The sequence below is a fragment of the Alosa pseudoharengus genome, unplaced genomic scaffold, assembly GCF_046254945.1.
Source record: "Alosa pseudoharengus isolate Yale_2024_CS ecotype anadromous, Long Island Sound unplaced genomic scaffold, YU_APseudo_1.1 YU_APseudo_1.1_scf_29, whole genome shotgun sequence".
Classification (NCBI taxonomy): Eukaryota; Metazoa; Chordata; class Actinopteri; order Clupeiformes; family Clupeidae; genus Alosa; species Alosa pseudoharengus.
The window spans coordinates 368,084-440,172 of NW_027468715.1; the positions used below are offsets into that span (position 1 = coordinate 368,084).

General features: G+C 46.1%; 4 long non-coding RNA genes across 8 annotated transcripts; 2 read left to right on the top strand and 2 right to left on the bottom strand.

Moving 5' to 3' along the window:
* Window positions 1-20,824: 20,824 nt before the first annotated feature.
* LOC143099468 (uncharacterized) lies at window positions 20,825-21,683 on the bottom strand. The gene is made up of 2 exons (XR_012981608.1): window positions 20,995-21,683; window positions 20,825-20,907 (listed from the first exon to the last, which is right to left on the bottom strand). It is a non-coding gene; the product is annotated as an uncharacterized LOC143099468 (long non-coding RNA).
* LOC143099467 (uncharacterized) lies at window positions 20,849-23,531 on the top strand. Its single transcript, XR_012981607.1, has 2 exons — window positions 20,849-20,940; window positions 22,602-23,531. It is a non-coding gene; the product is annotated as an uncharacterized LOC143099467 (long non-coding RNA).
* Window positions 23,532-27,075: 3,544 nt separating this feature from the next.
* Window positions 27,076-31,466, top strand: LOC143099457 (uncharacterized). Of its 2 annotated transcripts, none has more exons than XR_012981591.1 (6): window positions 27,076-27,597; window positions 29,403-29,559; window positions 29,747-29,885; window positions 30,006-30,100; window positions 30,657-30,700; window positions 31,285-31,466. It is a non-coding gene; the product is annotated as an uncharacterized LOC143099457 (long non-coding RNA). The 2 variants fall into 2 exon arrangements; XR_012981592.1 differs by having other exon boundaries at window positions 29,747-29,848.
* A 3,318-nt stretch (window positions 31,467-34,784) lies between these two features.
* Window positions 34,785-39,760, bottom strand: LOC143099469 (uncharacterized). Of its 4 annotated transcripts, XR_012981612.1 has the most exons (9): window positions 39,544-39,760; window positions 38,686-38,790; window positions 38,514-38,580; window positions 36,210-36,303; window positions 35,931-36,014; window positions 35,727-35,816; window positions 35,537-35,629; window positions 35,329-35,405; window positions 34,785-35,202 (listed from the first exon to the last, which is right to left on the bottom strand). It is a non-coding gene; the product is annotated as an uncharacterized LOC143099469 (long non-coding RNA). The 4 variants fall into 4 exon arrangements; XR_012981610.1 differs by having other exon boundaries at window positions 38,514-38,790; window positions 39,549-39,760; XR_012981609.1 differs by having other exon boundaries at window positions 38,514-38,790.
* Window positions 39,761-72,089: the final 32,329 nt, after the last annotated feature.

Consider the following 72,089-nt stretch of genomic DNA (forward strand, 5'->3'; position numbering starts at 1 on the left):
AACCTGAGTGTTTGTAACTGATTGCATTCCTGTTTCTTGTGTTTTTTTACTGAGGGCAATCATATGAATCATTGATATCCATTGCAACACCCAGGAGAGTAAAAAATAATTTTACAAAATAGGGGAATGCTGTGATCGGCGGACTTTGACCTACGCACGCACGCACGCAGTAGCCGGCAGTCACGAGACTCTAATCATGTATAATGAGCACTGCATTAATCGGTGTCTCCGTAGCACACATGGGAAAGCAGCGCTGTGCTACATAGCACTTTAAGAATGTCATCGCAGGTTCGAATACGGCCTGAAGCACCGTCCGGCAGTTTCCGCGGACTCACGTTGTTTTACGCGACGGTGCCCTCTGCTCAGCGTCTTCCCAATCGCCCGCGACATCTTATGAAGTAGAGAACCTGAGTGTTTGTAACTGTTTGCGTCCTGTTTCTTGTGTTTTTTTACTGAGGGCAATCATATGAATCATTGATATCCATTGCAACACCCAGGAGAGTAAAAAATAATTTTACAAAATAGGGGAATGCTGTGATCGGCGGACTTTGACCTACACACGCACGCACGCAAGCAGTAGCCGGCAGTCACGAGACTCTAATCATGTATAATGAGCACTGCATTAATCGGTGTCTCCGTAGCACACATGGGAAAGGCAGCGCTGTGCTACATAGCACTTTAAGAATGTCATCGCAGGTTCGAATCCGGCCTGAAGCACCGTCCGGCAGTTTCCGCGGACTCACGTTGTTTTACGCGACGGTGCCCTCTGCTCAGCGTCTTCCCGATCGCCCGCGACATCTTATGAAGTAGAGAACCTGAGTGTTTGTAACTGTTTGCGTCCTGTTTCTTGTGTTTTTTTACTGAGGGCAATCATATGAATCATTGATATCCATTGCAACACCCAGAGGAGTAAAAAATAATTTTACAAAATAGGGGAATGCCGCGATCAGCGGACTTTGACCTACGCACGCACGCACGCAGTAGCCGGCAGTCACGAGACTCTAATCATGTATAATGAGCACTGCATTAATCGGTGTCTCCGTAGCACACATGGGAAAGCAGCGCTGTGCTACATAGCACTTTAAGAATGTCATCGCAGGTTCGAATACGGCCTGAAGCACCGTCCGGCAGTTTCCGCGGACTCACGTTGTTTTACGCGACGGTGCCCTCTGCTCAGCGTCTTCCCAATCGCCCGCGACATCTTATGAAGTAGAGAACCTGAGTGTTTGTAACTGTTTGCGTCCTGTTTCTTGTGTTTTTTTACTGAGGGCAATCATATGAATCATTGATATCCATTGCAACACCCAGAGGAGTAAAAAATAATTTTACAAAATAGGGGAATGCCGCGATCAGCGGACTTTGACCTACGCACGCACGCACGCAGTAGCCGGCAGTCACGAGACTCTAATCATGTATAATGAGCACTGCATTAATCGGTGTCTCCGTAGCACACATGGGAAAGGCAGCGCTGTGCTACATAGCACTTTAAGAATGTCATCGCAGGTTCGAATCCGGCCTGAAGCACCGTCCGGCAGTTTCTGCGGACTCACGTTGTTTTACGCGACGGTGCCCTCTGCTCAGCGTCTTCCCGATCGCCCGCGACATCTTATGAAGTAGAGAACCTGAGTGTTTGTAACTGTTTGCGTCCTGTTTCTTGTGTTTTTTTACTGAGGGCAATCATATGAATCATTGATATCCATTGCAACACCCAGAGGAGTAAAAAATAATTTTACAAAATAGGGGAATGCCGCGATCAGCGGACTTTGACCTACGCACGCACGCACGCAGTAGCCGGCAGTCACGAGACTCTAATCATGTATAATGAGCACTGCATTAATCGGTGTCTCCGTAGCACACATGGGAAAGCAGCGCTGTGCTACATAGCACTTTAAGAATGTCATCGCAGGTTCGAATCCGGCCTGAAGCACCGTCCGGCAGTTTCCGCGGACTCACGTTGTTTTACGCGACGGTGCCCTCTGCTCAGCGTCTTCCCGATCGCCCGCGACATCTTATGAAGTAGAGAACCTGAGTGTTTGTAACTGTTTGCGTCCTGTTTCTTGTGTTTTTTTACTGAGGGCAATCATATGAATCATTGATATCCATTGCAACACCCAGAGGAGTAAAAAATAATTTTACAAAATAGGGGAATGCCGCGATCAGCGGACTTTGACCTACGCACGCACGCACGCAGTAGCCGGCAGTCACGAGACTCTAATCATGTATAATGAGCACTGCATTAATCAGCGTCTCCGTAGCACACATGGGAAAGGCAGCGCTGTGCTACATAGCACTTTAAGAATGGCATCGCCGGTTCGAATCCGGCCTGAAGCACCGTCCGGCAGTTTCCGCGGACTCACGTTGTTTTACGCGACGGTGCCCTCTGCTCAGCGTCTTCCCGATCGCCCGCGACATCTTATGAAGTAGAGAACCTGAGTGTTTGTAACTGTTTGCGTCCTGTTTCTTGTGTTTTTTTACTGAGGGCAATCATATGAATCATTGATATCCATTGCAACACCCAGAGGAGTAAAAAATAATTTTACAAAATAGGGGAATGCCGCGATCAGCGGACTTTGACCTACGCACGCACGCACGCAGTAGCCGGCAGTCACGAGACTCTAATCATGTATAATGAGCACTGCATTAATCAGCGTCTCCGTAGCACACATGGGAAAGGCAGCGCTGTGCTACATAGCACTTTAAGAATGGCATCGCCGGTTCGAATCCGGCCTGAAGCACCGTCCGGCAGTTTCCGCGGACTCACGTTGTTTTACGCGACGGTGCCCTCTGCTCAGCGTCTTCCCGATCGCCGGCGACATCTTATGAAGCAGAGAACCTGAGTGTTTGTAACTGATTGCATTCCTGTTTCTTGTGTTTTTTTACTGAGGGCAATCATATGAATCATTGATATCCATTGCAACACCCGGGAGAGTAAAAAATAATTTGACAAAATAGGGGAATGCTGCGATCGGCGGACTTTGACCTACACACGCACGCACGCACGCAGTAGCCGGCAGTCACGAGACTCTAATCATGTATAATGAGCACTGCATTAAAGGTGTCTCCGTAGCACACATGGGAAAGGCAGCGCTGTGCTACATAGCACTTTAAGAATGTCATCGCAGGTTCGAATCCGGCCTGAAGCACAGTCCGGCTGTTTCCGCGGTCTCACGATGTTTTACGCGACGGTGCCCTCTGCTCAGCGTCTTCCCGATCGCCGGCGACATCTTATGAAGCAGAGAACCTGAGTGTTTGTAACTGATTGCATTCCTGTTTCTTGTGTTTTTTTACTGAGGGCAATCATATGAATCATTGATATCCATTGCAACACCCAGAGGAGTAAAACATAATTTTACAAAATAGGGGAATGCTGCGATTGGCGGACTTTGACCTACACACGCACGCACGCACGCAGTAGCCGGCAGTCACGAGACTCTAATCATGTATAATGAGCACTGCATTAATGGCGTCTCCGTAGCACACATGGGAAAGGCAGCGCTGTGCTACATAGCACTTTAAGAATGTCATGGCAGGTTCGAATCCGGCCTGAAGCACCGTCCGGCAGTTTCCGCGGACTCACGTTGTTTTACGCCACGGTGCCCTCTGCTCAGCGTCTTCCCGATCGCCGGCGACATCTTATGAAGCAGAGTTTGTAACTGTTTGCGTACTGTTTCTTGTGCTTTTTTACTGAGGGCAATCATATGAATCATTGATATCCATTGCAACACCCAGAGGAGTAAAAAATTATTTTACAAAATAGGGGAATGCTGCGATCGGCGGACTTTGACCTACGCACGCACCCACGCAGTAGCCGGCAGTCACGAGACTCTAATCATGTATAATGAGCACTGCACTAATCAGCATCTCCGTAGCACATATGGGAAAGGCAGCGCTGTGCTACATAGCACTTTAAGAATGGCATTGCAGGTTCGAATAAGGCCTGAAGCACCGTCCGGCCATTTCAGCGGTCTCGCGTTGTTTTACGCGACGTGCCCTCTGCTCAGCGTCTTCCCGATCTCCGGCGACATCTTATGAAGCAGAGAACCTGAGTGTTTGTAACTGATTGCATTCCTGTTTCTTGTGTTTTTTACTGAGGGCAATCATATGAATCATTGATATCCATTGCAACACCCAGGAGAGTAAAAAATAATTTTACAAAATAGGGGAATGCTGCGATAGGCGGACTTTGACCTACACACGCACGCACGCAAGCAGTAGCCGGCAGTCACGAGACTCTAATCATGTATAATGAGCACTGCATTAATCGGTGTCTCCGTAGCACACATGGGAAAGGCAGCGCTGTGCTACATAGCACTTTTAGAATGTCATCGCAGGTTCGAATCCGGCCTGAAGCACCGTCCGGCAGTTTCCGCGGACTCACGTTGTTTTACGCGACGGTGCCCTCTGCTCAGCGTCTTCCCGATCGCCCGCGACATCTTATGAAGTAGAGAACCTGAGTGTTTGTAACTGTTTGCGTCCTGTTTCTTGTGTTTTTTTACTGAGGGCAATCATATGAATCATTGATATCCATTGCAACACCCAGAGGAGTAAAAAATAATTTTACAAAATAGGGGAATGCCGCGATCAGCGGACTTTGACCTACGCACGCACGCAGTAGCCGGCAGTCACGAGACTCTAATCATGTATAATGAGCACTGCACTAATCAGCATCTCCGTAGCACATATGGGAAAGGCAGCGCTGTGCTACATAGCACTTTAAAAATGGCATTGCAGGTTCGAATAAGGCCTGAAGCACCGTCCGGCCATTTCCGCGGTCTCGCGTTGTTTTACGCGACGTGCCCTCTGCTCAGCGTCTTCCCGATCTCCGGCGACATCTTATGAAGCAGAGAACCTGAGTGTTTGTAACTGATTGCATTCCTGTTTCTTGTGTTTTTTTACTGAGGGCAATCATATGAATCATTGATATCCATTGCAACACCCAGGAGAGTAAAAAATAATTTTACAAAATAGGGGAATGCCGCGATCAGCGGACTTTGACCTACGCACGCACGCACGCAGTAGCCGGCAGTCACGAGACTCTAATCATGTATAATTCGCACTGCATTAATCAGCGTCTCCGTAGCACACATGGGAAAGGCAGCGCTGTGCTACATAGCACTTTAAGAATGGCATCGCCGGTTCGAATCCGGCCTGAAGCACCGTCCGGCAGTTTCCGCGGACTCACGTTGTTTTACGCGACGGTGCCCTCTGCTCAGCGTCTTCCCGATCGCCGGCGACATCTTATGAAGCAGAGAACCTGAGTGTTTGTAACTGATTGCATTCCTGTTTCTTGTGTTTTTTTACTGAGGGCAATCATATGAATCATTGATATCCATTGCAACACCCAGGAGAGTAAAAAATAATTTTACAAAATAGGGGAATGCTGCGATCGGCGGACTTTGACCTACACACGCACGCACGCAAGCAGTAGCCGGCAGTCACGAGACTCTAATCATGTATAATGAGCACTGCATTAATGGCGTCTCCGTAGCACACATGGGAAAGGCAGCGCTGTGCTACATAGCACTTTAAGAATGTCATGGCAGGTTCGAATCCGGCCTGAAGCACCGTCCGGCAGTTTCCGCGGACTCACGTTGTTTTACGCCACGGTGCCCTCTGCTCAGCGTCTTCCCGATCGCCGGCGACATCTTATGAAGCAGAGTTTGTAACTGTTTGCGTACTGTTTCTTGTGCTTTTTTACTGAGGGCAATCATATGAATCATTGATATCCATTGCAACACCCAGAGGAGTAAAAAATTATTTTACAAAATAGGGGAATGCTGCGATCGGCGGACTTTGACCTACGCACGCACCCACGCAGTAGCCGGCAGTCACGAGACTCTAATCATGTATAATGAGCACTGCACTAATCAGCATCTCCGTAGCACATATGGGAAAGGCAGCGCTGTGCTACATAGCACTTTAAGAATGGCATTGCAGGTTCGAATAAGGCCTGAAGCACCGTCCGGCCATTTCAGCGGTCTCGCGTTGTTTTACGCGACGTGCCCTCTGCTCAGCGTCTTCCCGATCTCCGGCGACATCTTATGAAGCAGAGAACCTGAGTGTTTGTAACTGATTGCATTCCTGTTTCTTGTGTTTTTTACTGAGGGCAATCATATGAATCATTGATATCCATTGCAACACCCAGGAGAGTAAAAAATAATTTTACAAAATAGGGGAATGCTGCGATCGGCGGACTTTGACCTACACACGCACGCACGCAAGCAGTAGCCGGCAGTCACGAGACTCTAATCATGTATAATGAGCACTGCATTAATCGGTGTCTCCGTAGCACACATGGGAAAGGCAGCGCTGTGCTACATAGCACTTTTAGAATGTCATCGCAGGTTCGAATCCGGCCTGAAGCACCGTCCGGCAGTTTCCGCGGACTCACGTTGTTTTACGCGACGGTGCCCTCTGCTCAGCGTCTTCCCGATCGCCCGCGACATCTTATGAAGTAGAGAACCTGAGTGTTTGTAACTGTTTGCGTCCTGTTTCTTGTGTTTTTTTACTGAGGGCAATCATATGAATCATTGATATCCATTGCAACACCCAGAGGAGTAAAAAATAATTTTACAAAATAGGGGAATGCCGCGATCAGCGGACTTTGACCTACGCACGCACGCACGCAGTAGCCGGCAGTCACGAGACTCTAATCATGTATAATGAGCACTGCATTAATCAGCGTCTCCGTAGCACACATGGGAAAGGCAGCGCTGTGCTACATAGCACTTTAAGAATGGCATCGCCGGTTCGAATCCGGCCTGAAGCACCGTCCGGCAGTTTCCGCGGACTCACGTTGTTTTACGCGACGGTGCCCTCTGCTCAGCGTCTTCCCGATCGCCGGCGACATCTTATGAAGCAGAGAACCTGAGTGTTTGTAACTGATTGCATTCCTGTTTCTTGTGTTTTTTTACTGAGGGCAATCATATGAATCATTGATATCCATTGCAACACCCAGGAGAGTAAAAAATAATTTTACAAAATAGGGGAATGCTGCGATCGGCGGACTTTGACCTACACACACGCACGCACGCAGTAGCCGGCAGTCACGAGACTCTAATCATGTATAATGAGCAGTGCATTAATCGGTGTCTCCGTAGCACACATAGGAAAGGCAGCGCTGTGCTACATAGCACTTTAAGAATGTCATCGCAGGTTCGAATCCAGCCTGAAGCACAGTTCGGCTGTTTCCGCGGTCTCACGATGTTTTACGCGACGGTGCCCTCTGCTCAGCGTCTTCCCGATCGCCCGCGACATCTTATGAAGCAGAGTTTGTAACTGTTTGCGTCCTGTTTCTTGTGCTTTTTTACTGAGGGCAATCATATGAATCATTGATATCCATTGCAACACCCAGAGGAGTAAAAAATAATTTTAAAAAATAGGGGAATGCTGCGATCGGCGGACTTTGACTTACACACGCACGCACGCACGCAGTAGCCGGCAGTCACGAGACTCTAATCATGTATAATGAGCACTGCATTAATCAGCGTCTCCGTAGCACACATGGGAAAGGCAGCGCTGTGCTACATAGCACTTTAAGAATGGCATCGCCGGTTCGAATCCGGCCTGAAGCACCTTCCGGCAGTTTCCGCGGACTCACGTTGTTTTACGCGACGGTGCCCTCTGCTCAGCGTCTTCCCGATCGCTGGCGACATCTTATGAAGCAGAGAACCTGAGTGTTTGTAACTGATTGCATTCCTGTTTCTTGTGTTTTTTTACTGAGGGCAATCATATGAATCATTGATATCCATTGCAACACCCAGGAGAGTAAAAAATAATTTTACAAAATAGGGGAATGCTGTGATCGGCGGACTTTGACCTACGCACGCACGCACGCAGTAGCCGGCAGTCACGAGACTCTAATCATGTATAATGAGCACTGCATTAATCGGTGTCTCCGTAGCACACATGGGAAAGCAGCGCTGTGCTACATAGCACTTTAAGAATGTCATCGCAGGTTCGAATACGGCCTGAAGCACCGTCCGGCAGTTTCCGCGGACTCACGTTGTTTTACGCGACGGTGCCCTCTGCTCAGCGTCTTCCCAATCGCCCGCGACATCTTATGAAGTAGAGAACCTGAGTGTTTGTAACTGTTTGCGTCCTGTTTCTTGTGTTTTTTTACTGAGGGCAATCATATGAATCATTGATATCCATTGCAACACCCAGGAGAGTAAAAAATAATTTTACAAAATAGGGGAATGCTGTGATCGGCGGACTTTGACCTACACACGCACGCACGCAAGCAGTAGCCGGCAGTCACGAGACTCTAATCATGTATAATGAGCACTGCATTAATCGGTGTCTCCGTAGCACACATGGGAAAGGCAGCGCTGTGCTACATAGCACTTTAAGAATGTCATCGCAGGTTCGAATCCGGCCTGAAGCACCGTCCGGCAGTTTCCGCGGACTCACGTTGTTTTACGCGACGGTGCCCTCTGCTCAGCGTCTTCCCGATCGCCCGCGACATCTTATGAAGTAGAGAACCTGAGTGTTTGTAACTGTTTGCGTCCTGTTTCTTGTGTTTTTTTACTGAGGGCAATCATATGAATCATTGATATCCATTGCAACACCCAGAGGAGTAAAAAATAATTTTACAAAATAGGGGAATGCCGCGATCAGCGGACTTTGACCTACGCACGCACGCACGCAGTAGCCGGCAGTCACGAGACTCTAATCATGTATAATGAGCACTGCATTAATCGGTGTCTCCGTAGCACACATGGGAAAGCAGCGCTGTGCTACATAGCACTTTAAGAATGTCATCGCAGGTTCGAATACGGCCTGAAGCACCGTCCGGCAGTTTCCGCGGACTCACGTTGTTTTACGCGACGGTGCCCTCTGCTCAGCGTCTTCCCAATCGCCCGCGACATCTTATGAAGTAGAGAACCTGAGTGTTTGTAACTGTTTGCGTCCTGTTTCTTGTGTTTTTTTACTGAGGGCAATCATATGAATCATTGATATCCATTGCAACACCCAGAGGAGTAAAAAATAATTTTACAAAATAGGGGAATGCCGCGATCAGCGGACTTTGACCTACGCACGCACGCACGCAGTAGCCGGCAGTCACGAGACTCTAATCATGTATAATGAGCACTGCATTAATCGGTGTCTCCGTAGCACACATGGGAAAGGCAGCGCTGTGCTACATAGCACTTTAAGAATGTCATCGCAGGTTCGAATCCGGCCTGAAGCACCGTCCGGCAGTTTCTGCGGACTCACGTTGTTTTACGCGACGGTGCCCTCTGCTCAGCGTCTTCCCGATCGCCCGCGACATCTTATGAAGTAGAGAACCTGAGTGTTTGTAACTGTTTGCGTCCTGTTTCTTGTGTTTTTTTACTGAGGGCAATCATATGAATCATTGATATCCATTGCAACACCCAGAGGAGTAAAAAATAATTTTACAAAATAGGGGAATGCCGCGATCAGCGGACTTTGACCTACGCACGCACGCACGCAGTAGCCGGCAGTCACGAGACTCTAATCATGTATAATGAGCACTGCATTAATCGGTGTCTCCGTAGCACACATGGGAAAGCAGCGCTGTGCTACATAGCACTTTAAGAATGTCATCGCAGGTTCGAATCCGGCCTGAAGCACCGTCCGGCAGTTTCCGCGGACTCACGTTGTTTTACGCGACGGTGCCCTCTGCTCAGCGTCTTCCCGATCGCCCGCGACATCTTATGAAGTAGAGAACCTGAGTGTTTGTAACTGTTTGCGTCCTGTTTCTTGTGTTTTTTTACTGAGGGCAATCATATGAATCATTGATATCCATTGCAACACCCAGAGGAGTAAAAAATAATTTTACAAAATAGGGGAATGCCGCGATCAGCGGACTTTGACCTACGCACGCACGCACGCAGTAGCCGGCAGTCACGAGACTCTAATCATGTATAATGAGCACTGCATTAATCAGCGTCTCCGTAGCACACATGGGAAAGGCAGCGCTGTGCTACATAGCACTTTAAGAATGGCATCGCCGGTTCGAATCCGGCCTGAAGCACCGTCCGGCAGTTTCCGCGGACTCACGTTGTTTTACGCGACGGTGCCCTCTGCTCAGCGTCTTCCCGATCGCCGGCGACATCTTATGAAGCAGAGAACCTGAGTGTTTGTAACTGATTGCATTCCTGTTTCTTGTGTTTTTTTACTGAGGGCAATCATATGAATCATTGATATCCATTGCAACACCCAGGAGAGTAAAAAATAATTTTACAAAATAGGGGAATGCTGCGATCGGCGGACTTTGACCTACACACACGCACGCACGCAGTAGCCGGCAGTCACGAGACTCTAATCATGTATAATGAGCAGTGCATTAATCGGTGTCTCCGTAGCACACATAGGAAAGGCAGCGCTGTGCTACATAGCACTTTAAGAATGTCATCGCAGGTTCGAATCCAGCCTGAAGCACAGTTCGGCTGTTTCCGCGGTCTCACGATGTTTTACGCGACGGTGCCCTCTGCTCAGCGTCTTCCCGATCGCCCGCGACATCTTATGAAGCAGAGTTTGTAACTGTTTGCGTCCTGTTTCTTGTGCTTTTTTACTGAGGGCAATCATATGAATCATTGATATCCATTGCAACACCCAGAGGAGTAAAAAATAATTTTAAAAAATAGGGGAATGCTGCGATCGGCGGACTTTGACTTACACACGCACGCACGCACGCAGTAGCCGGCAGTCACGAGACTCTAATCATGTATAATGAGCACTGCATTAATCAGCGTCTCCGTAGCACACATGGGAAAGGCAGCGCTGTGCTACATAGCACTTTAAGAATGGCATCGCCGGTTCGAATCCGGCCTGAAGCACCTTCCGGCAGTTTCCGCGGACTCACGTTGTTTTACGCGACGGTGCCCTCTGCTCAGCGTCTTCCCGATCGCTGGCGACATCTTATGAAGCAGAGAACCTGAGTGTTTGTAACTGATTGCATTCCTGTTTCTTGTGTTTTTTTACTGAGGGCAATCATATGAATCATTGATATCCATTGCAACACCCAGGAGAGTAAAAAATAATTTTACAAAATAGGGGAATGCTGTGATCGGCGGACTTTGACCTACGCACGCACGCACGCAGTAGCCGGCAGTCACGAGACTCTAATCATGTATAATGAGCACTGCATTAATCGGTGTCTCCGTAGCACACATGGGAAAGCAGCGCTGTGCTACATAGCACTTTAAGAATGTCATCGCAGGTTCGAATACGGCCTGAAGCACCGTCCGGCAGTTTCCGCGGACTCACGTTGTTTTACGCGACGGTGCCCTCTGCTCAGCGTCTTCCCAATCGCCCGCGACATCTTATGAAGTAGAGAACCTGAGTGTTTGTAACTGTTTGCGTCCTGTTTCTTGTGTTTTTTTACTGAGGGCAATCATATGAATCATTGATATCCATTGCAACACCCAGGAGAGTAAAAAATAATTTTACAAAATAGGGGAATGCTGTGATCGGCGGACTTTGACCTACACACGCACGCACGCAAGCAGTAGCCGGCAGTCACGAGACTCTAATCATGTATAATGAGCACTGCATTAATCGGTGTCTCCGTAGCACACATGGGAAAGGCAGCGCTGTGCTACATAGCACTTTAAGAATGTCATCGCAGGTTCGAATCCGGCCTGAAGCACCGTCCGGCAGTTTCCGCGGACTCACGTTGTTTTACGCGACGGTGCCCTCTGCTCAGCGTCTTCCCGATCGCCCGCGACATCTTATGAAGTAGAGAACCTGAGTGTTTGTAACTGTTTGCGTCCTGTTTCTTGTGTTTTTTTACTGAGGGCAATCATATGAATCATTGATATCCATTGCAACACCCAGAGGAGTAAAAAATAATTTTACAAAATAGGGGAATGCCGCGATCAGCGGACTTTGACCTACGCACGCACGCACGCAGTAGCCGGCAGTCACGAGACTCTAATCATGTATAATGAGCACTGCATTAATCGGTGTCTCCGTAGCACACATGGGAAAGCAGCGCTGTGCTACATAGCACTTTAAGAATGTCATCGCAGGTTCGAATACGGCCTGAAGCACCGTCCGGCAGTTTCCGCGGACTCACGTTGTTTTACGCGACGGTGCCCTCTGCTCAGCGTCTTCCCAATCGCCCGCGACATCTTATGAAGTAGAGAACCTGAGTGTTTGTAACTGTTTGCGTCCTGTTTCTTGTGTTTTTTTACTGAGGGCAATCATATGAATCATTGATATCCATTGCAACACCCAGAGGAGTAAAAAATAATTTTACAAAATAGGGGAATGCCGCGATCAGCGGACTTTGACCTACGCACGCACGCACGCAGTAGCCGGCAGTCACGAGACTCTAATCATGTATAATGAGCACTGCATTAATCGGTGTCTCCGTAGCACACATGGGAAAGGCAGCGCTGTGCTACATAGCACTTTAAGAATGTCATCGCAGGTTCGAATCCGGCCTGAAGCACCGTCCGGCAGTTTCTGCGGACTCACGTTGTTTTACGCGACGGTGCCCTCTGCTCAGCGTCTTCCCGATCGCCCGCGACATCTTATGAAGTAGAGAACCTGAGTGTTTGTAACTGTTTGCGTCCTGTTTCTTGTGTTTTTTTACTGAGGGCAATCATATGAATCATTGATATCCATTGCAACACCCAGAGGAGTAAAAAATAATTTTACAAAATAGGGGAATGCCGCGATCAGCGGACTTTGACCTACGCACGCACGCACGCAGTAGCCGGCAGTCACGAGACTCTAATCATGTATAATGAGCACTGCATTAATCAGCGTCTCCGTAGCACACATGGGAAAGGCAGCGCTGTGCTACATAGCACTTTAAGAATGGCATCGCCGGTTCGAATCCGGCCTGAAGCACCGTCCGGCAGTTTCCGCGGACTCACGTTGTTTTACGCGACGGTGCCCTCTGCTCAGCGTCTTCCCGATCGCCGGCGACATCTTATGAAGCAGAGAACCTGAGTGTTTGTAACTGATTGCATTCCTGTTTCTTGTGTTTTTTTACTGAGGGCAATCATATGAATCATTGATATCCATTGCAACACCCGGGAGAGTAAAAAATAATTTTACAAAATAGGGGAATGCTGCGATCGGCGGACTTTGACCTACACACGCACGCACGCACGCAGTAGCCGGCAGTCACGAGACTCTAATCATGTATAATGAGCACTGCATTAAAGGTGTCTCCGTAGCACACATGGGAAAGGCAGCGCTGTGCTACATAGCACTTTAAGAATGTCATCGCAGGTTCGAATCCAGCCTGAAGCACAGTCCGGCTGTTTCCGCGGTCTCACGATGTTTTACGCGACGGTGCCCTCTGCTCAGCGTCTTCCCGATCGCCGGCGACATCTTATGAAGCAGAGAACCTGAGTGTTTGTAACTGATTGCATTCCTGTTTCTTGTGTTTTTTTACTGAGGGCAATCATATGAATCATTGATATCCATTGCAACACCCAGAGGAGTAAAACATAATTTTACAAAATAGGGGAATGCTGCGATTGGCGGACTTTGACCTACACACGCACGCACGCACGCAGTAGCCGGCAGTCACGAGACTCTAATCATGTATAATGAGCACTGCATTAATGGTGTCTCCGTAGCACACATGGGAAAGGCAGCGCTGTGCTACATAGCACTTTAAGAATGTCATCGCAGGTTCGAATCCAGCCTGAAGCACAGTTCGGCTGTTTCCGCGGTCTCACGATGTTTTACGCGACGGTGCCCTCTGCTCAGCGTCTTCCCGATCGCCCGCGACATCTTATGAAGCAGAGTTTGTAACTGTTTGCGTCCTGTTTCTTGTGCTTTTTTACTGAGGGCAATCATATGAATCATTGATATCCATTGCAACACCCAGAGGAGTAAAAAATAATTTTAAAAAATAGGGGAATGCTGCGATCGGCGGACTTTGACTTACACACGCACGCACGCACGCAGTAGCCGGCAGTCACGAGACTCTAATCATGTATAATGAGCACTGCATTAATCAGCGTCTCCGTAGCACACATGGGAAAGGCAGCGCTGTGCTACATAGCACTTTAAGAATGGCATCGCCGGTTCGAATCCGGCCTGAAGCACCTTCCGGCAGTTTCCGCGGACTCACGTTGTTTTACGCGACGGTGCCCTCTGCTCAGCGTCTTCCCGATCGCTGGCGACATCTTATGAAGCAGAGAACCTGAGTGTTTGTAACTGATTGCATTCCTGTTTCTTGTGTTTTTTTACTGAGGGCAATCATATGAATCATTGATATCCATTGCAACACCCAGGAGAGTAAAAAATAATTTTACAAAATAGGGGAATGCTGTGATCGGCGGACTTTGACCTACGCACGCACGCACGCAGTAGCCGGCAGTCACGAGACTCTAATCATGTATAATGAGCACTGCATTAATCGGTGTCTCCGTAGCACACATGGGAAAGCAGCGCTGTGCTACATAGCACTTTAAGAATGTCATCGCAGGTTCGAATACGGCCTGAAGCACCGTCCGGCAGTTTCCGCGGACTCACGTTGTTTTACGCGACGGTGCCCTCTGCTCAGCGTCTTCCCAATCGCCCGCGACATCTTATGAAGTAGAGAACCTGAGTGTTTGTAACTGTTTGCGTCCTGTTTCTTGTGTTTTTTTACTGAGGGCAATCATATGAATCATTGATATCCATTGCAACACCCAGGAGAGTAAAAAATAATTTTACAAAATAGGGGAATGCTGTGATCGGCGGACTTTGACCTACACACGCACGCACGCAAGCAGTAGCCGGCAGTCACGAGACTCTAATCATGTATAATGAGCACTGCATTAATCGGTGTCTCCGTAGCACACATGGGAAAGGCAGCGCTGTGCTACATAGCACTTTAAGAATGTCATCGCAGGTTCGAATCCGGCCTGAAGCACCGTCCGGCAGTTTCCGCGGACTCACGTTGTTTTACGCGACGGTGCCCTCTGCTCAGCGTCTTCCCGATCGCCCGCGACATCTTATGAAGTAGAGAACCTGAGTGTTTGTAACTGTTTGCGTCCTGTTTCTTGTGTTTTTTTACTGAGGGCAATCATATGAATCATTGATATCCATTGCAACACCCAGAGGAGTAAAAAATAATTTTACAAAATAGGGGAATGCCGCGATCAGCGGACTTTGACCTACGCACGCACGCACGCAGTAGCCGGCAGTCACGAGACTCTAATCATGTATAATGAGCACTGCATTAATCGGTGTCTCCGTAGCACACATGGGAAAGCAGCGCTGTGCTACATAGCACTTTAAGAATGTCATCGCAGGTTCGAATACGGCCTGAAGCACCGTCCGGCAGTTTCCGCGGACTCACGTTGTTTTACGCGACGGTGCCCTCTGCTCAGCGTCTTCCCAATCGCCCGCGACATCTTATGAAGTAGAGAACCTGAGTGTTTGTAACTGTTTGCGTCCTGTTTCTTGTGTTTTTTTACTGAGGGCAATCATATGAATCATTGATATCCATTGCAACACCCAGAGGAGTAAAAAATAATTTTACAAAATAGGGGAATGCCGCGATCAGCGGACTTTGACCTACGCACGCACGCACGCAGTAGCCGGCAGTCACGAGACTCTAATCATGTATAATGAGCACTGCATTAATCGGTGTCTCCGTAGCACACATGGGAAAGGCAGCGCTGTGCTACATAGCACTTTAAGAATGTCATCGCAGGTTCGAATCCGGCCTGAAGCACCGTCCGGCAGTTTCTGCGGACTCACGTTGTTTTACGCGACGGTGCCCTCTGCTCAGCGTCTTCCCGATCGCCCGCGACATCTTATGAAGTAGAGAACCTGAGTGTTTGTAACTGTTTGCGTCCTGTTTCTTGTGTTTTTTTACTGAGGGCAATCATATGAATCATTGATATCCATTGCAACACCCAGAGGAGTAAAAAATAATTTTACAAAATAGGGGAATGCCGCGATCAGCGGACTTTGACCTACGCACGCACGCACGCAGTAGCCGGCAGTCACGAGACTCTAATCATGTATAATGAGCACTGCATTAATCGGTGTCTCCGTAGCACACATGGGAAAGCAGCGCTGTGCTACATAGCACTTTAAGAATGTCATCGCAGGTTCGAATCCGGCCTGAAGCACCGTCCGGCAGTTTCCGCGGACTCACGTTGTTTTACGCGACGGTGCCCTCTGCTCAGCGTCTTCCCGATCGCCCGCGACATCTTATGAAGTAGAGAACCTGAGTGTTTGTAACTGTTTGCGTCCTGTTTCTTGTGTTTTTTTACTGAGGGCAATCATATGAATCATTGATATCCATTGCAACACCCAGAGGAGTAAAAAATAATTTTACAAAATAGGGGAATGCCGCGATCAGCGGACTTTGACCTACGCACGCACGCACGCAGTAGCCGGCAGTCACGAGACTCTAATCATGTATAATGAGCACTGCATTAATCAGCGTCTCCGTAGCACACATGGGAAAGGCAGCGCTGTGCTACATAGCACTTTAAGAATGGCATCGCCGGTTCGAATCCGGCCTGAAGCACCGTCCGGCAGTTTCCGCGGACTCACGTTGTTTTACGCGACGGTGCCCTCTGCTCAGCGTCTTCCCGATCGCCCGCGACATCTTATGAAGTAGAGAACCTGAGTGTTTGTAACTGTTTGCGTCCTGTTTCTTGTGTTTTTTTACTGAGGGCAATCATATGAATCATTGATATCCATTGCAACACCCAGAGGAGTAAAAAATAATTTTACAAAATAGGGGAATGCCGCGATCAGCGGACTTTGACCTACGCACGCACGCACGCAGTAGCCGGCAGTCACGAGACTCTAATCATGTATAATGAGCACTGCATTAATCAGCGTCTCCGTAGCACACATGGGAAAGGCAGCGCTGTGCTACATAGCACTTTAAGAATGGCATCGCCGGTTCGAATCCGGCCTGAAGCACCGTCCGGCAGTTTCCGCGGACTCACGTTGTTTTACGCGACGGTGCCCTCTGCTCAGCGTCTTCCCGATCGCCGGCGACATCTTATGAAGCAGAGAACCTGAGTGTTTGTAACTGATTGCATTCCTGTTTCTTGTGTTTTTTTACTGAGGGCAATCATATGAATCATTGATATCCATTGCAACACCCAGGAGAGTAAAAAATAATTTTACAAAATAGGGGAATGCTGCGATCGGCGGACTTTGACCTACACACGCACGCACGCACGCAGTAGCCGGCAGTCACGAGACTCTAATCATGTATAATGAGCACTGCATTAAAGGTGTCTCCGTAGCACACATGGGAAAGGCAGCGCTGTGCTACATAGCACTTTAAGAATGTCATCGCAGGTTCGAATCCAGCCTGAAGCACAGTCCGGCTGTTTCCGCGGTCTCACGATGTTTTACGCGACGGTGCCCTCTGCTCAGCGTCTTCCCGATCGATCGCCGGCGACATCTTATGAAGCAGAGAACCTGAGTGTTTGTAACTGATTGCATTCCTGTTTCTTGTGTTTTTTTACTGAGGGCAATCATATGAATCATTGATATCCATTGCAACACCCAGAGGAGTAAAACATAATTTTACAAAATAGGGGAATGCTGCGATTGGCGGACTTTGACCTACACACGCACGCACGCACGCAGTAGCCGGCAGTCACGAGACTCTAATCATGTATAATGAGCACTGCATTAATGGTGTCTCCGTAGCACACATGGGAAAGGCAGCGCTGTGCTACATAGCACTTTAAGAATGTCATCGCAGGTTCGAATCCAGCCTGAAGCACAGTCCGGCTGTTTCCGCGGTCTCACGATGTTTTACGCGACGGTGCCCTCTGCTCAGCGTCTTCCCGATCGCCCGCGACATCTTATGAAGCAGAGTTTGTAACTGTTTGCGTCCTGTTTCTTGTGCTTTTTTACTGAGGGCAATCATATGAATCATTGATATCCATTGCAACACCCAGAGGAGTAAAAAATAATTTTACAAACGAGGGGAATGCTGCGATCGGCGGACTTTGACCTACGCACGCACCCACGCAGTAGCCGGCAGTCACGAGACTCTAATCATGTATAATGAGCACTGCACTAATCAGCATCTCCGTAGCACATATGGGAAAGGCAGCGCTGTGCTACATAGCACTTTAAGAATGGCATTGCAGGTTCGAATAAGGCCTGAAGCACCGTCCGGCCATTTCCGCGGTCTCGCGTTGTTTTACGCGACGTGCCCTCTGCTCAGCGTCTTCCCGATCGCCGGCGACATCTTATGAAGCAGAGAACCTGAGTGTTTGTAACTGTTTGCGTCCTGTTTCTTGTGTTTTTTTACTGAGGGCAATCATATGAATCATTGATATCCATTGCAACACCCAGAGGAGTAAAAAATAATTTTACAAAATAGGGGAATGCCGCGATCAGCGGACTTTGACCTACGCACGCACGCACGCAGTAGCCGGCAGTCACGAGACTCTAATCATGTATAATGAGCACTGCACTAATCAGCATCTCCGTAGCACATATGGGAAAGGCAGCGCTGTGCTACATAGCACTTTAACAATGTCAACGCAGGTTCGAATCCGGCCTGAAGCACCTTCTGGCCCTTTCCGCGGTCTCACGTTGTTTTACGCGACGGTGCCCTCTGCTCAGCGTCTTCCCGATCGCCCGCGACATCTTATGAAGCAGAGAACCTGGGTGTTTGTAACTGTTTGCGTCCTGTTTCTTGTGTTTTTTTACTGAGGGCAATCATATGAATCATTGATATCCATTGCAACACCCAGAGGAGTAAAACATAATTTTACAAAATAGGGGAATGCCGCGATCAGCGGACTTTGACCTACGCACGCACGCACGCAGTAGCCGGCAGTCACGAGACTCTAATCACGTATAATGAGCACTGCATTAATCAGCGTCTCCGTAGCACACATGGGAAAGGCAGCGCTGTGCTACATAGCACTTTAAGAATGGCATCGCCGGTTCGAATCCGGCCTGAAGCACCGTCCGGCAGTTTCTGCGGACTCACGTTGTTTTACGCGACGGTGCCCTCTGCTCAGCGTCTTCCCGATCGCCCGCGACATGTTATGAAGCAGAGAACCTGAGTGTTTGTAACTGTTTGCTCCTGTTTCTTGTGTTTTTTTACTGAGGGCAATCATATGAATCATTGATATCCATTGCAACACCCAGAGGAGTAAAAAATAATTTTACAAAATAGGGGAATGCCGTGATCAGCGGACTTTGACCTACGCACGCACGCACGCAGTAGCCGGCAGTCACGAGACTCTAATCATGTATAATGAGCACTGCATTAATGGTGTCTCAGTAGCACACATGGGAAAGGCAGCGCTGTGCTACATAGCACTTTAAGAATGTCATCGCAGGTTCGAATCCAGCCTGAAGCACCGTCCGGCCGTTTCCGCGGTCTCACGATGTTTTACGCGACGGTGCCCTCTGCTCAGCGTCTTCCCGATCGCCCGCGACATCTTATGAAGCAGAGTTTGTAACTGTTTGCGTCCTGTTTCTTGTGCTTTTTTACTGAGGGCAATTATATGAATCATTGATATCCATTGCAACACCCAGAGGAGTAAAAAATAATTTTACAAAATAGGGGAATGCTGCGATCGGCGGACTTTGACCTACGCACGCACGCACACAGTAGCCGGCAGTCACGAGACTCTAATGAGCTCTGCATTAATCAGCGTCTCCATAGCACACATGGGAAAGGCAGCGCTGTGCTACATAGCACTTTAACCATGTCATCGCAGGTTCGAATCCGGCCCTTAAGCACCGTCCGGCAGTTTCCGCGGACTCACGTTGTTTTACGCGACGGTGCCCTCTGCTCAGCGTCTTCCCGATCGCCCGCGACATCTTATGAAGCAGAGAACCTGAGTGTTTGTAACTGTTTGCGTCCTGTTTCTTGTGTTTTTTTACTGAGGGCAATCATATGAATCATTGATATCCATTGCAACACCCAGAGGAGTAAAAAAATTATTTTACAAAATAGGGGAATGCCGCGATCAGCGGACTTTGACTTACGCACGCACGCACGCAGTAGCCGGCAGTCACGAGACTCTAATCATGTATAATGAGCACTACATTAATCAGCGTCTCCGTAGCACACATGGGAAAGGCAGCGCTGTGCTACATAGCACTTTAAGAATGGCATCGCCGGTTCGAATCCGGCCTGAAGCACCTTCTGGCCCTTTCCGCGGTCTCACGTTGTTTTACGCGACGGTGCCCTCTGCTCAGCGTCTTCCCGATCGCCGGCGACATCTTATGAAGCAGAGAACCTGAGTGTTTGTAACTGATTGCATTCCTGTTTCTTGTGTTTTTTTACTGAGGGCAATCATATGAATCATTGATATCCATTGCAACACCCAGAGGAGTAAAAAATAATTTTACAAAATAGGGGAATGCTGCGATCGGCGGACTTTGACCTACGCACGCACCCACGCAGTAGCCGGCAGTCACGAGACTCTAATCATGTATAATGAGCACTGCACTAATCAGCATCTCCGTAGCACATATGGGAAAGGCAGCGCTGTGCTACATCCCAGCAAACACACTAACGTGGCCATCACGTGGCCGCAACGTGATTTTCCAACCAATGTTTACGTTGCCGCCACGTTCATTTCCAACGTGGCGGCAACCGGAAAAGTGAAAGACGCCTTGATGTTGCCGCCACGTTATTTGACAACATTACCGCGACATATAGGCGACATGCAGGCAACCTTCCTGCAACTTAATGGCCACGTAACCGCAACTTTATAGCAACATTGAAACCCATGTTGGAGGTCGCCAGAATGTTGTCAGGATGTTAAAAAAACAGCTCTGGGCGGATCTGCAGATGCAGTCCTCATTTGCCCACTCACTTGGTTTAGGAAGAACAGAGCGACATTTCACATTTGATTACACCATTTATTTAAATTCATTTAATTTGGGAGTTCCTGCCGATGACTTGATGTGCTGCTGCTGCTGCTGCTCCTCCTCCTCCTCCTACTGCTGCTGCCGGGCCTGCAAGCAAAGAAGAAAACCTTTAGCTTTCAGGTAAGAGCTGCACTTTTTTTGAATTTGTGCAGACTGTCCCGAAGTTTTACTTACGTTTTATTGTGCTGCATACTCCGGGTTCCGAGTAGTGGCAGCTTCTCCTTCCCCTTCAGGTTGCTGCCTCCAAATTTAGTAGTGTGGTCTACAGAAAACAACATTTCAATTAAGAGAGGCACAACATAGCCAACGTTTTCGGTCACCAACCATGAGAGAAAGGGTTCCACTTTCATCTCACACACACAGGCTACTAGCTCGTGTCTTAAAACATGCCAAACTAACGTCTTCTCTGGGGAGTCCGTTACTGCATATATTTCATATAAAATCATAGCACACCATCTACTAATTACACTTGTCATATTCAATAACATTCACATATCATATTAATATTAAAACACTAACATTACAGTACAGTAAAGTACAGTAACAAAGCAGTACAGTAAACGTAAATCTCCGATTGGTTTTTTATATCATTCAATTAGCTCAAAGTTATCCTAGCATGCTACATGCTAGCCCCATTCTAATGCAATTGCTGCTACGCGATGCTAATCACTCGCTAGCCTTAACAATCTTTGCTAGCAGATAAATTACTCACCGGCGTTCAAAAGAAGTGGATAAAGACGTGAAAACAATGAGGGAAGATTAAGGACAAAGTAGAAATAGTAAAACGACTTAAGAGGTATTAAAAATGATTCACGATAGAAAGGTGTCAAGGAGTAAAAGGTTTTGATTCAAAGTCTATTCAAGTGTAAAATAAACGAATTCTGGTATCCAAGCAACACGCTTGTCAAAATAAAAGCATTTCCCGTTGACTAGAAAATCGTATGTCCTTCTGGATTGTTAATTATTTTGTTATTTATTCAATTTATGTACCTATTTATTTAACATTGGCAACTAATTTTGGGTTTAGTAACCAATGCTTAGGTGGGTTACACCTTCACCCCTTCTCCATCGACTTTGTTTGTGCATGCACATAAAAATGTCAAAGCAAAATAAGATTTAGGTAAGCATAGACAATTGACTCAACCTAATGTTACATCTAAAAGGCAAGCTTGTATTAACAATGTTTGGTCTCCTCATTGCCAATGCACAGGCTGCAGAGGGCAGCATGGTGGTACTCCTCACATCTGGTGTAGAGTAGAGTTACAGGCATAAAAACAAGATCAGTCAGAGACTTTCAAATGAGGAGACAGCACTCAAAAAATCCTCCATAGAAATGCATGGGGTTAGTTTGTAACGCCAATGGCGTTGTCTACACATATCCCACCCCTTCTTCGCCAAAATGTCGACATGTGTATACATTGAGCCAATCATGTGGTGTGATGTGACTACATTGAGCCAATTATGTGCTGTGTTGTGCAGACATCATGCCAATCATGTGTTGTGAACTCGCCACTGGAGCACACTGGTGTCGTGAAGCCTTGTGCATGCGTATTTCTGCCGAATAGGATGCCCGATGAGTACCCAAAAAGCGTTGCAATATGACTGCCGAGTGGAGGGACTTGCCTAAAAGGACTTTGGAGCAGTCAAACTCAGCTAGCTAGACACAATTGTTCTTGTATAGCTGTCTATGCACACTTTTTCATTTCTCTTGATATTTTATTAAACTGTGAGTGTGTGAACAGAAAGTATTAAGACATTCTTACCTTTTTTTTCTTTTCCAGGGACCGAACTGAAGAGGGATCGATCCACCATTTTGGAGACAACCGGAGGCAACATTGATAACCCTGACTCAGTTGCGACAGCAGAACCAGCATCTCTACGGCTTAAGGACAACTTCAGCTTGATAGAAAACTTGCAACACTTAATTGACATATGAACTGATGTTGGATTGGCACCACTTAGCCTACTTGCTGATCAAATAATTTGGTGAATACAATAATAATTGAATTATAATTAAGCTGGTGTTGTAATGTAGAATTATTTTCTCATGCTATGATTTCATACAACATTTGGGTTCTATGGAATTATTTGTTTTCTTATTGGACAGGAGACAGCTATTCCCAAAAGTGGGAATATCCCAGGTCAATAGAATAATCTGGTGTTTTAAGGTTAATTAGTCGGCGGCAGAATTAATGTATTGAATCAACACAGCATTTGTGATCGCAGGGTTGTTACCTTCGCCACTCGGCCTCAGAACCTCGAGGTTACAGCCAAACAAAACACCTGTGATTATATCATTACCCAACACTCCTACTCACACAATTTCAAATTGCTTAACCTTTTTTCAGCCTTGGTAACTGAATACTAAAATTAAACTTAGGTTGATTGTCAGTTATCAGTCTTATCCTGTGGGTCATGTGCACTGCTGGTATTTTCTTATAACTTAATATAAAGCATAGTTTGGATTGGATTCTGATTAGCAGTCAGTGGTTTAGCTACTCTCCACCTCAGCCTCTCCAAGGTCTTTATGCTCTCTCCTGGTTGACCAATGCCTACCCTGCAACGTGGTTTGTTTGTACACATCACTTGAATTCATGAAACACATGAATTTTACTTCAAATGTTAATAGAAAGAATTGTCAGTGTGATTTATTAATGTGTTCCCTACATGCATTTAAAATAAACGATTCATCAATTCAGTATCTGAATATATTTGATTGCTATTTTTCAGTTTGTGGAAATTAGAAAATTGTAGTTCTGGATGGTAAACATTAATCTCAGTTTAGCATTATTTTTGTGGGGATGAGTCATCAGGTAGTAAATAAACAGTACAAACCAGTGGTCAATTTTTCTGGCTTTAAGATAGTTTGACTTAAAAAATAAATAAATAAATAATATCTCTGATTATTATTGCATTTGATATAACCTCAGCTAACAATTGGTGTTGGGAAACGGCAACATTGCTAAATGACCATAGGGCCACGTTATGGCCACGTTGCTCAAGTCACCAAATGGCAACGTTACCAAATGACCATAGCGCCACGTTGCGGCCACGTTATTTAGACCACTAAATGGCAACGTTGCCAAATGACCATAGGGCCACGTTATGGCCACGTTGCTCAAGTCACCAAATGGCAACGTTACCAAATGACCATAGCGCCACGTTGCGGCCACGTTATTTACACCACCAAATGGCAATGTTACCAAATGACCGTAGGGCCACGTTATGGCCACGTTGCTCAAGTCACCAAATGGAAACGTTACCAAATGACCAAAGCGCCACGTTGCGGCCACGTTATTTACACCACCAAATGGCAACGTTACCAAATTACCATAGGGCCACGTTATGGCCACGTTGCTCAAGTCACCAAATGGCAACGTTACCAAATGACCATAGGGCCACGTTATGGCCACGTTATTTACACCACCAAACGGCAACATTACCAAATGACCTTAGCGCCACGTTGTGGCAACGTTGCTCAAGTCACCAAATGGCCACTTCATAGTGGCAACGTTGTGGCCACGTTGCAGGAAGGTTGCCAGAATGTTAGTTGGCCGTGACCAATTGGCAACTTATAGGCAACGTGGCTGTTTAGTTGTGTGTTAGCTGGGATAGCACTTTAAGAATGGCATTGCAGGTTCGAATAAGGCCTGAAGCACCGTCCGGCCATTTCCGCGGTCTCGCGTTGTTTTACGCGACGTGCCCTCTGCTCAGCGTCTTCCCGATCGCCGGCGACATCTTATGAAGCAGAGAACCTGAGTGTTTGTAACTGATTGCATTCCTGTTTCTTGTGTTTTTTTACTGAGGGCAATCATATGAATCATTGATATCCATTGCAACACCCAGGAGAGTAAAAAATAATTTTACAAAATAGGGGAATGCTGCGATCGGCGGACTTTGACCTACACACGCACGCACGCACGCAGTAGCCGGCAGTCACGAGACTCTAATCGTTGCAACCTGGTCTCACGGGAATCCGTGAAATATCCACGGACGCTTAACTCAAAATCCGTGGTGGGCCCACGGAATCACTGAAATTTCCGTGAAACTCACACGGATTTCGATTCAATGCAAGTTAATGACACTCGTATCCCGTGGCTATTTCACGGATCCCCGTTTAAACAACTGAGTGCAGATTTCGTTCAACGGACGTTGTTATCTTATTGGGAAACACACTTTTGATACTTTCAGTTCGATTTTTATTGCCTTTTTTAGTGTCTGTGTAATGTTAGCCTGTCAGGCGTTGCATTCCATCCCTGTTTCAACAACTGAGTGCAGATTTCGCTCAACGGAAGTTACATTTCCGTGAAACACACACGGATTTCGTTCCAATGCAAGTTAATGACAATATATTCCGTGGCTATTTCACGGATCCCCGTTTAACAACTGAGTGCAGATTTCGCTCAACGGATGTTGTTATCTTATTGGGAAACACACTTTTGATACATTCAGTTCGATTTTTATGTAATGTTAGCCTGTCAGGCGTTGCATTCCATCCCTGTTTCAACAACTGAGTGCAGATTTCGCTCAACGGAAGTTGACATTTCCGTGAAACACACACGGATTTCGTTCCAATGCAAGTTAATGACAATATATTCCGTGGCCCACACACGGATCCCCCGTTTCAACAACTGAGTACAGATTTCGGTCAACTGACTTTTATAACTTTGGGATACATGGATATTGAATAATTACAGTCGTTTCAGGACTGCATATTTGCCGTTGGCTTAAATTATGCCCTCATTTAAGTGGGATATTTAATAAAAACGTTCTCACTTCTCATTTCAGCGAGGCATAGTAACCGTTGCTAGGTAAACAAAGCCCATGTCAGAAGCGTATCCCCAGAGAATGTCAACTTAAAAAGAATAGCTTACTGATAGCACTAGTTCTTTCGTCTCAATACTGATTATGAAGTTGTTATAAATGTAATACACTACTGCAGAAATGTTTATATTGCTTAAGGTGGAAATAAAGTTCTTTGGCAAAGAGATGCATTCTGGGAAGTGATGTGTTTAAATGTAATGGCTACATATACCCAAGTTTCTTTCATTCGGAGATTTATGCTCATTATTTTACAAATTTGAGCAAGGATATAAAATATTAAGACTGTACTTTTTCATTGCTATTGATATTTTGGCGCAATTTTGTGCATCGCGTCACTGTGTGCGACGATCCCAGAAACCATTGCCTGGGCGAGATTCCGAGCGGTAAGTACAAGGGTCTAATAAGCAAGAGAAATGCATAGGCATTTAACATGTCTAAAATTGAGTTTTGGCCAAAACAATTATGTCCTCCTATTTGTTTATTTCGAACTCCACTGTAAGAGCTGTATTTGAAAGAGACTGACATAATACAATTCTTTGTTGCATCAAAATAAAATGCAACGTACTTAGCCAGAGCCTCTGCTAGCTAGATAGATTAGCTAATTCGGAACTCTGCTGTTGGTTTATTTACATTGATTTGGACGTGTACTTTTGGCATCGCCAGCTATGTGGCACAATTTGCATATATGTGTAACACGCTTCCACCTAATTTCTGCGCCAGCAAAATTTTGTGTTCAGGGCTCAACATTAACTTTCTGAAGTAGCAGCTACTTGCCAACTGGGCAACCAGACATGGGCTTTTGGATGCCACATTAGCAGCTAGCTAAGCCAAATGGTTTCATCCTGTATAGTTCATGCTACTACTTGAAGTTAAAGCGTTTATAAGTCTGGCAAGGCTAAGTTTATACAAGTACCCAGCGAGCCACAGACACACAGACGATTGTTGCTTTATATATTATGATAGATAGATGGTGCAGATCAGCAGGGGTTGTTTTTTTTTTTTGGGGGGGGGGGGGGGTATGCAAAAGTAGTAGTAGTAGGCGCCAAGTGGATATGATATCTTATGTGTGTGCAATGTACGCATGTGCTTCAATCATTCTTGTGTAGAATATAACATGAATGGTTACTGAGCAATTTGATGGTCAGGCGATTAGAGTCAAGGAGATTCTATTCTTGTAGAACATGTAACTAGTAATCATATCATATCTATCATTTTTGCTAATAATGTAGAGATAAAATATCATTCTAACAATGTTTTTTGTCTTTGTTACAGATAATTTACGAGATACATGCTTGTCTCTCTCTCTCTCTCTCTCTCTCACACACACACACACAGACACACACACTCACCCTTTCATTCTCATATAGTAAGTATTCCAAGATTTTTATTTTCACAAATTTGAAAGACACTAAATTGTTACTTCATTATTGTTAACCTGAAGAGCATCGGATTCTGTTAAATATCCAATTGGCATTGGGGGAACACCGAATCATCAATCCACGTTTAATGTAGGAACAGCAAATCGCATAGTGTTATACTAGATACCCTGAGTTGGTCCCAAATATCAGTCTTGAAATAGATGAAATCTTGTTTATTACAGGATTGCCTTTATTACAACTGAGTTGAAAGACTGAACATGTTGTTTAATGGTTCAATCTCTCTAAACAACTGAGGAATTTGTATTTTTAAACAATAGCAATTCTAATTACCGGTATGCTTTTCTTGTTGATTTTTTGCAGCCTGTCATGGGAGGGTTAAAAAAAAAAAAGCCCTGCATGTCTTGCATCCATTTTTAATGGGTGCAAAATATGCCCAGTATGCACGGCACCACAGCCACAGAAGCTGAGGCAAAAAAAACAACTAGAAAGCTTCAATGAAAAAAAGGAAACCTGGGAGGCCAATACCAAAAAGAATCAACTGACCTCCCATCTGATGGATGATGCTATTATTCTGGTAAGTCATTTGTGCTACATTCAGTGTCGGTGCTCCGCACAAGCAGAACATGCACTGCGCGTGGGGCACCAAGTGCCTGGGGGGCACCAAAAAAATATAGCTCGTAGAAAATCATCATGACGCAAATCCTCAAATTGTGGCGGGTCTTTTATTTAGGCTACTTAGGTTGTGCAAACCACAGGCCTTTATTCGAGGCAGGCATTTATTTCTTATAAGGCTTCTGTTGAATAATTTTATGTAAAGCCTGTGCTAACAGTTCTCCTGCCCGCTACCGCATCTGTGTGAGCGCGTCCCTACTGGATATTGTGGCCTGTTCACACGTTATGTCTCTTCCTTGCAAACTTGACTAGCTAAACCATTAATGAAAGCAAAGCAACCAGTTACATCTTCATAAAATATCAATTTGCCAGGCATGCCTTCATGGACAACAGGCCTAAGGTATTTTTTCCTGCGTTTTATGGTGAGACACATTTGGAGTGGCATGGTATCAAAAGCAGAAGATTCTCGGTCTAGTTTGGATTTATGCCTAATTAACTTTTGGATTGTTTGATTATATTGCTCAATGTTGGAACTCATGGCCAATATCAAATATGATTGGTATTTTATGCTTCAATGTTCAGTTTAAATTTAGTTCAAACTGTGTCAGGTTTTCCATCCGCTGTTTATTTGCGAGCCAATAGCCACTTCATTCATTTTTTGCACATTAACCTTACTGTGTGTAGCCAAGCCTTATGCCATACCCAAGTAGCCTAAATCAAGGTAATTTTTAATTATGCATGATTTATTTTGTTATTGAATTCGTAGGCTGGGATTCTTCTCAGCAACAATTATGTTTAAAGGTAGCCTACTGCTTTAGCCTTCAGAAGGGGCAGGCAGCCAGGCTACTGACAGAGCGACGTTGGAGACCCATAGTAGATTTACGACTTTTCATTGCCAACAGTAGGCCTATTAAACCAACCAACAATATAAAGTATCCAAAATAGTGGGGGCACCAGAGTGGCACCATGCATTTGTGCTTTGGGCACCCAAATGGCTAGCACAGGCCCTGGTTACATTACCATAGTACTAATGTTAGGTTAAAGGTTGTATCAGCGATGATGAGCGATTTGTAAAGACAAAACACTTTTATAATGTTCAGCTAATATTTTCTCATGGTCGGCTAGCTCTCCTGTCATTCTAGGCGCTGAAAAAGACTCTGGTATTTTTACGCAGCCCATGCACCACAAACCGCGGAGTCTACCGGACATTAACATTGTGGTTGGTAGTACACCACTAACAATAACCAAGCATTGCATGGATTTTTTAAAAATGAATACTGGTGGTAAGGTTGAGTTATCTCTTGTGTGTCTTGTTTGGTCCTCAGACAAAATATAAAATGAGTTATATATCGGACAAAAACGTCTGCTAAGAAATTTGAACATAAACAATAACAAAAACACAGGCAATATCCGCCAGGATCACTGATACAACCTTTAAGAATGAAGTGTCAAAATGAGTAATACCTCTACTATGCTCCTGTAGTGACACGTTCATACATGAATCATGCACACATGCAAATAGACATGCACACCAAACCCACGCACATATTTTCACACCTTTCCCACATACACTCTCAACAAGTACATTCTCAACTAGTACATTCTCAACTAGTGCATTCCCGTAGCATCTGCTAGCCCGTAGCGTGTTGTAATTTATATGTATGTTGCTTTGGATAAAAGCGTCTGCTAAATACATAAACGTAAACATATATCACTGGCACAATTTATAAATGTTTTTTTAAAGTAACAGGGTTTTTTTTTTTTCAGATTGAGAAGCTCAATGCTGTGGGCTGGAGTCCCGTCCTCCTTCTTGAATACCCAAAGAGAAACCCACAAATGCTTCTCCCTCAGGGCCTGAGGTTAAGTGGGGGGGAAAGTAAATGCCTCAATAACATTAAGGACATTTTCACCTTAATGGTTAAAGGTGATTCCACATTTTCTATACATTATAACGTCTCTATACAACCCCAATTCTGAAAAATGTGGGACACTGAAAATTAGATGACATCAAATAACAAAATGTACAGAAAAATATCATGACATCACTCCTACATTTCACATTTGACCTTATTGTACATTGTGTATTGTTTGTGTTGCTTGTATTCTTTCAGGAAAGAAAGCGCTGACCGATCCAAACAATTTGCCGGGTCAATGAGAGGAGGCCATCTTCATGTCAGAAAATGTGGCTTTCCACCAAGTGTAGATTAGCAATGGTAATTGCGTTAGGGAAGAAAGTCAGTTGCGGAGAATGTAAGATACAGGCCCTAATCTGTACACTGTATGATGAATTATATGATATGCTTGTTATTTGTGTTCTGTATGTATGTTAACATTTTGATTAACATTCTACTATTTGCTTATGTCAAACAGTTTCTAGAAAAGGAAGTGAAGAACAAGAGTGCCCCCACAACAGCCCTATGTACAAGCAGCAGTACAGAAGAGTACTAAAAAAGAGAAAGACAAAGGTTATTTCCATACACAAAATTGCAAATAAAACAATGGATGATGTAACAGTACTTTTTGATCACTTTTAAAAATGTATAATGGCACTGCGGAATAATTGAAATCAGTGATCAGTAACTGTCAGTATCAGTAATCGTACCAGATATTGCGTTTGTTCATCTTTGTGTTTATGTTCAAAATCCCGAACAAGACACGCCAGAGATAACTCACCCCTATATTATATATAAATATAATATAAAGTATTCTCTGAAAAATATTCATGGCATGTTTTAGTATTGTTAGAGATGCTACCAACCCCAGAATGTTTGTCTGCAGTTACTCTATGTTCCAGTTTATGGGACTGTGTAAATTGACCAGGATGTTTTACAGCTCGTATAGGGAATGTAAAGTGAGTGGACCATGAGGAGATATTAACTGAACATCATAAAAAGTGTTACGTGTCTACAAAACGCTGATAGTCACTGATGTGAAGTGTTAAAATTTGAATGTTAAGTTGAGTGCAATGTTATCTTTTTAAGCAAGACACTATTTTTCTATGTCTTTGTTTGCCTGCCACAGGGGAAGATGGAGATCCTAATAGATTGGGTGCCTTCCAAAATGTGGTGAGTTGGTTATCTTTTACACCAGATACTCACAATTACACAAAGGGAAATTACGTTGTTCCAGCAGCCATACATATACTGTAGGACATGTAAATGTACCAGATTTAGTTATTATAGTCTATGCTATAATTTAGTTATATACCGGTACTGCAGGCTACATGTAAACATATATACCGTAAATCAGTTTATATTGTAACACTCCTGTGTACCTGATGTTTTAGATGGATAGAAAGATACTTTATTGATCCCCAAGGGGAAATTCAAGTATGAACAGTAGGGTTTTATGGCAATTGGTAGTAGAGTGTTGTCTGGGGTGAGTGTGAGCTATAAACTATTTTTTATTCATTTGCACTCTGAACTTGTAAATGTACTAACCTGAGATGTTGATAATGTAACTTTTGTCAATTCAGAATGTCAGGGCCCAGTTTTTTTTATTTCCATACTGTGGAGTATTCAGATATTTTATTAGTTGTAACACTATTATGACATTGGTTAATCTAAACATCCCTCCACTAGAATATCTAATCAAACTGGAATACAGGTTACAGTCTTTTTCACTAACCATCTTCCCCCTTTTTTCTCAGCGGGAAAACCTGTCTGCCAACCTGGGAGCCTGCAAGATAAAGATCTACACACACACACACACACACTCACTCACTCACTCACTCACTCACTCAACAGTCAACAAATATTTTAGCTGAGTGTTGTTCTTTTGTATTTTTTTATATAATATAAGTTAATAAAGACTACTAGTTGCCATATTGAATAGGAAGTATCACACATGTTTTACCACCCTGTTTTCTCAACAAAGAATCACCGTGTTGTGTGTTGTTAGCTTGTCTCCCACTACTTCTTGTATTGCAGTTGTTAGGACAAACTGGCAGAAGAACTTTCATTCACTAAACATTTAAAAGTGCCACAGAGTAATTACTGCTTTTGATATTTGTTTTAAGTCATTGTTGCTATTGTAGTATACTTGCTGTTGTTTTTGACTGTGGTCTAGAGGGTCCAGGTGCCTTGTGGCATGGGAGCTCCTGTTACTTCTTACATCAGTAAGTGCATCGATGATGTGACACACACAAAGACCCGGCTAACTGGAAGACATGACAGGAGATGTCCATAGGCTGCCGAGAACGCCTTCAGAGCCAAGGATGAAACTGATCTGAGAACAACGAGAGCCAAACTTTCCCCTAGCATCAGTAAAGCAAAACAGGAATACACACAAAAGATAACCTGCCATTTCAAAGACAGCAGAGACACATAGAGCATTCCCATCATGTGCATATAGCAAATTCTACTACAGCGCAGTCAGAGCCAGACAGTAACGGAGTACATTTACTTGAGTACACCAAGCACCTCATAACATCTATATTGTGCTTTTACCTGATGCAAGTGTTTTGATATGAAATAAACATAATTTGCATGACATGGTCAGTTCTGCTGGTCAGTTTTGACCTACGCGACAGCCCTGCAAAGTACCATCCACACAGCTATTCGGCTGCATTTTTTGACAGTTTTCAAGTTCAATTTATTTCTTTGTCCCAAATGGGCAATTTGATTGCAGACAGGATCACATACCACACGACATAAATAGGTCTGACAATGCCTAAAAAGTCAGTAAAACCAAGATAAAACTTAATTAAATAAGTTAGATATAAGAGGAGGAAGTGAATGAATATGGGGGGGGGGGGGGGGTCACTAAATGGACAAATCTATCTTTTCCTGTTGTGTACATTCAGTACTTGAATAGAAAAGGGGATGAAGGAATTTTTGTACCTATGGTTAAAAGCAATAGGATGCCAACAAACGCAAGCCAGGTGGCAGCAGCACGTACTCAGAATACAGGGGATGGCTTGTGTCTTGATATATTTGTATCGCTTTGTTGAACACCTGCTTATTAAAATATTCGGTGAGACTAACAAACTTCACTCCCACTATCTTACTGGCCACATTTACTATCTTGGAAAGTGCATTTTTGTCTCTGATGGTGACATTTCCATACCAGCAGATAATGGAGAATGTGAGGATTGACTCAATAAAAGCTTTGTAAAACAATGCCATCAATGTTTTGTCCACCTGAAACTTAGCCAGTTTCCTAAGTGCAGAGAGTCTTTGTTGCCCTCTCTTGCACACCGAGGTGGTGTTCAGGTCGAACTTAAGCCGGTCATCAATCAAGGTGCCTAGGTACTTGTAAGATGATACAATTTCAACATCTTGATCGTTGATGACACTGCTTTGGAACAGGGGGAAGGCGTCTGAAATCTATGGACATGTCCTTGGTTTTACTGATGTTCAGATGCAAAAAAGCATCTTCACACCATGACACAAATTCATTGATAACAGGGCCATGCTCATTCTCATGGGAATTCAGGAGACTGACAATTACAGAGTCATCTGCAAATTTTAGAATGTGCCTGTTGTCATACTGGCTGCGGCAGTCATTGTTGTACAGTATGTACAACAGGGGGGAGAGAACACACCCCTGAGGTGAGCCTGTGGATGATGTTAGGCCACTGGACAGCACTTTATTTACCCTCACTCTCTGAACTCTGCGTGAGGAAATCAAGTAGCCAACCAATCAGGCTTGGGTCAAGGCTAAAGTTGTTCAGTAGTTTCTCAATCAGTAGGTGGGGTTGGATGGTGTTAAATGCCGAGGAGAAATCTACAAAGAGCAACCTTGCATGATTCCCACTTTCCTCCAGGTGTTTATAGAGAAGACTTAGTAGAGTGATGGTAGCATCCTGCACCCCCCTCTTGGCCCTATAGGCAAACTGGGAAGGATCCAAGAGAGGTTGCACCTTGATTAGGAGCTCAGCTTTAATCAGCTTCTCTAAGGATTTTGCAATAAGAGATTTTGGATGCACACAAGTTCATGGATCAAACCAAGCACCTCATAACATCTATATTGTGCTTTTATCTGATATATGCAATGATATATGTAGGCTACCTCATGTGCAAAAATGGGAAAATAACATGTATTTAAAAATATTACAAATGTTGCAAGCTTTTGACTTTATAGTCAAGCAGGTGATACATCTTAATAATTCAAGCATGTTTCTCATGTTATATATACAAATATTTTTGTAATTTTGAAATTATAGCTATTTCTGTAATTAGACTACATGCCCCATGATGTGTAGCGTTCATTTCAACGCTGCTTTATAACAATGGCGCCGAATTTGTAGTTCATTAAAACGGCTTTGTATTAAAACATAAACAAATTATTGTTAGGATGCACACTGGCACAGACGACTTTTGCTGGGTATAATATGTAGAGAAATAGTTAAAGCAAGTTAGTACATGACTCATTGGCATTCAATGAAAAGAAGTATAATTCCACAAAATATCGAAAAACGTGTACAGTAGGCTACTTCTGACCCTTGTTGCTAGGCAACGCCCCGTAGGCCTACCTGCTTGGCTGAAGAATAAGGAGGCTCATTATCCTAATCTTTGCTGTTCAAAGCAACATATAAATATATAAAACGATATAACACTTAAATTGAACAGGGAATAAATTAAGATGTTGATCAGACTGTAATAAGGACAAGCAATAATAAACAAATGCCCATTCAATCAATGATATAATAACAAGTTGCTTACTGTTTAATGGACTAAGTGCATGTTGAACAAATGTGCCTTTAGACCCCTTTTAAAACACTGTAAACTATCACAGGAACAAAGAGCACTGTGCAACTTATTGCACCCACATGGAACCACTGAGGAAGAGTATTGAATTTAGCGTTCATGAGTGGTCGACAGAACAAATGGTAATCAGAAGACAGCAGTGGGCGGTTGGGGAAGTACATCTTGATCATTGAATTAAAATAACAAGGAGCAGATCCAGTCAGTGTCCTATAGGCCAAAGTGAGAGATTTCAATGTAATGCTGGCTACTACAGGGGGAGTGTAGGAGAATAGGCCTAGGAGTGGATATGCATGCCCGATATCCATACCCCATCTGCTGGAACATTGGCTCATATATGTATTTTCACTGACACATTATCTATGTATCTATCTCATTTTAATTATGATAGCCATAGTACATGTGAGATTACAACAATAATAATGAAAGTAGTAATACAAACTGAAATGACTAAATGAATGAATTCCTTTATTGTTATTGCATTGGGAAAGAAGCTATTTCTAAATCTGCTAGTGCTAATCTGCTTGTTTTTAGACTCTGTAACATAGGTGGCTAACTGTTTCCAATTGTCCTGTTCTGTTCATGGTACACCAAAACTGTCACACTTGGATATTGAATCAATTACGATGAAAAACACGTAGCTTATCAACAAAGAAAAGTGAGATTGCTTTATGATGATAGATGCTTTACTTTTCCAAAAGATGTTGACACATTAAAGGAAATGACATGTAGTATTGTGATCCTTCTTTATGATCTGCCGCTGCTGCTGGTGGTGTTTGTGGTGCTGGTGGTGTTTGTGCTGCTGTTGGTGTTGCTGCTGGTGCTGGTGATGGGGGTGATGGTGGTGCCTCAACAGACTGCTGCAGCTCAACAGATTAAAGGAAAAGCACATTATTGTTAGATATGTGTGTACAAATCTGTTTTAGTCTGTAAAACACACTGGTATGCAAAAGGTTTTAGACAGGTTCATGCATTTGTATATATACCTGGAGATTGTAATACGCATTGTATGAGCGTACCACCTGCCTCAGCTTTTCAGCAGTGAAAGCTTTACGCCCTTCACCTTTTCCATAAAAAATGGCAAACAATGCATCATTACTGGTTTTATCATATACTCTTATGAAAAGTCAAATCATGTTGCAACAGCTGTGTGCATGCAGTTGAAACAGTAATAGTTGGTCAATATTAACATACCGTCACTGACTGAGGCAAAGGGCAATTCCTCAGGCCACCAAGGCGGCCTGTGTTGTGGCAGATATTCAGACCGAGACAAACCCTGACTCAGTGCTGAGATAGAAGGGTGTTAAAGTGTAATCAGATTCAGTAGTCTGCATCATTTTGATCTTTAAATAAGGAAATTGAAAACATACAATGCCAGTCATACCACGTTCTTTTATCAGACGGCCAATTGCCATCCGGCAATGTGTGCCACTGATATCAGGGTCAACGTATGGCCTCTCACCCCCCAAAGCATCTGTAAGACAGTACGCTCAGTGTCATTAAAAACAAATGTTAAGGTTCCTTTTCTGAACTTCAAGAAAGGATTGACACAGAAACAAACCTTAACACCACTTTCATTTATACATACCACTTGACACACCCCTATTAGTGTACATGTTTAGCAGCTCAGCCTTCCTGTCATTGGTCCAAAAGGCCTCAAGATACTTTGGCCCTAAATGAACCGTAACCGGGAAAAAAACCCTTAAAATCCATTATCAATTCGGTTTGTGTTGCCATGTCAATATCATTTTTATCAAAACTCAGGGCCAGATTGTGACCATACTAAAATAATTGTTCTTCCATTGAATGTCATCTTCGATAGATCTCATCATTGAAATGTTGTTGAATAAAAACATATTACATATACCTGTGAAATTAACGGTGGGTGACTCACTGCTGAAGTCAACCCATACGGCAAAAGCCAGGGGTGCTCCAGCCTCACCACCGCACCAATTCTTCATCTGAAAACAATATTAAAAATATTATACTTTCCCTCTCTTTTAAAAGCAGCCTCCCTCCCTTTCTTTCTTCACTGCACCCAATATTAGCATGAATTGAGACATGTCCCACTGTATTCTGAAAGCCTGACCTACTTTCCTGCAGACTTTTGCATATCATACGATCAGTGTTCATAACTCTATACATGGCACTATTTTGTATATTGGCGAACGAGGTACACATATGATAAGTTTTGAGCTCCAACTCAAAGGCAAAGCAGTTTCAGCCATGCAAACCATATATTTTCTGAAAGCTGGTCAGTTGTAGGTGTGATTTAACATACATTAGGACATGTCATGTGGTTACTATGGTCATATTGTGGTTGTTGCTAGGGTAAATTGAATGGTTGCTATGGTGTTGCTAAGGTAGATATGGTGGTTGCTATGCAAAATAACATGGTTGCTATGGTGGTTGTTAGGGTAAGCATGTTGGTTGCTATGGTGGTTGCTAGCTTGACATTATACAAGTGGTTGCTAGGGTAATTAAGATGGTTGCTTGGGTGTTGCTAGGGTAATTAAGGTGGTTGCTTGGGTGTTGCTAGGGTACATATGGTGGCAAAATAACAAAGCAGTAGAATTGCTAACGTTTAGCCATTTTTACATTTTTAGCCAAAAAACTCACTTATGTTGGTCTGATCAGTATGAAATCAGAATATGTTGAACAACGGGACACATCCAGTCGGTGGATTATTCCCGGAAGGAGATAAACGGTTCGAAACATACAAGGTTTCCCTCTTCTGCCGCGGTAACGCTAGGTGCTAGAGGGATGGGACCAAGACGCACGGCACCGCCTTGAGGCCCCTGACAAGTGTTCCAAAGGTGGGATATCTGAGACACCCACAAAAAAAACAGTGAAGGAAAAACTTTAAAAAAGTTGACCACTCCCACTTCAGAGGTGGAGTTTTGGGTGGTAGCATGGAGCTACGAGGCTGAAATTCAAGTCAGACCTTCTGCACAAGACCCACATAGAGCGTGCAAAGTTTCATCGCTCTAGCTGTAACGCAAAGCATTGTGCCTACTTTTTTGGCAATTTAAAGCAACACCAAAGAACTTTTCCTCTGTCGCACGCACTATTTGTTTATCCAGCACCAGCTTTGCAAATAACAATGTCCACAGACAAGGTAGAATATGTTGCATGATTTTATGAAAGTACGATGTATTGCGACATCAGATGCAAGTCAAATTTGTAGTTTCTCATGTCTCATTCCATCGAACTACATATCCGCTACCCGATCCGGCAAACTTACATAGTGCGGTTATAGCCGATAGAGGGCCTCGAAGCGGATGCAGAAAGTGCCGTTCACCCTGTTACGAGTTGATGAACCACTGAAACGATTTTGGAAACACTATTTTAAGGTACAAAAAACTCTTTGGTGTTGCTTTAACATTTAGCCATTTTTCAATTTTTAGCCAAAAAGCACACTTATGTTGATCCGATCAGTATGAAATCAGAATATGTTGAACAACGGGACATCACAAACAAGCCAGGCTCAGTTTGGAGTCGGTGGATTATTCCCGGAAGGAGATAAACGGTTCGAAACATACAAGGTTTCCCTCTGCTGGCGCGGTAAAGCTAGGTGCTAGAGGGATGGGACCAAAACGCACGGCACCACCTTGAGGCCCCTGACAAGTGTTCCAAAGGTGGGATCTCTGAGACACCCACAAAAAAAACTGTGAAGGAAAAACATAAAAAAAGTTGACCACTCCCATTTCAGAGGTGGAGTTTTGATATGTCAAAGTCAGTAGGAAGGTAGGACATGTCTTAATTAATTGACATCTAGAGGCTATAGGCTTTCAGAAAATATATGGTTTAGGTGGTCAATTCAGCTGTCCCTTAACAGTGTAGGCCTAAATATATCAGCTGTACAATGCGTTTCTCGATCTACAATATGGGCCTATGTACGCCTTATGATGCACCAAAGTCAGTGGGAAGGTGGGACATGTCTTAATGTATATTAATTGACATCTAGAGGCTATAGGCTTTCAGAAAATATATGGTTTAGGTGGTCAATTCAGCTGTCCCTTAACAGTGTAGGCCTAAATGTATCAGTTCAATCTACTTTCTACAATCTGTAGAAACAATCTAAATCTACAATATGGGCCTATATTTAGCACAGCGACAACCATATCTAGCAAAATCACAGTAAAAGTAATGTAAAAGTGATGTAAAATACCTGCCAATTGTCCTCTGTATCCACCGCTGCAGTAGACCATGATGTGAGGATGCACTCCATAACACAGCTGTTAATGGAAGCAAGGACTGAGGTGTCAAGGCCAGCATGCTTCAGCCTCTTCAGGAAGTTGACAAATGAGTAGCCAAACAAGGACAAACAAGGCCTTGCTTACATACTGGCTGTCTTGTAGTTTGACACCACTCTCCTTTCTGTGAGTGTTCTGTTGGAGTAATTTAATGAAATGCAACCCATACATCAGGATATCAGGAGCAAGGATCTGTGAAAACATAAGTAGAGGGGAGAAAAAAAGACATAAAGATATGTCGAGAAAACATTGCAGCACCATCCCTAAACAACACATCAGGACACCTTTCTTTCCTTTTTCATTTGATCACTACTGCAATTCATACACCTTGTACCCTTGTATACAGGTGAGACAAGGGTAAAACTGATGTGGGTATTTATTCTATTATAGAATAGGCTACTAAAATATAACTCCACAACTTCAAGTGTCAACACTGTAGTTTTGAAGGAGTATTTGTAGTTCTTATGCAGGAAAATCAGTATAGGCTACTTTGGACATTAAAAGCTGCATGCACTACGTAGTACACTCAGAAATGCATTATTTTGGAGATAGAAATGTTGCTTTGTTTTTCAGAAAAACGGTAGTAGCATAACAGAATTTTTTGTCACATGAATTACCCAGACCCAAAGAAACAAATAGCTTATTACGTGAAACTGACCTGCTTATAATTTAATGTCAAACACCATCTCAATCACCATCGCACTCATTTCGATAATTTAACCAAATAACCATAACAATTATTTATTTGGCTAATTATCACGCATTTCTCCACGTCTTTTACCATTATAAGACATTCACTAAGAAATTGCACTAATTTCGCGTGATTCTAGTTGTTTTACAGCATGAAGGGTTTTTGGTCATGATAAGTATACCTATATTTTGTTCGAAACAACAAAAAACAACACCATTATTATTTATTTACTAAATTAACGTAGTTTAACTTACCTTACCCCACATAGCCAGCCAGCTCTCGCTCTACGATGCGTTTCCGCTTTCTTGTGGTGGCGTGTGTCACATGACAGCAACCAGCCTATCACACTGGGGCTGTTTCCTTTTTCGAGCGTCGCCCTGGGATCGTCGCACACAGTGACGCGATGCACAAAATTGCGCCAAAATATCAATAGCAATGAAAAAGTACAGTCTTAATATTTTATATCCTTGCTCAAATTTGTAAAATAATGAGCATAAATCTCCGAATGAAAGAAACTTGGGTATATGTAGCCATTACATTTAAACACATCACTTCCCAGAATGCATCTCTTTGCCAAAGAACTTTATTTCCACCTTAAGCAATATAAACATTTCTGCAGTAGTGTATTACATTTATAACAACTTCATAATCAGTATTGAGACGAAAGAACTAGTGCTATCAGTAAGCTATTCTTTTTAAGTTGACATTCTCTGGGGATACGCTTCTGACATGGGCTTTGTTTACCTAGCAACGGTTACTATGCCTCGCTGAAATGAGAAGTGAGAACGTTTTTATTAAATATCCCACTTAAATAAGGGCATCATTTAAGCCAACGGCAAATATGCAGTCCTGAAACGACTGTAATTATTCAATATCCATGTATCCCAAAGTTATAAAAGTCAGTTGACCGAAATCTGTACTCAGTTGTTGAAACGGGGGATCCGTGTGTGGGCCACGGAATATATTGTCATTAACTTGCATTGGAACGAAATCTGTGTGTGTTTCACGGAAATGTAACTTCCGTTGAGCGAAATCTGCACTCAGTTGTTGAAACAGGGATGGAATGCAACGCCTGACAGGCTAACATTACATAAAAATCGAACTGATTGTATCAAAAGTGTGTTTCCCAATAAGATAACAACATCCGTTGAGCGAAATCTGCACTCAGTTGTTAAACGGGGATCCGTGAAATAGCCACGGAATATATTGTCATTAACTTGCATTGGAACGAAATCCGTGTGTGTTTCACGGAAATGTAACTTCCGTTGAGAGGAAATCTGCACTCAGTTGTTGAAACAGGGATGGAATGCAACGCCTGACAGGCTAACATTACACAGACACTAAAAAAGGCAATAAAAATCGAACTGAATGTATCAAAAGTGTGTTTCCCAATAAGATAACAGTTGTTTAAACGGGGATCCGTGAAATAGCCACGGGATATGAGTGTCATTAACTTGCATTGAATCGAAATCCGTGTGAGTTTCACGGAAATTTCAGTGATTCCGTGGGCCCACCACGGATTTTGAGTTAAGCGTCCGTGGCTATTTCACGGATTCCCGTGAGACCAGGTTGGTGCATGCTCTCTCTCTCCAACACAAACCAGATTCTGGTACATAACGTTGAAAACAGATAAATGTGTTTATTCGAAGCACACATACAAATACTGTATGTGCGCACTTACGTGACTATCCTACTTCAAGTATTAGCCTACGCACAATAGATTTATCTTCTTTAGCCTATAATGCATAGGCTACACTTTTTAAACAAAAAGCAGCTGTGACAGGCAGCGGCCGCATGTATTCTGCGTCATATCTCGCAGCTTGTGAACTCTACAAGCCCCCACCCCTCACTCGACAACCACACGGAGATTCTGTAATGTGCGTGTATGTCGTTCACACATACGTCCGTATAAGGTCAGTATTAGGTCCGCAGGTTAGCATCATATCTGAATCATCCGAAGGGTAGGACCTCCGTTTGACAAACCTCCGCATGTACTCCGGAGGTTATATCTGAAAGCGCTTTCTGTATCGATAGACAAACACACATTAGCAATTAACTATAACCTGGCCAAACACATATTCTCTTGTATCACAATTAATGTTTATTAGTGAGTTGCTTTTGTTGTTGTTGTTGCTCTTGTTGTTCTTGTTCTTGTTGTTCTTGTTGCTTCTCTTGTTGTTCTTGTTATTATTGTTCTTGTTCTTGGTGTTGTTGATGTTGTTGTTATTTTTAGGGAAGATCTTGTATGCTCCAGTCACATCTAAAATTCAGCCCTCTACTTCTACTTTTTCACAGGTATTTGCTCCTGATATCCTGACCAACAGAACATGTACAGAAAGAAGTGTTCCACTACCAATTTCGCTCATCTGTGGTTCTCCTGACATGTTGGGAGAGCAGGGATTTCAATTCTGATTGCTCTTCAATTAACATAATCATCCTCAACATCCTCACATCTTGCGCATCCTCACATTCTGCACATCCTCACATCCTGTGGTTCACTGCAACGCGTAGTTACATCAGTACAGCGGATCATTGGCTCATGAACTCCCCACATTGAAAGTTTACTGTTCCACACTGAGTAACATCTCATATTAATAGCTTGAATTTCCCCTTGGGCATCAATAAAGTATCTATCTATCTATTAGCACTATTTTGTAATTGTGCCACACTGACAAATTGCTGCTTCTGTTTGATGTAGTGCTGGGTGTTCTATCCATTATGACAGTCTCGTGACGTTGGCCGTAGCGTTTGTAAGCCAAAGGCCCTCCTCGTAAAAAAATATTTTTATTTCTCCGGCTGTTGCAATTGATATAAGTGCCCTCTGTAAACAGCACAACAGGCAGACAGCAAACATTTAGAAACAGACACGCAATTGGCTTCTTAAGAGATCGCGAGATCGCATGCACGCACGCACCTACACACGCACGCACTCGCGATTGCACTGACTACGCTACCGGACATCGGTAAAATTAACGGGAAGGTCACGTCATGAAGCACGATCAGAAACTGCGACGCCGGCACAATGCTTCAAGTGCTTTAAACAGTGACGTCCAGTCCATTGTGCTACGGGAGCGCTGATTACTGTAGTTCTCGGTTTTCTATCCATTATGACAGTCTCGTGACGTTGGCCGTAGCGTTTGTAAGCCAAAGGCCCTCCTCGTAGAAATTTTTTTTTTATTTCTCCGGCTGTTGCAATTGATATCAGTGGTTAATATAAGTGCCCTCTGTAAACAGCACAACAGGCAGACAGCAAACATTTAGAAACAGACACGCAATTGGCTTCTTAAGAGATCGCGAGATCGCACGCACGCACGCACCTACACACGCACGCAGGCTACCGGACAACGGCAAAATGAACGGAAGACCGCGTGACAGAGTTGGTCACCTCATGAAGCAAGATTAGAACCTGCGACGCTGGCACAATGCAAGTGCTTTGCACACCGACGTCTAGTCCATTGTGCTACGTGAGCGCTGTGTCATGTAGTGCTGGGTGTTCTTTCCATTATGACAGTCTCGTGACGTTGGCCATAGCGTTTGTAAGCCAAAGGCCCTCCTCGTAGAAAAATATTTTTTATTTCTCCGGCTGTTGCAATTGATATCAGTGGTTAATATAAGTGCCCTCTGTAAACAGCACAACAGGCAGACAGCAAACATTTAGAAACAGACACGCAATTGGCTTCTTAAGAGATCGCGAGATCGCACGCACGCACGCACCTACACACGCACGCACTCGCGATTGCACTGACTACGCTACCGGACATCGGTAAAATTAACGGGAAGGTCACGTCATGAAGCACGATCGATCAGAAACTGCGACGCCGGCACAATGCTTCAAGTGCTTTAAACAGTGACGTCCAGTCCATTGTGCTACGGGAGCGCTGATTACTGTAGTTCTCGGTTTTCTATCCATTATGACAGTCTCGTGACGTTGGCCGTAGCGTTTGTAAGCCAAAGGCCCTCCTCGTAGAAATTTTTTTTTTATTTCTCCGGCTGTTGCAATTGATATCAGTGGTTAATATAAGTGCCCTCTGTAAACAGCACAACAGGCAGACAGCAAACATTTAGAAACAGACACGCAATTGCAACAGAGCGCTGATTACTGTATGGACAAACTCTGCTTCATAAGATGTCGCGGGCGATCGGGAAGACGCTGAGCAGAGGGCACCGTCGCGTAAAACATCGTGAGACCGCGGAAACAGCTGGACTGTGCTTCAGGCTGGATTCGAACCTGCGATGACATTCTTAAATTGCTATGTAGCACAGCGCTGCCTTTCCCATGTGTGCTACGGAGACACCATTAATGCAGTGCTCATTATACATGATTAGAGTCTCGTGACTGCCGGCTACTGCGTGCGTGCGTGCGTGTGTAGGTCAAAGTCCGCCGATCGCAGCATTCCCCTATTTTGTAAAATTATTTTTTACTCTCCTGGGTGTTGCAATGGATATCAATGATTCATATGATTGCCCTCAGTAAAAAAACACAAGAAACAGGAATGCAATCAGTTACAAACACTCAGGTTCTCTGCTTCATAAGATGTCGCCGGCGATCGGGAAGACGCTGAGCAGAGGGCACGTCGCGTAAAACAACGTGAGACCGCGGAAATGGCCGGACGGTGCTTCAGGCCTTATTCGAACCTGCAATGCCATTCTTAAAGTGCTATGTAGCACAGCGCTGCCTTTCCCATATGTGCTACGGAGATGCTGATTAGTGCAGTGCTCATTATACATGATTAGAGTCTCGTGACTGCCGGCTACTGCGTGGGTGCGTGCGTAGGTCAAAGTCCGACGATCGCAGCATTCCCCTATTTTGTAAAATAATTTTTTACTCCTCTGGGTGTTGCAATGGATATCAATGATTCATATGATTGCCCTCAGTAAAAAAGCACAAGAAACAGGAGGCAAACAGTTACAAACTCTGCTTCATAAGATGTCGCGGGCGATCGGGAAGACGCTGAGCAGAGGGCACCGTCGCGTAAAACAACGTGAGTCCGCGGAAACTGCCGGACGGTGCTTCAGGCCGGATTCGAACCGGCAATGCCATTCTTAAAGTGCTATGTAGCACAGCGCTGCCTTTCCCATGTGTGCTACGGAGACGCTGATTAATGTAGTGCTAATTATACATGATTAGAGTCTCGTGACTGCCGGCTACTGCGTGCGTGCGTGCGTAGGTCAAAGTCCGCTGATCGCGGCATTCCCCTATTTTGTAAAATATTTTTTACTCCTCTGGGTGTTGCAATGGATATCAATGATTCATGTGATTGCCCTCAGTAAAAAAACACAAGAAACAGGACGCAAACAGTTACAAACACTCAGGTTCTCTGCTTCATAAGATGTCGCGGGCGATCGGGAAGACGCTGAGCAGAGGGCACGTCGCGTAAAACAACGCGAGACCGCGGAAATGGCCGGACGGTGCTTCAGGCCTTATTCGAACCTGCAATGCCATTCTTAAAGTGCTATGTAGCACAGCGCTGCCTTTCCCATATGTGCTACGGAGATGCTGATTAGTGCAGTGCTCATTATACATGATTAGAGTCTCGTGACTGCCGGCTACTGCGTGGGTGCGTGCGTAGGTCAAAGTCCGCCGATCGCAGCATTCCCCTATTTTGTAAAATTATTTTTTACTCCTCTGGGTGTTGCAATGGATATCAATGATTCATATGATTGCCCTCAGTAAAAAAGCACAAGAAACAGGACGCAAACAGTTACAAACTCTGCTTTAAAAGATGTCGCGGGCGATCGGGAAGACGCTGAGCAGAGGGCACCGTCGCGTAAAACATCGTGAGACCGCGGAAACAGCCGGACTGTGCTTCAGGCTGGATTCGAACCTGCGATGACATTCTTAAAGTGCTATGTAGCACAGCGCTGCCTTTCCCATGTGTGCTACGGAGACACCATTAATGCAGTGCTCATTATACATGATTAGAGTCTCGTGACTGCCGGCTACTGCGTGCGTGCGTGCGTGTGTAGGTCAAAGTCCGCCGATCGCAGCATTCCCCTATTTTGTAAAATTATTTTTTACTCTCCTGGGTGTTGCAATGGATATCAATGATTCATATGATTGCCCTCAGTAAAAAAACACAAGAAACAGGAATGCAATCAGTTACAAACACTCAGGTTCTCTGCTTCATAAGATGTCGCCGGCGATCGGGAAGACGCTGAGCAGAGGGCACGTCGCGTAAAACAACGCGAGACCGCGGAAATGGCCGGACGGTGCTTCAGGCCTTATTCGAACCTGCAATGCCATTCTTAAAGTGCTATGTAGCACAGCGCTGCCTTTCCCATATGTGCTACGGAGATGCTGATTAGTGCAGTGCTCATTATACATGATTAGAGTCTCGTGACTGCCGGCTACTGCGTGGGTGCGTGCGTAGGTCAAAGTCCGCCGATCGCAGCATTCCCCTATTTTGTAAAATTATTTTTTACTCCTCTGGGTGTTGCAATGGATATCAATGATTCATATGATTGCCCTCAGTAAAAAAGCACAAGAAACAGGACGCAAACAGTTACAAACTCTGCTTCATAAGATGTCGCGGGCGATCGGGAAGACGCTGAGCAGAGGGCACCGTCGCGTAAAACATCGTGAGACCGCGGAAACAGCCGGACTGTGCTTCAGGCTGGATTCGAACCTGCGATGACATTCTTAAAGTGCTATGTAGCACAGCGCTGCCTTTCCCATGTGTGCTACGGAGACACCATTAATGCAGTGCTCATTATACATGATTAGAGTCTCGTGACTGCCGGCTACTGCGTGCGTGCGTGCGTGTGTAGGTCAAAGTCCGCCGATCGCAGCATTCCCCTATTTTGTAAAATTATGTTTTACTCTCCTGGGTGTTGCAATGGATATCAATGATTCATATGATTGCCCTCAGTAAAAAAACACAAGAAACAGGAATGCAATCAGTTACAAACACTCAGGTTCTCTGCTTCATAAGATGTCGCCGGCGATCGGGAAGACGCTGAGCAGAGGGCACGTCGCGTAAAACAACGCGAGACCGCGGAAATGGCCGGACGGTGCTTCAGGCCTTATTCAAACCTGCAATGCCATTCTTAAAGTGCTATGTAGCACAGCGCTGCCTTTCCCATGTGTGCTACGGAGACACCGATTAATGCAGTGCTCATTATACATGATTAGAGTCTCGTGACTGCCGGCTACTGCTTGCGTGCGTGCGTGTGTAGGTCAAAGTCCGCCGATCGCAGCATTCCCCTATTTTGTAAAATTATTTTTTACTCTCCTGGGTGTTGCAATGGATATCAATGATTCATATGATTGCCCTCAGTAAAAAAACACAAGAAACAGGACGCAAACAGTTACAAACTCTGCTTCATAAGATGTCGCGGGCGATCGGGAAGACGCTGAGCAGAGGGCACCGTCGCGTAAAACAACGTGAGTCCGCGGAAACTGCCGGACCTTCAGTCCGGATTCGAACCGGCGATGCCATTCTTAAAGTGCTATGTAGCACAGCGCTGCCTTTCCCATGTGTGCTACGGAGACGCTGATTAATGCAGTGCTCATTATACATGATTAGAGTCTCGTGACTGCCGGCTACTGCGTGCGTGCGTGCGTAGGTCAAAGTCCGCTGATCGCGGCATTCCCCTATTTTGTAAAATTATTTTTTACTCCTCTGGGTGTTGCAATGAATATCAATGATTCATATGATTGCCCTCAGTAAAAAAACACAAGAAACAGGACGCAAACAGTTACAAACTCTGCTTCATAAGATGTCGCGGGCGATCGGGAAGACGCTGAGCAGAGGGCACGTCGCGTAAAACAACGTGAGACCGCGGAAATGGCCGGACGGTGCTTCAGGCCTTATTCGAACCTGCAATGCCATTCTTAACGTGCTATGTAGCACAGCGCTGCCTATCCCATGTGTGCTACGGAGACTCTGATTAATGCAGTGCTCATTATACATGATTAGAGTCTCGTGACTGCCGGCTACTGCGTGCTTGCTAGGTCAAAGTCCGCCGATCGGGGCATTCCCCTATTTTGTAAAATTATTTTTTACTCCTCTGGGTGTTGCAATGGATATCAATGATTCATATGATTGCCCTCAGTAAAAAAACACAAGAAACAGGAATGCAATCAGTTACAAACACTCAGGTTCTCTGCTTCATAAGATGTCGCCGGCGATCGGGAAGACGCTGAGCAGAGGGCACCGTCGCTTAAAACAACGCGAGACCGCGGAAATGGCCGGACGGTGCTTCAGGCTGGATTCGAACCTGCGATGACATTCTTAAAGTGCTATGTAGCACAGCGCTGCCTTTCCCATGTGTGCTACTGAGACACCATTAATGCAGTGCTCATTATACATGATTAGAGTCTCGTGACTGCCGGCTACTGCGTGCGTGCGTGCGTAGGTCAAAGTCCGCTGATCGTGGCATTCCCCTATTTTGTAAAATTATTTTTTACTCCTCTGGGTGTTGCAATGGATATCAATGATTCATATGATTGCCCTCAGTAAAAAAACACAAGAAACAGGAATGCAATCAGTTACAAACACTCAGGTTCTCTGCTTCATAAGATGTCGCCGGCGATCGGGAAGACGCTGAGCAGAGGGCACGTCGCGTAAAACAACGCGAGACCGCGGAAATGGCCGGACGGTGCTTCAGGCCTTATTCGAACCTGCAATGCCATTCTTAAAGTGCTATGTAGCACAGCGCTGCCTTTCCCATGTGTGCTACGGAGACACCGATTAATGCAGTGCTCATTATACATGATTAGAGTCTCGTGACTGCCGGCTACTGCTTGCGTGCGTGCGTGTGTAGGTCAAAGTCCGCCGATCGCAGCATTCCCCTATTTTGTAAAATTATTTTTTACTCTCCTGGGTGTTGCAATGGATATCAATGATTCATATGTTTGCCCTCAGTAAAAAAACACAAGAAACAGGACGCAAACAGTTACAAACTCTGCTTCATAAGATGTCGCGGGCGATCGGGAAGACGCTGAGCAGAGGGCACCGTCGCGTAAAACAACGTGAGTCCGCGGAAACTGCCGGACCTTCAGGCCGGATTCCAACCGGCGATGCCATTCTTAAAGTGCTATGTAGCACAGCGCTGCCTTTCCCATGTGTGCTACGGAGACGCTGATTAATGCAGTGCTCATTATACATGATTAGAGTCTCGTGACTGCCGGCTACTGCGTGCGTGCGTGCGTAGGTCAAAGTCCGCTGATCGCGGCATTCCCCTATTTTGTAAAATTATTTTTTACTCCTCTGGGTGTTGCAATGAATATCAATGATTCATATGATTGCCCTCAGTAAAAAAACACAAGAAACAGGACGCAAACAGTTACAAACTCTGCTTCATAAGATGTCGCGGGCGATCGGGAAGACGCTGAGCAGAGGGCACGTCGCGTAAAACAACGCGAGACCGCGGAAATGGTCGGACGGTGCTTCAGGCCTTATTCGAACCTGCAATGCCATTCTTAAAGTGCTATGTAGCACAGCGCTGCCTTTCCCATGTGTGCTACGGAGACGCTGATTAATGCAGTGCGAATTATACATGATTAGAGTCTCGTGACTGCCGGCTACTGCGTGCGTGCGTGCGTAGGTCAAAGTCCGCTGATCGCGGCATTCCCCTATTTTGTAAAATTATTTTTTACTCCTCTGGGTGTTGCAATGGATATCAATGATTCATATGATTGCCCTCAGTAAAAAAACACAAGAAACAGGACGCAAACAGTTACAAACACTCAGGTTCTCTGCTTCATAAGATGTCGCGGGCGATCGGGAAGACGCTGAGCAGAGGGCACCGTCGCGTAAAACAACGTGAGACCGCGGAAAGGGCCAGAAGGTGCTTCAGGCCGGATTCGAACCTGCGATGACATGGTTAAAGTGCTATGTAGCAGAGCGCTGCCTTTCCCATGTGTGCTATGGAGACGCTGATTAATGCAGAGCTCATTACATGATTAGAGTCTCGTGACTGCCGGCTACTGTGTGCGTGCGTGAGTAGGTCAAAGTCCGCAGATCGCAGCATTCCCCTATTTTTTAAAATTCTTTTTTACTCTCCTGGGTGTTACAATGGATATCAATGATTGATATGATTGCCCTCAGTAAAAAAACACAAGAAACAGGACGCAAACAGTTACAAACACTCAGGTTCTCTGCTTCATAAGATGTCGCGGGCGATCGGGAAGACGCTGAGCAGAGGGCACCTTCGCGTAAAACAACGTGAGTCCGCAGAAACTGCCGGACGGTGCTTCAGGCCGGATTCGAACCGGCAATGCCATTGTTAAAGTGCTATGTAGCACAGCGCTGCCTTTCCCATGTGTGCTACGGAGACGCCGATTAATGCTGTGCTCATTATACATGATTAGAGTCTCGTGACTGCCGGCGACTGCGTGCGTGCGTGCGTAGGTCAAAGTCCGCCGATCACAGCATTCCCCTATTTTGTAAAATTATTTTTTAGTCCTCTGGGTGTTGCAATGGATATCAATGATTCATATGATTGCCCTCAGTAAAAAAGCACAAGAAACAGGACGCAAACAGTTACAAACTCTGCTTCATAAGATGTCGCGGGCGATCGGGAAGACGCTTAGCAGAGGGCACCATCGCGTAAAACATCGTGAGACCGCGGAAACAGCCGGACTGTGCTTCAGGCTGGATTCGAACCTGCGATGACATTCTTAAAGTGCTATGTAGCACAGCGCTGCCTTTCCCATGTGTGCTACGGAGACACCGATTAATGCACTGCTCATTATACATGATTAGAGTCTCGTGACTGCCGGCTACTGCGTGCGTGCGTGCGTGTGTAGGTCAAAGTCCGCCGATCGCAGCATTCCCCTATTTTGTAAAATTATTTTTTACTCTCCTGGGTGTTGCAATGGATATCAATGATTCATATGATTGCCCTCAGTAAAAAAACACAAGAAACAGGAATGCAATCAGTTACAAACACTCAGGTTCTCTGCTTCATAAGATGTCGCGGGCGATCGGGAAGACGCTGAGCAGAGGGCACCGTCGCGTAAAACAACGTGAGTCCGCGGAAACTGCCGGACCTTCAGGCCGGATTCGAACTGGCGATGCCATTCTTAAAGTGCTATGTAGCACAGCGCTGCCTTTCCCATGTGTGCTACGGAGACGCTGATTAATGCAGTGCTCATTATACATGATTAGAGTCTCGTGACTGCCGGCTACTGCGTGCGTGCGTGCGTAGGTCAAAGTCCGCTGATCGCGGCATTCCCCTATTAGGTAAAATTATTTTTTACTCTCCTGGTTGTTGCAATGGATATCAATGATTCATATGATTGCCCTCAGTAAAAAAACACAAGAAACAGGAATGCAATCAGTTACAAACACTCAGGTTCTCTGCTTCATAAGATGTCGCCGGCGATCGGGAAGACGCTGAGCAGAGGGCACCGTCGCGTAAAACAACGTGAGTCCGCGGAAACTGCCGGACGGTGCTTCAGGCCGGATTCGAACCGGCGATGCCATTCTTAAAGAGCTATGTAGCACAGCGCTGCCTTTCCCATGTGTGCTACGGAGACACCATTAATGCAGTGCTCATTATACATGATTAGAGTCTCGTGACTGCCGGCTACTGCGTGCGTGCGTGCGTGTGTAGGTCAAAGTCCGCCGATCGCAGCATTCCCCTATTTTGTAAAATTATTTTTTACTCTCCTGGGTGTTGCAATGGATATCAATGATTCATATGATTGCCCTCAGTAAAAAAACACAAGAAACAGGAATGCAATCAGTTACAAACACTCAGGTTCTCTGCTTCATAAGATGTCGCCGGCGATCGGGAAGACGCTGAGCAGAGGGCACCGTCGCGTAAAACAACGCGAGACCGCGGAAATGGCCGGACGGTGCTTCAGGCTGGAATCGAACCTGCGATGACATTCTTAAAGTGCTATGTAGCACAGCGCTGCCTTTCCCATGTGTGCTACGGAGACGCCGATTAATGCTGTGCTCATTATACATGATTAGAGTCTCGTGACTGCCGGCGACTGCGTGCGTGCGTGCGTAGGTCAAAGTCCGCCGATCGCAGCATTCCCCTATTTTGTAAAATTATTTTTTACTCCTCTGGGTGTTGCAATGGATATCAATGATTCATATGATTGCCCTCAGTAAAAAAACACAAGAAACAGGAATGCAATCAGTTACAAACACTCAGGTTCTCTGCTTCATAAGATGTCGCCGGCGATCGGGAAGACGCTGAGCAGAGGGCACCGTCGCGTAAAACAACGCGAGACCGCGGAAATGGCCGGACGGTGCATCAGGCTGGAATCGAACCTGCGATGACATTCTTAAAGTGCTATGTAGCACAGCGCTGCCTTTCCCATGTGTGCTACGGAGACGCCGATTAATGCTGTGCTCATTATACATGATTAGAGTCTCGTGACTGCCGGCGACTGCGTGCGTGCGTGCGTAGGTCAAAGTCCGCCGATCGCAGCATTCCCCTATTTTGTAAAATTATTTTTTACTCCTCTGGGTGTTGCAATGGATATCAATGATTCATATGATTGCCCTCAGTAAAAAAACACAAGAAACAGGACGCAAACAGTTACAAACACTCAGGTTCTCTACTTCATAAGATGTCGCGGGCGATCGGGAAGACGCTGAGCAGAGGGCACCGTCGCGTAAAACAACGTGAGTCCGCGGAAACTGCCGGACGGTGCTTCAGGCCGGATTCGAACCTGCGATGACATTCTTAAAGTGCTATGTAGCACAGCGCTGCCTTTCCCATGTGTGCTACGGAGACGCTGATTAATGCAGTGCGAATTATACATGATTAGAGTGATCGCGGCATTCCCCTATTTTGTAAAATTATTTTTTACTCTCCTGGGTGTTGCAATGGATATCAATGATTCATATGATTGCCCTCAGTAAAAAAACACAAGAAACAGGAATGCAATCAGTTACAAACACTCAGGTTCTCTGCTTCATAAGATGTCGCGGGCGATCGGGAAGACGCTGAGCAGAGGGCACCGTCGCGTAAAACAACGTGAGTCCGCGGAAACTGCCGGACCTTCAGGCCGGATTCGAACTGGCGATGCCATTCTTAAAGTGCTATGTAGCACAGCGCTGCCTTTCCCATGTGTGCTACGGAGACGCTGATTAATGCAGTGCTCATTATACATGATTAGAGTAGTCTCGTGACTGCCGGCTACTGCGTGCGTGCGTGCGTAGGTCAACGTCCGCTGATCGCGGCATTCCCCTATTAGGTAAAATTATTTTTTACTCTCCTGGGTGTTGCAATGGATATCAATGATTCATATGATTGCCCTCAGTAAAAAAACACAAGAAACAGGAATGCAATCAGTTACAAACACTCAGGTTCTCTGCTTCATAAGATGTCGCCGGCGATCGGGAAGACGCTGAGCAGAGGGCACCGTCGCGTAAAACAACGTGAGTCCGCGGAAACTGCCGGACGGTGCTTCAGGCCGGATTCGAACCGGCGATGCCATTCTTAAAGAGCTATGTAGCACAGCGCTGCCTTTCCCATGTGTGCTACGGAGACACCATTAATGCAGTGCTCATTATACATGATTAGAGTCTCGTGACTGCCGGCTACTGCGTGCGTGCGTGCGTGTGTAGGTCAAAGTCCGCCGATCGCAGCATTCCCCTATTTTGTAAAATTATTTTTTACTCTCCTGGGTGTTGCAATGGATATCAATGATTCATATGATTGCCCTCAGTAAAAAAACACAAGAAACAGGAATGCAATCAGTTACAAACACTCAGGTTCTCTGCTTCATAAGATGTCGCCGGCGATCGGGAAGACGCTGAGCAGAGGGCACCGTCGCGTAAAACAACGCGAGACCGCGGAAATGGCCGGACGGTGCTTCAGGCTGGAATCGAACCTGCGATGACATTCTTAAAGTGCTATGTAGCACAGCGCTGCCTTTCCCATGTGTGCTACGGAGACGCCGATTAATGCTGTGCTCATTATACATGATTAGAGTCTCGTGACTGCCGGCGACTGCGTGCGTGCGTGCGTAGGTCAAAGTCCGCCGATCGCAGCATTCCCCTATTTTGTAAAATTATTTTTTACTCGTCTGGGTGTTGCAATGGATATCAATGATTCATATGATTGCCCTCAGTAAAAAAACACAAGAAACAGGAATGCAATCAGTTACAAACACTCAGGTTCTCTGCTTCATAAGATGTCGCCGGCGATCGGGAAGACGCTGAGCAGAGGGCACCGTCGCGTAAAACAACGCGAGACCGCGGAAATGGCCGGACGGTGCATCAGGCTGGAATCGAACCTGCGATGACATTCTTAAAGTGCTATGTAGCACAGCGCTGCCTTTCCCATGTGTGCTACGGAGACGCCGATTAATGCTGTGCTCATTATACATGATTAGAGTCTCGTGACTGCCGGCGACTGCGTGCGTGCGTGCGTAGGTCAAAGTCCGCCGATCGCAGCATTCCCCTATTTTGTAAAATTATTTTTTACTCCTCTGGGTGTTGCAATGGATATCAATGATTCATATGATTGCCCTCAGTAAAAAAACACAAGAAACAGGACGCAAACAGTTACAAACACTCAGGTTCTCTACTTCATAAGATGTCGCGGGCGATCGGGAAGACGCTGAGCAGAGGGCACCGTCGCGTAAAACAACGTGAGTCCGCGGAAACTGCCGGACGGTGCTTCAGGCCGGATTCGAACCTGCGATGACATTCTTAAAGTGCTATGTAGCACAGCGCTGCCTTTCCCATGTGTGCTACGGAGACGCTGATTAATGCAGTGCGAATTATACATGATTAGAGTCTCGTGACTGCCGGCTACTGCGTGCGTGCGTGCGTAGGTCAAAGTCCGCTGATCGCGGCATTCCCCTATTTTGTACAATTATTTTTTACTCCTCTGGGTGTTGCAATGGATATCAATGATTCATATGATTGCCCTCAGTAAAAAAACACAAGAAACAGGAATGCAATCAGTTACAAACACTCAGGTTCTCTGCTTCATAAGATGTCGCCGGCGATCGGGAAGACGCTGAGCAGAGGGCACGTCGCGTAAAACAACGCGAGACCGCGGAAATGGCCGGACGGTGCTTCAGGCCTTATTCGAACCTGCAATGCCATTCTTAAAGTGCTATGTAGCACAGCGCTGCCTTTCCCATATGTGCTACGGAGATGCTGATTAGTGCAGTGCTCATTATACATGATTAGAGTCTCGTGACTGCCGGCTACTGCGTGGGTGCGTGCGTAGGTCAAAGTCCGCCGATCGCAGCATTCCCCTATTTTGTAAAATTATTTTTTACTCCTCTGGGTGTTGCAATGGATATCAATGATTCATATGATTGCCCTCAGTAAAAAAGCACAAGAAACAGGAATGCAATCAGTTACAAACACTCAGGTTCTCTGCTTCATAAGATGTCGCCGGCGATCGGGAAGACGCTGAGCAGAGGGCACGTCGCGTAAAACAACGCGAGACCGCGGAAATGGCCGGACGGTGCTTCAGGCCTTATTCGAACCTGCAATGCCATTCTTAAAGTGCTATGTAGCACAGCGCTGCCTTTCCCATATGTGCTACGGAGATGCTGATTAGTGCAGTGCTCATTATACATGATTAGAGTCTCGTGACTGCCGGCTACTGCGTGGGTGCGTGCGTAGGTCAAAGTCCGCCGATCGCAGGATTCCCCTATTTTGTAAAATTATTTTTTACTCCTCTGGGTGTTGCAATGGATATCAATGATTCATATGATTGCCCTCAGTAAAAAAGCACAAGAAACAGGACGCAAACAGTTACAAACTCTGCTTCATAAGATGTCGCGGGCGATCGGGAAGACGCTGAGCAGAGGGCACCATCGCGTAAAACATCGTGAGACCGCGGAAACAGCCGGACTGTGCTTCAGGCTGGATTCGAACCTGCGATGACATTCTTAAAGTGCTATGTAGCACAGCGCTGCCTTTCCCATGTGTGCTACGGAGACACCGATTAATGCACTGCTCATTATACATGATTAGAGTCTCGTGACTGCCGGCTACTGCGTGCGTGCGTGCGTGTGTAGGTCAAAGTCCGCCGATCGCAGCATTCCCCTATTTTGTAAAATTATTTTTTACTCTCCTGGGTGTTGCAATGGATATCAATGATTCATATGATTGCCCTCAGTAAAAAAACACAAGAAACAGGAATGCAATCAGTTACAAACACTCAGGTTCTCTGCTTCATAAGATGTCGCGGGCGATCGGGAAGACGCTGAGCAGAGGGCACCGTCGCGTAAAACAACGTGAGTCCGCGGAAACTGCCGGACCTTCAGGCCGGATTCGAACTGGCGATGCCATTCTTAAAGTGCTATGTAGCACAGCGCTGCCTTTCCCATGTGTGCTACGGAGACGCTGATTAATGCAGTGCTCATTATACATGATTAGAGTTTCGTGACTGCCGGCTACTGCGTGCGTGCGTAGGTCAAAGTCCGCTGATCGCGGCATTCCCCTATTTTGTAAAATTATTTTTTACTCCTCTGGGTGTTGCAATGGATATCAATGATTCATATGATTGCCCTCAGTAAAAAAACACAAGAAACAGGACGCAAACAGTTACAAACACTCAGGTTCTCTGCTTCATAACATGTCGCGGGCGATCGGGAAGACGCTTAGCAGAGGGCACCATCGCGTAAAACATCGTGAGACCGCGGAAACAGCCGGACTGTGCTTCAGGCTGGATTCGAACCTGCGATGACATTCTTAAAGTGCTATGTAGCACAGCGCTGCCTTTCCCATGTGTGCTACGGAGACACCGATTAATGCACTGCTCATTATACATGATTAGAGTCTCGTGACTGCCGGCTACTGCGTGCGTGCGTGCGTGTGTAGGTCAAAGTCCGCCGATCGCAGCATTCCCCTATTTTGTAAAATTATTTTTTACTCTCCTGGGTGTTGCAATGGATATCAATGATTCATATGATTGCCCTCAGTAAAAAAACACAAGAAACAGGAATGCAATCAGTTACAAACACTCAGGTTCTCTGCTTCATAAGATGTCGCGGGCGATCGGGAAGACGCTGAGCAGAGGGCACCGTCGCGTAAAACAACGTGAGTCCGCGGAAACTGCCGGACCTTCAGGCCGGATTCGAACTGGCGATGCCATTCTTAAAGTGCTATGTAGCACAGCGCTGCCTTTCCCATGTGTGCTACGGAGACGCTGATTAATGCAGTGCTCATTATACATGATTAGAGTCTCGTGACTGCCGGCTACTGCGTGCGTGCGTGCGTAGGTCAAAGTCCGCTGATCGCGGCATTCCCCTATTAGGTAAAATTATTTTTTACTCTCCTGGGTGTTGCAATGGATATCAATGATTCATATGATTGCCCTCAGTAAAAAAACACAAGAAACAGGAATGCAATCAGTTACAAACACTCAGGTTCTCTGCTTCATAAGATGTCGCCGGCGATCGGGAAGACGCTGAGCAGAGGGCACCGTCGCGTAAAACAACGTGAGTCCGCGGAAACTGCCGGACGGTGCTTCAGGCCGGATTCGAACCGGCGATGCCATTCTTAAAGAGCTATGTAGCACAGCGCTGCCTTTCCCATGTGTGCTACGGAGACACCATTAATGCAGTGCTCATTATACATGATTAGAGTCTCGTGACTGCCGGCTACTGCGTGCGTGCGTGCGTGTGTAGGTCAAAGTCCGCCGATCGCAGCATTCCCCTATTTTGTAAAATTATTTTTTACTCTCCTGGGTGTTGCAATGGATATCAATGATTCATATGATTGCCCTCAGTAAAAAAACACAAGAAACAGGAATGCAATCAGTTACAAACACTCAGGTTCTCTGCTTCATAAGATGTCGCCGGCGATCGGGAAGACGCTGAGCAGAGGGCACCGTCGCGTAAAACAACGCGAGACCGCGGAAATGGCCGGACGGTGCTTCAGGCTGGAATCGAACCTGCGAAGACATTCTTAAAGTGCTATGTAGCACAGCGCTGCCTTTCCCATGTGTGCTACGGAGACGCCGATTAATGCTGTGCTCATTATACATGATTAGAGTCTCGTGACTGCCGGCGACTGCGTGCGTGCGTGCGTAGGTCAAAGTCCGCCGATCGCAGCATTCCCCTATTTTGTAAAATTATTTTTTACTCCTCTGGGTGTTGCAATGGATATCAATGATTCATATGATTGCCCTCAGTAAAAAAACACAAGAAACAGGAATGCAATCAGTTACAAACACTCAGGTTCTCTGCTTCATAAGATGTCGCCGGCGATCGGGAAGACGCTGAGCAGAGGGCACCGTCGCGTAAAACAACGCGAGACCGCGGAAATGGCCGGACGGTGCATCAGGCTGGAATCGAACCTGCGATGACATTCTTAAAGTGCTATGTAGCACAGCGCTGCCTTTCCCATGTGTGCTACGGAGACGCCGATTAATGCTGTGCTCATTATACATGATTAGAGTCTCGTGACTGCCGGCGACTGCGTGCGTGCGTGCGTAGGTCAAAGTCCGCCGATCGCAGCATTCCCCTATTTTGTAAAATTATTTTTTACTCCTCTGGGTGTTGCAATGGATATCAATGATTCATATGATTGCCCTCAGTAAAAAAGCACAAGAAACAGGACGCAAACAGTTACAAACTCTGCTTCATAAGATGTCGCGGGTGATCGGGAAGACGCTGAGCAGAGGGCACCGTCGCGTAAAACATCGTGAGACCGCGGAAACAGCCGGACTGTGCTTCAGGCTGGATTCGAACCTGCGATGACATTCTTAAAGTGCTATGTAGCACAGCGCTGCCTTTCCCATGTGTGCTACGGAGACACCGATTAATGCACTGCTCATTATACGTGATTAGAGTCTCGTGACTGCCGGCTACTGCGTGCGTGCGTGCGTGTGTAGGTCAAAGTCCGCCGATCGCAGCATTCCCCTATTTTGTAAAATTATTTTTTACTCTCCTGGGTGTTGCAATGGATATCAATGATTCATATGATTGCCCTCAGTAAAAAAACACAAGAAACAGGAATGCAATCAGTTACAAACACTCAGGTTCTCTGCTTCATAAGATGTCGCCGGCGATCGGGAAGACGCTGAGCAGAGGGCACGTCGCGTAAAACAACGCGAGACCGCGGAAATGGCCGGACGGTGCTTCAGGCCTTATTCGAACCTGCAATGCCATTCTTAAAGTGCTATGTAGCACAGCGCTGCCTTTCCCATATGTGCTACGGAGATGCTGATTAGTGCAGTGCTCATTATACATGATTAGAGTCTCGTGACTGCCGGCTACTGCGTGCGTGCGTGCATAGGTCAAAGTCCGCTGATCGCGGCATTCCCCTATTTTGTAAAATTATTTTTTACTCCTCTGGGTGTTGCAATGAATATCAATGATTCATATGATTGCCCTCAGTAAAAAAAGACAAGAAACAGGACGCAATCAGTTACAAACACTCAGGTTCTCTGCTTCATAAGATGGCGCCGGCGATCGGGAAGACGCTGAGCAGAGGGCACCGTCGCGTAAAACAACGCGAGTCCGCGGAAACTGCCGGACGGTGCTTCAGGCCGGATTCGAACCTGCGATGACATTCTTAAAGTGCTATGTAGCACAGCGCTGCCTTTCCCATGTGTGCTACGGAGACGCTGATTAATGCAGTGCTCATTATACATGATTAGAGTCTCGTGACTGCCGGCTACTGCGTGCGTGCGTGCGTGTGTAGGTCAAAGTCCGCCGATCGCAGCATTCCCCTATTTTGTAAAATTATTTTTTACTCTCCTGGGTGTTGCAATGGATATCAATGATTCATATGATTGCCCTCAGTAAAAAAACACAAGAAACAGGAATGCAATCAGTTACAAACACTCAGGTTCTCTGCTTCATAAGATGTCGCCGGCGATCGGGAAGACGCTGAGCAGAGGGCACGTCGCGTAAAACAACGCGAGACCGCGGAAATGGCCGGACGGTGCTTCAGGCCTTATTCGAACCTGCAATGCCATTCTTAAAGTGCTATGTAGCACAGCGCTGCCTTTCCCATATGTGCTACGGAGATGCTGATTAGTGCAGTGCTCATTATACATGATTAGAGTAGTCTCGTGACTGCCGGCTACTGCGTGGGTGCGTGCGTAGGTCAAAGTCCGCCGATCGCAGGATTCCCCTATTTTGTAAAATTATTTTTTACTCCTCTGGGTGTTGCAATGGATATCAATGATTCATATGATTGCCCTCAGTAAAAAAGCACAAGAAACAGGACGCAAACAGTTACAAACTCTGCTTCATAAGATGTCGCGGGCGATCGGGAAGACGCTGAGCAGAGGGCACCATCGCGTAAAACATCGTGAGACCGCGGAAACAGCCGGACTGTGCTTCAGGCTGGATTCGAACCTGCGATGACATTCTTAAAGTGCTATGTAGCACAGCGCTGCCTTTCCCATGTGTGCTACGGAGACACCGATTAATGCACTGCTCATTATACATGATTAGAGTCTCGTGACTGCCGGCTACTGCGTGCGTGCGTGCGTGTGTAGGTCAAAGTCCGCCGATCGCAGCATTCCCCTATTTTGTAAAATTATTTTTTACTCTCCTGGGTGTTGCAATGGATATCAATGATTCATATGATTGCCCTCAGTAAAAAAACACAAGAAACAGGAATGCAATCAGTTACAAACACTCAGGTTCTCTGCTTCATAAGATGTCGCGGGCGATCGGGAAGACGCTGAGCAGAGGGCACCGTCGCGTAAAACAACGTGAGTCCGCGGAAACTGCCGGACCTTCAGGCCGGATTCGAACTGGCGATGCCATTCTTAAAGTGCTATGTAGCACAGCGCTGCCTTTCCCATGTGTGCTACGGAGACGCTGATTAATGCAGTGCTCATTATACATGATTAGAGTTTCGTGACTGCCGGCTACTGCGTGCGTGCGTGCGTAGGTCAAAGTCCGCTGATCGCGGCATTCCCCTATTTTGTAAAATTATTTTTTACTCCTCTGGGTGTTGCAATGGATATCAATGATTCATATGATTGCCCTCAGTAAAAAAACACAAGAAACAGGACGCAAACAGTTACAAACACTCAGGTTCTCTGCTTCATAACATGTCGCGGGCGATCGGGAAGACGCTGAGCAGAGGGCACCGTCGCGTAAAACAACGTGAGTCCGCAGAAACTGCCGGACGGTGCTTCAGGCTGGATTCGAACCGGCAATGCCATTCTTAAAGTGCTATGTAGCACAGCGCTGCCTTTCCCATGTGTGCTACGGAGACGCCGATTAATGCTGTGCTCATTATACATGATTAGAGTCTCGTGACTGCCGGCTACTGCTTGCGTGCGTGCTTAGGTCAAAGTCCGCTGATCGCGGCATTCCCCTATTTTGTAAAATTATTTTTTACTCCTCTGGGTGTTGCAATGAATATCAATGATTCATATGATTGCCCTCAGTAAAAAAAGACAAGAAACAGGACGCAATCAGTTACAAACACTCAGGTTCTCTGCTTCATAAGATGTCGCCGGCGATCGGGAAGACGCTGAGCAGAGGGCACCGTCGCGTAAAACAACGTGAGTCCGCGGAAACTGCCGGACGGTGCTTCAGGCCGGATTCGAACGGGCGATGCCATTCTTAAAGTGCTATGTAGCACAGCGCTGCCTTTCCCATGTGTGCTACGGAGACGCTGATTAATGCAGTGCGAATTATACATGATTAGAGTCTCGTGACTGCCGGCTACTGCGTGCGTGCGTGCGTAGGTCAAAGTCCGCTGATCGCGGCATTCCCCTATTTTGTAAAATTATTTTTTACTCCTCTGGGTGTTGCAATGGATATCAATGATTCATATGATTGCCCTCAGTAAAAAAACACAAGAAACAGGACGCAAACAGTTACAAACACTCAGGTTCTCTGCTTCATAAGATGTCGCGGGCGATCGGGAAGACGCTGAGCAGAGGGCACCGTCGCGTAAAACAACGTGAGACCGCGGAAAGGGCCAGAAGGTGCTTCAGGCCGGATTCGAACCTGCGATGACATGGTTAAAGTGCTATGTAGAAGAGCGCTGCCTTTCCCATGTGTGCTATGGAGACGCTGATTAATGCAGAGCTCATTACATGATTAGAGTCTCGTGACTGCCGGCTACTGTGTGCGTGCGTGAGTAGGTCAAAGTCCGCCGATCGCAGCATTCCCCTATTTTTTAAAATTCTTTTTTACTCTCCTGGGTGTTACAATGGATATCAATGATTGATATGATTGCCCTCAGTAAAAAAACACAAGAAACAGGACGCAAACAGTTACAAACACTCAGGTTCTCTGCTTCATAAGATGTCGCCGGCGATCGGGAAGACGCTGAGCAGAGGGCACCGTCGCGTAAAACAACGCGAGACCGCGGAAATGGCCGGACGGTGCTTCAGGCTGGATTCGAACCTGCGATGACATTCTTAAAGTGCTATGTAGCACAGCGCTGCCTTTCCCATGTGTGCTACGGAGACACCATTAATGCAGTGCTCATTATACATGATTAGAGTCTCGTGACTGCCGGCGACTGCGTGCGTGCGTGCGTAGGTCAAAGTCCGCCGATCGCAGCATTCCCCTATTTTGTAAAATTATTTTTTACTCCTCTGGGTGTTGCAATGGATATCAATGATTCATATGATTGCCCTCAGTAAAAAAGCACAAGAAACAGGACGCAAACAGTTACAAACTCTGCTTCATAAGATGTCGCGGGTGATCGGGAAGACGCTGAGCAGAGGGCACCGTCGTGTAAAACATCGTGAGACCGCGGAAACAGCCGGACTGTGCTTCAGGCTGGATTCGAACCTGCGATGACATTCTTAAAGTGCTATGTAGCACAGCGCTGCCTTTCCCATGTGTGCTACGGAGACACCGATTAATGCACTGCTCATTATACATGATTAGAGTCTCGTGACTGCCGGCTACTGCGTGCGTGCGTGCGTGTGTAGGTCAAAGTCCGCCGATCGCAGCATTCCCCTATTTTGTAAAATTATTTTTTACTCTCCTGGGTGTTGCAATGGATATCAATGATTCATATGATTGCCCTCAGTAAAAAAACACAAGAAACAGGAATGCAATCAGTTACAAACACTCAGGTTCTCTGCTTCATAAGATGTCGCCGGCGATCGGGAAGACGCTGAGCAGAGGGCACCGTCGCGTAAAACAACGTGAGTCCGCGGAAACTGCCGGACGGTGCTTCAGGCGGGATTCGAACCGGCGATGCCATTCTTAAAGTGCTATGTAGCACAGCGCTGCCTTTCCCATGTGTGCTACGGAGACGCTGATTAATGCAGTGCGAATTATACATGATTAGAGTCTCGTGACTGCCGGCTACTGCGTGCGTGCGTGCGTAGGTCAAAGTCCGCTGATCGCGGCATTCCCCTATTTTGTACAATTATTTTTTACTCCTCTGGGTGTTGCAATGGATATCAATGATTCATATGATTGCCCTCAGTAAAAAAACACAAGAAACAGGAATGCAATCAGTTACAAACACTCAGGTTCTCTGCTTCATAAGATGTCGCCGGCGATCGGGAAGACGCTGAGCAGCGGCCACGTCGCGTAAAACAACGCGAGACCGCGGAAATGGCCGGACGGTGCTTCAGGCCTTATTCGAACCTGCAATGCCATTCTTAAAGTGCTATGTAGCACAGCGCTGCCTTTCCCATATGTGCTACGGAGATGCTGATTAGTGCAGTGCTCATTATACATGATTAGAGTCTCGTGACTGCCGGCTACTGCGTGGGTGCGTGCGTAGGTCAAAGTCCGCCGATCGCAGCATTCCCCTATTTTGTAAAATTATTTTTTACTCCTCTGGGTGTTGCAATGGATATCAATGATTCATATGATTGCCCTCAGTAAAAAAGCACAAGAAACAGGAATGCAATCAGTTACAAACACTCAGGTTCTCTGCTTCATAAGATGTCGCCGGCGATCGGGAAGACGCTGAGCAGAGGGCACGTCGCGTAAAACAACGCGAGACCGCGGAAATGGCCGGACGGTGCTTCAGGCCTTATTCGAACCTGCAATGCCATTCTTAAAGTGCTATGTAGCACAGCGCTGCCTTTCCCATATGTGCTACGGAGATGCTGATTAGTGCAGTGCTCATTATACATGATTAGAGTCTCGTGACTGCCGGCTACTGCGTGGGTGCGTGCGTAGGTCAAAGTCCGCCGATTGCAGGATTCCCCTATTTTGTAAAATTATTTTTTACTCCTCTGGGTGTTGCAATGGATATCAATGATTCATATGATTGCCCTCAGTAAAAAAGCACAAGAAACAGGACGCAAACAGTTACAAACTCTGCTTCATAAGATGTCGCGGGCGATCGGGAAGACGCTGAGCAGAGGGCACCATCGCGTAAAACATCGTGAGACCGCGGAAACAGCCGGACTGTGCTTCAGGCTGGATTCGAACCTGCGATGACATTCTTAAAGTGCTATGTAGCACAGCGCTGCCTTTCCCATGTGTGCTACGGAGACACCGATTAATGCACTGCTCATTATACATGATTAGAGTCTCGTGACTGCCGGCTACTGCGTGCGTGCGTGCGTGTGTAGGTCAAAGTCCGCCGATCGCAGCATTCCCCTATTTTGTAAAATTATTTTTTACTCTCCTGGGTGTTGCAATGGATATCAATGATTCATATGATTGCCCTCAGTAAAAAAACACAAGAAACAGGAATGCAATCAGTTACAAACACTCAGGTTCTCTGCTTCATAAGATGTCGCGGGCGATCGGGAAGACGCTGAGCAGAGGGCACCGTCGCGTAAAACAACGTGAGTCCGCGGAAACTGCCGGACCTTCAGGCCGGATTCGAACTGGCGATGCCATTCTTAAAGTGCTATGTAGCACAGCGCTGCCTTTCCCATGTGTGCTACGGAGACGCTGATTAATGCAGTGCTCATTATACATGATTAGAGTTTCGTGACTGCCGGCTACTGCGTGCGTGCGTGCGTAGGTCAAAGTCCGCTGATCGCGGCATTCCCCTATTTTGTAAAATTATTTTTTACTCCTCTGGGTGTTGCAATGAATATCAATGATTCATATGATTGCCCTCAGTAAAAAAAGACAAGAAACAGGACGCAATCAGTTACAAACACTCAGGTTCTCTGCTTCATAAGATGTCGCCGGCGATCGGGAAGACGCTGAGCAGAGGGCACCGTCGCGTAAAACAACGTGAGTCCGCGGAAACTGCCGGACGGTGCTTCAGGCCGGATTCGAACGGGCGATGCCATTCTTAAAGTGCTATGTAGCACAGCGCTGCCTTTCCCATGTGTGCTACGGAGACGCTGATTAATGCAGTGCGAATTATACATGATTAGAGTCTCGTGACTGCCGGCTACTGCGTGCGTGCGTGCGTAGGTCAAAGTCCGCTGATCGCGGCATTCCCCTATTTTGTAAAATTATTTTTTACTCCTCTGGGTGTTGCAATGGATATCAATGATTCATATGATTGCCCTCAGTAAAAAAACACAAGAAACAGGACGCAAACAGTTACAAACACTCAGGTTCTCTGCTTCATAAGATGTCGCGGGCGATCGGGAAGACGCTGAGCAGAGGGCACCGTCGCGTAAAACAACGTGAGACCGCGGAAAGGGCCAGAAGGTGCTTCAGGCCGGATTCGAACCTGCGATGACATGGTTAAAGTGCTATGTAGCAGAGCGCTGCCTTTCCCATGTGTGCTATGGAGACGCTGATTAATGCAGAGCTCATTACATGATTAGAGTCTCGTGACTGCCGGCTACTGTGTGCGTGCGTGAGTAGGTCAAAGTCCGCCTATCGCAGCATTCCCCTATTTTTTAAAATTCTTTTTTACTCTCCTGGGTGTTACAATGGATATCAATGATTGATATGATTGCCCTCAGTAAAAAAACACAAGAAACAGGACGCAAACAGTTACAAACTCTGCTTCATAAGATGTCGCGGGCGATCGGGAAGACGCTTAGCAGAGGGCACCATCGCGTAAAACATCGTGAGACCGCGGAAACAGCCGGACTGTGCTTCAGGCTGGATTCGAACCTGCGATGACATTCTTAAAGTGCTATGTAGCACAGCGCTGCCTTTCCCATGTGTGCTACGGAGACACCGATTAATGCACTGCTCATTATACATGATTAGAGTCTCGTGACTGCCGGCTACTGCGTGCGTGCGTGCGTGTGTAGGTCAAAGTCCGCCGATCGCAGCATTCCCCTATTTTGTAAAATTATTTTTTACTCTCCTGGGTGTTGCAATGGATATCAATGATTCATATGATTGCCCTCAGTAAAAAAACACAAGAAACAGGAATGCAATCAGTTACAAACACTCAGGTTCTCTGCTTCATAAGATGTCGCGGGCGATCGGGAAGACGCTGAGCAGAGGGCACCGTCGCGTAAAACAACGTGAGTCCGCGGAAACTGCCGGACCTTCAGGCCGGATTCGAACTGGCGATGCCATTCTTAAAGTGCTATGTAGCACAGCGCTGCCTTTCCCATGTGTGCTACGGAGACGCTGATTAATGCAGTGCTCATTATACATGATTAGAGTCTCGTGACTGCCGGCTACTGCGTGCGTGCGTGCGTAGGTCAAAGTCCGCTGATCGCGGCATTCCCCTATTAGGTAAAATTATTTTTTACTCTCCTGGGTGTTGCAATGGATATCAATGATTCATATGATTGCCCTCAGTAAAAAAACACAAGAAACAGGAATGCAATCAGTTACAAACACTCAGGTTCTCTGCTTCATAAGATGTCGCCGGCGATCGGGAAGACGCTGAGCAGAGGGCACCGTCGCGTAAAACAACGTGAGTCCGCGGAAACTGCCGGACGGTGCTTCAGGCCGGATTCGAACCGGCGATGCCATTCTTAAAGAGCTATGTAGCACAGCGCTGCCTTTCCCATGTGTGCTACGGAGACACCATTAATGCAGTGCTCATTATACATGATTAGAGTCTCGTGACTGCCGGCTACTGCGTGCGTGCGTGCGTGTGTAGGTCAAAGTCCGCCGATCGCAGCATTCCCCTATTTTGTAAAATTATTTTTTACTCTCCTGGGTGTTGCAATGGATATCAATGATTCATATGATTGCCCTCAGTAAAAAAACACAAGAAACAGGAATGCAATCAGTTACAAACACTCAGGTTCTCTGCTTCATAAGATGTCGCCGGCGATCGGGAAGACGCTGAGCAGAGGGCACCGTCGCGTAAAACAACGCGAGACCGCGGAAATGGCCGGACGGTGCTTCAGGCTGGAATCGAACCTGCGAAGACATTCTTAAAGTGCTATGTAGCACAGCGCTGCCTTTCCCATGTGTGCTACGGAGACGCCGATTAATGCTGTGCTCATTATACATGATTAGAGTCTCGTGACTGCCGGCGACTGCGTGCGTGCGTGCGTAGGTCAAAGTCCGCCGATCGCAGCATTCCCCTATTTTGTAAAATTATTTTTTACTCCTCTGGGTGTTGCAATGGATATCAATGATTCATATGATTGCCCTCAGTAAAAAAACACAAGAAACAGGAATGCAATCAGTTACAAACACTCAGGTTCTCTGCTTCATAAGATGTCGCCGGCGATCGGGAAGACGCTGAGCAGAGGGCACCGTCGCGTAAAACAACGCGAGACCGCGGAAATGGCCGGACGGTGCTTCAGGCTGGATTCGAACCTGCGATGACATTCTTAAAGTGCTATGTAGCACAGCGCTGCCTTTCCCATGTGTGCTACGGAGACGCCGATTAATGCTGTGCTCATTATACATGATTAGAGTCTCGTGACTGCCGGCGACTGCGTGCGTGCGTGCGTAGGTCAAAGTCCGCCGATCGCAGCATTCCCCTATTTTGTAAAATTATTTTTTACTCCTCTGGGTGTTGCAATGGATATCAATGATTCATATGATTGCCCTCAGTAAAAAAACACAAGAAACAGGACGCAAACAGTTACAAACACTCAGGTTCTCTACTTCATAAGATGTCGCGGGCGATCGGGAAGACGCTGAGCAGAGGGCACCGTCGCGTAAAACAACGTGAGTCCGCGGAAACTGCCGGACGGTGCTTCAGGCCGGATTCGAACCTGCGATGACATTCTTAAAGTGCTATGTAGCACAGCGCTGTCCTTCCCATGTGTGCTACGGAGACACCGATTAATGCAGTCCTCATTATACATGATTAGAGTCTCGTGACTGCCGGCTACTGCTTGCGTGCGTGCGTGTGTAGGTCAAAGTCCGCCGATCGCAGCATTCCCCTATTTTGTAAAATTATTTTTTACTCTCCTGGGTGTTGCAATGGATATCAATGATTCATATGATTGCCCTCAGTAAAAAAACACAAGAAACAGGAATGCAATCAGTTACAAACACTCAGGTTCTCTGCTTCATAAGATGTCGCCGGCGATCGGGAAGACGCTGAGCAGAGGGCACGTCGCGTAAAACAACGCGAGACCGCGGAAATGGCCGGACAGTGCTTCAGGCCTTATTCGAACCTGCAATGCCATTCTTAAAGTGCTATGTAGCACAGCGCTGCCTTTCCCATATGTGCTACGGAGATGCTGATTAGTGCAGTGCTCATTATACATGATTAGAGTCTCGTGACTGCCGGCTACTGCGTGCGTGCGTGCGTAGATCAAAGTCCGCTGATCGCGGCATTCCCCTATTTTGTAAAATTATTTTTTACTCCTCTGGGTGTTGCAATGAATATCAATGATTCATATGATTGCCCTCAGTAAAAAAAGACAAGAAACAGGACGCAAACAGTTACAAACACTCAGGTTCTCTGCTTCATAAGATGTCGCGGGCGATCGGGAAGACGCTGAGCAGAGGGCACCGTCGCGTAAAACAACGTGAGTCCGCGGAAACTGCCGGACCTTCAGGCCGGATTCGAACTGGCGATGCCATTCTTAAAGTGCTATGTAGCACAGCGCTGCCTTTCCCATGTGTGCTACGGAGACGCTGATGAATGCAGTGCTCATTATACATGATTAGAGTTTCGTGACTGCCGGCTACTGCGTGCGTGTGTGCGTAGGTCAAAGTCCGCTGATCGGGGCATTCCCCTATTTTGTAAAATTATTTTTTACTCCTCTGGGTGTTGCAATGGATATCAATGATTCATATGATTGCCCTCAGTAAAAAAACACAAGAAACAGGACGCAAACAGTTACAAACACTCAGGTTCTCTGCTTCATAACATGTCGCGGGCGATCGGGAAGACGCTGAGCAGAGGGCACCGTCGCGTAAAACAACGTGAGTCCGCAGAAACTGCCGGACGGTGCTTCAGGCCGGAATCGAACCGGCGATGCCATTCTTAAAGTGCTATGTAGCACAGCGCTGCCTTTCCCATGTGTGCTACGGAGACGCTGATTAATGTAGTGCTCATTATACATGATTAGAGTCTCGTGACTGCCGGCTACTGCATGCGTGCGTGCGTAGGTCAAAGTCCGCTGATCGCGGCATTCCCCTATTTTGTAAAATAATTTTTTACTCCTCTGGGTGTTGCAATGGATATCAATGATTCATATGATTGCCCTCAGTAAAAAAACACAAGAAACAGGACGCAAACAGTTACAAACACTCAGGTTCTCTGCTTCATAACATGTCGCGGGCGATCGGGAAGACGCTGAGCAGAGGGCACCGTCGCGTAAAACAACGCGAGACCGCGGAAATGGCCGGACGGTGCTTCAGGCTGGATTCGAACCTGCGATGACATTCTTAAAGTGCTATGTAGCACAGCGCTGCCTTTCCCATGTGTGCTACGGAGACACCATTAATGCAGTGCTCATTATACATGATTAGAGTCTCGTGACTGCCGGCTACTGCGTGCGTGCGTGCGTGTGTAGGTCAAAGTCCGCCGATCGCAGCATTCCCCTATTTTGTAAAATTATTTTTTACTCTCCTGGGTGTTGCAATGGATATCAATGATTCATATGATTGCCCTCAGTAAAAAAACACAAGAAACAGGAATGCAATCAGTTACAATCACTCAGGTTCTCTGCTTCATAAGATGTCGCCGGCGATCGGGAAGACGCTGAGCAGAGGGCACCGTCGCGTAAAACAACGTGAGTCCGCGGAAACTGCCGGACGGTGCTTCAGGCCGGATTCGAACCGGCGATGCCATTCTTAAAGTGCTATGTAGCACAGCGCTGCCTTTCCCATGTGTGCTACGGAGACGCTGATTAATGCAGTGCTCATTATACATGATTAGAGTCTCGTGACTGCCGGCTACTGCGTGCGTGCGTGCGTAGGTCAAAGTCCGCTGATCGCGGCATTCCCCTATTTTGTAAAATTATTTTTTACTCCTCTGGGTGTTGCAATGGATATCAATGATTCATATGATTGCCCTCAGTAAAAAAACACAAGAAACAGGACGCAAACAGTTACAAACTCTGCTTCATAAGATGTCGCGGGCGATCGGGCAGACGCTGAGCAGAGGGCACCGTCGCGTAAAACATCGTGAGACCGCGGAAACAGCCGGACTGTGCTTCAGGCTGGATTCGAACCTGCGATGACATTCTTAAAGTGCTATGTAGCACAGCGCTGCCTTTCCCATGTGTGCTACGGAGACACCATTAATGCAGTGCTCATTATACATGATTAGAGTCTCGTGACTGCCGGCTACTGCGTGCGTGCGTGCGTGTGTAGGTCAAAGTCCGCCGATCGCAGCATTCCCCTATTTTGTAAAATTATTTTTTACTCTCCTGGGTGTTGCAATGGATATCAATGATTCATATGATTGCCCTCAGTAAAAAAACACAAGAAACAGGAATGCAATCAGTTACAAACACTCAGGTTCTCTGCTTCATAAGATGTCGCCGGCGATCGGGAAGACGCTGAGCAGAGGGCACCGTCGCGTAAAACAACGCGAGACCGCGGAAATGGCCGGACGGTGCTTCAGGCTGGATTCGAACCTGCGATGACATTCTTAAAGTGCTATGTAGCACAGCGCTGCCTTTCCCATGTGTGCTACGAAGACACCATTAATGCAGTGCTCATTATACATGATTAGAGTCTCGTGACTGCCGGCTACAGCGTGCGTGCGTGCGTGTGTAGGTCAAAGTCCGCCGATCGCAGCATTCCCCTATTTTGTAAAATTATTTTTTACTCTCCTGGGTGTTGCAATGGATATCAATGATTCATATGATTGCCCTCAGTAAAAAAACACAAGAAACAGGAATGCAATCAGTTACAAACACTCAGGTTCTCTGCTTCATAAGATGTCGCCGGCGATCGGGAAGACGCTGAGCAGAGGGCACCGTCGCGTAAAACAATGCGAGACCGCGGAAATGGCCGGACGGTGCTTCAGGCTGGATTCGAACCTGCGATGACATCCTTAAAGTGCTATGTAGCACAGCGCTGACTTTCCCATGTGTGCTACGGAGACGCCGATTAATGCTGTGCTCATTATACATGATTAGAGTCTCGTGACTGCCGGCGACTGCGTGCGTGCGTGCGTAGGTCAAAGTCCGCCGATCGCAGCATTCCCCTATTTTGTAAAATTATTTTTTACTCCTCTGGGTGTTGCAATGGATATCAATGATTCATATGATTGCCCTCAGTAAAAAAGCACAAGAAACAGGACGCAAACAGTTACAAACTCTGCTTCATAAGATGTCGCGGGTGATCGGGAAGACGCTGAGCAGAGGGCACCGTCGCGTAAAACATCGTGAGACCGCGGAAACAGCCGGACTGTGCTTCAGGCTGGATTCGAACCTGCGATGACATTCTTAAAGTGCTATGTAGCACAGCGCTGCCTTTCCCATGTGTGCTACGGAGACACCGATTAATGCACTGCTCATTATACATGATTAGAGTCTCGTGACTGCCGGCTACTGCGTGCGTGCGTGCGTGTGTAGGTCAAAGTCCGCCGATCGCAGCATTCCCCTATTTTGTAAAATTATTTTTTACTCTCCTGGGTGTTGCAATGGATATCAATGATTCATATGATTGCCCTCAGTAAAAAAACACAAGAAACAGGAATGCAATCAGTTACAAACACTCAGGTTCTCTGCTTCATAAGATGTCGCCGGCGATCGGGAAGACGCTGAGCAGAGGGCACGTCGCGTAAAACAACGCGAGACCGCGGAAATGGCCGGACGGTGCTTCAGGCCTTATTCGAACCTGCAATGCCATTCTTAAAGTGCTATGTAGCACAGCGCTGCCTTTCCCATATGTGCTACGGAGATGCTGATTAGTGCAGTGCTCATTATACATGATTAGAGTCTCGTGACTGCCGGCTACTGCGTGCGTGCGTGCGTAGGTCAAAGTCCGCTGATCGCGGCATTCCCCTATTTTGTAAAATTATTTTTTACTCCTCTGGGTGTTGCAATGAATATCAATGATTCATATGATTGCCCTCAGTAAAAAAAGACAAGAAACAGGACGCAATCAGTTACAAACACTCAGGTTCTCTGCTTCATAAGATGGCGCCGGCGATCGGGAAGACGCTGAGCAGAAGGCACCGTCGCGTAAAACAACGCGAGTCCGCGGAAACTGCCGGACGGTGCTTCAGGCCGGATTCGAACCTGCGATGACATTCTTAAAGTGCTATGTAGCACAGCGCTGCCTTTCCCATGTGTGCTACGGAGACGCTGATTAATGCAGTGCTCATTATACATGATTAGAGTCTCGTGACTGCCGGCTACTGCGTGCGTGCGTGCGTGTGTAGGTCAAAGTCCGCCGATCGCAGCATTCCCCTATTTTGTAAAATTATTTTTTACTCTCCTGGGTGTTGCAATGGATATCAATGATTCATATGATTGCCCTCAGTAAAAAAACACAAGAAACAGGAATGCAATCAGTTACAAACACTCAGGTTCTCTGCTTCATAAGATGTCGCCGGCGATCGGGAAGACGCTGAGCAGAGGGCACGTCGCGTAAAACAAGGCCGGACGGTGCTTCAGGCCGGATTCGAACCGGCGATACCATTCTTAAAGTGCTATGTAGCACAGCGCTGCCTTTCCCATGTGTGCTACG